This window comes from Drosophila nasuta, unplaced genomic scaffold (genome assembly GCF_023558535.2).
Source record: "Drosophila nasuta strain 15112-1781.00 unplaced genomic scaffold, ASM2355853v1 ctg30_pilon, whole genome shotgun sequence".
Lineage (NCBI taxonomy): Eukaryota > Metazoa > Arthropoda > Insecta > Diptera > Drosophilidae > Drosophila > Drosophila nasuta.
The window spans coordinates 265,379-330,729 of record NW_026869500.1 but is presented as its reverse complement, the minus strand read 5'-3'; the positions used below and the strand labels follow the sequence as shown (position 1 = coordinate 330,729).

At 38.2% G+C, this 65,351-nt stretch overlaps 5 protein-coding genes across 5 annotated transcripts; 4 read left to right on the top strand and 1 right to left on the bottom strand.

The window, feature by feature from the left end:
• Nucleotides 1-16,919: 16,919 nt before the first annotated feature.
• Nucleotides 16,920-17,631, bottom strand: LOC132797896 (ankyrin repeat and KH domain-containing protein 1-like). The gene is made up of 2 exons (XM_060809646.1): nucleotides 17,314-17,631; nucleotides 16,920-17,120 (listed from the first exon to the last, which is right to left on the bottom strand). Exons 1-2 carry the CDS (start codon nucleotides 17,587-17,589, stop codon nucleotides 16,938-16,940), a joined length of 459 nt encoding a protein of 152 aa, XP_060665629.1. The 5' UTR covers nucleotides 17,590-17,631; the 3' UTR covers nucleotides 16,920-16,937.
• A 3,772-nt stretch (nucleotides 17,632-21,403) lies between these two features.
• LOC132797904 (uncharacterized) lies at nucleotides 21,404-22,132 on the top strand. Its single transcript, XM_060809655.1, has one exon. It carries the CDS (start codon nucleotides 21,404-21,406, stop codon nucleotides 22,130-22,132), a length of 729 nt encoding a protein of 242 aa, XP_060665638.1.
• An 8-nt stretch (nucleotides 22,133-22,140) lies between these two features.
• On the top strand, nucleotides 22,141-25,375 carry LOC132797903 (ankyrin repeat and KH domain-containing protein 1-like). Its single transcript, XM_060809654.1, has 4 exons — nucleotides 22,141-22,208; nucleotides 23,676-23,862; nucleotides 24,056-24,584; nucleotides 25,326-25,375. The coding sequence occupies exons 1-4, from the start codon at nucleotides 22,141-22,143 to the stop codon at nucleotides 25,373-25,375; spliced, it is 834 nt and encodes a 277-aa protein (XP_060665637.1).
• LOC132797894 (ankyrin repeat and KH domain-containing protein 1-like) lies at nucleotides 25,321-26,693 on the top strand. The gene is made up of 2 exons (XM_060809644.1): nucleotides 25,321-25,696; nucleotides 25,890-26,693. The coding sequence occupies exons 1-2, from the start codon at nucleotides 25,421-25,423 to the stop codon at nucleotides 26,523-26,525; spliced, it is 912 nt and encodes a 303-aa protein (XP_060665627.1). The 5' UTR covers nucleotides 25,321-25,420; the 3' UTR covers nucleotides 26,526-26,693.
• Nucleotides 26,694-37,770: 11,077 nt separating this feature from the next.
• Nucleotides 37,771-40,643, top strand: LOC132797902 (uncharacterized). Its single transcript, XM_060809653.1, has 2 exons — nucleotides 37,771-38,704; nucleotides 38,800-40,643. Exons 1-2 carry the CDS (start codon nucleotides 37,771-37,773, stop codon nucleotides 40,641-40,643), a joined length of 2,778 nt encoding a protein of 925 aa, XP_060665636.1.
• The last annotated feature ends 24,708 nt before the right edge of the window (nucleotides 40,644-65,351 follow it).

Below are 65,351 nucleotides of genomic sequence, written 5' to 3'. Positions count from 1 at the left end.
TTTCGACTAATAAAAGAGTTAGACTGAATCCACTTGAATCAGGTAAGTTCTACTCCACGAACGCTAATCCGGGCTAGTTGTTAATACACTGCATTACCACTACGGTTTATGAGCTACACATTTTTTTGAAAATACATACCTTGAATATAAGAAAAAATTGAAAATTTTTGAGGAACTCAAATTCAATGCGCGCAAAGAGAAAAAATTCTGTAAAGCTCTTTGCAAAATCATGTGGGGTGTTTGTCCGTTCACAGCTGATGATCAGCTTATCGTAGAGTTTTTAAAAAGCTTTTAAAAATCTAAGCAAAGCATCTGCTATCGATATGTGAAAAAATATTAACGGTTTTTTAAATTTGAAAATTTGAATTAAATGCCGCTAGCGAGACCAAATCGCTCACTGTGCGTTAGTTTTATATTTTTTGTTTAGCCTTTTCTAGCATATTTGTTCTATCTATTTCAGCCGATGAAATTCTGGCAACACTGATAGTAATTATGGTGTGCGAGTTCGAGTCCCGGCCGGGAATACATTGCGCATTGATTTCTGATGATTGTCTGGATCTCAGAGACTATAAGACTAGGCTATAATTTTTTTTCAACAGCATTTTCTTATATTTGCAAGCAGATCAAGTTTGTTTCAAATTTTTGCCACCCCTACTTCCGCCGCGAAAATCAATAAACATCGAATAACAAGCGTAATATTAAAGCTAGACGCTAGACGTACATATATACAATACAATTCCTTATTCCTGGTTGCGATCAGACAAAAATTGTCGAAGTTTTTAAAGAAATACTTTTGTATGGGCAAAAACGCCTGCTATGCTTTCGTTTGTACATATGTATGTACATATGTATGCGTCTATGTTTCTACATGCTCATCTATATTGGTGTGTGTATGCATGTGTAGTTTTGCAACGAAGATGAGCACGACAACAAGTGCTCTTAAATGTTTAGAGTTAAATAGCGTATTTATAAAGATTACGATAGCTCTGCTGGTAGTGTGCAAGCCCAACATGTTGTGTGATTTTTTTTATTTTATTTTTTTTTAAATGGTATATGAGATAATGTCATTGTTTCAATTATTTATTTTTTCATTTGATGTGGTTCTTGCTTTTGAGAGGTTGAGCTTCAGATTTAATCTAATTAGCATAACTCAAAACTAATCTCTCGAAGCTCTGGACTTTCAGCTTTCAAGCTCTACATCGGCGATTGACTGTATTTAGGCCGCAGTCGACGCTCACCAAAGCTTCCATATGTACATCTCTTTCGACGACTCGCAAGTCAGTGTCCCAAGCCTGACTGTTTGTCACGTCAGTATTGTTCGGCACGTTCATTCCGCCCCCGGTAAAGTGAGGGCCACCCTTGCAAGGCCTTGGTACTCTACGGAACGATGGTTCAATTCGGTGCTCGATGTTGGTGTTTAAAGGCGTCAATAAGCCGAGTAACTAAACAGCAACAGAATGGAAAGTTGACTGCAATAATACTTCTCCAGATAGAGTTTTTCTTTCTAAGCTCATCTCGCAAATCACCGAGGTGTCAGGATACTAGGTACTAAGTGGATGCAGGAATAGCAGGCTCAGTTTCCTCTGTGCGATGTCACATTCACTGGTGAGATTGCCGGGACAATTTTAGTTCTGATAGGCTGTGTTTTGTTGTTTTCAACCAGCCGCCATTGATAGAAGCTCGATCGAATGGTGAGCATTCCATCGCCGATCTCCACTGTAGAATCTAAAATCTCGAGTCGTGTGGCGCGATATGAGTTCACTCCGGATAAATATTCTCAAGCGCATAATGTTGATCCTTACTAAGCGTAGAGCGGATGAGTTCCGTGTAATTTCCCATGATGAAAGTGCTTGCCCCATGTTCAGCGATGATATTTTTGCCGTCTCAACTATCTTCTCATAATGAAATTTGTAGTTTTATTACAAAGAGCAATATGTCATATTTTGGATACTCTTAATACTAGATACATATGTATATTATATTACATAAACTACTCTAGGATTTGTGAGATGTTCATTTTTAATAATGGTAAGATTTAGTTATTTCCAGATTATTAATTCTTTAATGAGTTTTCCATATATTTTATTTAGTTTTCCATATCATATCATATCGTAAATAATTGGCCTTATGGACCACCCTCCCCTTTATTAGAACCGTCGTTTCTAAGTCGGCTTCCACTATCTCTTCAGAGCATGAAGGAGATCATTTATTTCCCAGTCTCTTATTCCTCTTCCTCGCGCACGCGATATTCCTTTTGAGCTCGATCTTGATTGACTTGTTGTAATTTTCTTTCTTGAGCGGTTTGTAAATTTTGCATTATTTTGTTTAGAAAGTCGATGGGAGTTGCGTGAATAATCTCAATCGATTTTTCCTTACTGTACTGTATCGTGGCCAGAAAGATAGTCTCCACTGTGTCGCTTAAATTGTTTTCAATCTTGCAATTTCCACCAAGGTGCTGTGTATTCGTTCTACCATTAGAAGTTCTGTGCAATGGTGGCTCATTTACCACACACTTATTTCAAAATGGTTCATTAAGGTGGTTCTAATGGTTTCTGAATTTAATGATATTTCATTTTTGCAGTAAATTGTATTTGTTTTAGGAAAGAGATTTACCAACTGTAAAATAGGTCCCTTTATGTCTATAGTACTTCTAGAAGGTTGGACAACAGCAAATTTGGAAAATTTGTCCACACACGTTAAAAAATATGTTCTGTCCGTATTAAATATGTCTAGATGTAGGATTTCTCCCGCAAACGTTGGGATCGGGGTGCTGGCAATATTTTGTTTTTTGTGGGTGCCTATTATATTTAGCTACATACATAACTCCATTGGAAGATGAGACATTTTTGGAAAGAAATAGTCGCAACGGATTTGTTTCACGTTTTCCTGGGCTGGACGGTGTGGTCGATCGATTATGCTCAGCTGTGACAATTCCCTTTTTTCCGTATCGTTTAGGACGTCAATTATAAAGTCTTTTGAATATCGAGACGTTGTAGAAGGAAACACCTCGACTAGCCTAAAATTCTTGATTTTACTGAGGTCGTTTCAGCTTCTTTAATAACTATTTGGTTTTTGAAACAATTGAATGGTTTTTCAGTTACTTCGATCGTGTAAGTTAGAGATTCCTCACTATGGATGGTCGCAACATCTGATTTTGGGTCATTGTCCAGTGCAATCAAGTGCTGCCGTGACAGTGCATCAGCTACATGATTTTCTCTGTCAGGCAGCGATAATAGCTGGAAAGACTCAAGAATGATCTGAGGCCGAATAAGGTGATTGAGGTCGGAAACGCGTTTAATGCCCGAACCTTTTCAGGTGCGGTTTTTTATTCCTCCCCAAGACACGATCAATCCTAGATATTCTACGTCTTTTTTGAAAAACTTAGATTTTTTTGTGATACTCTCAAGCCCGCATCGTGAAGACTTTTGAAGGCTCATTCGATGTCCCTAATATGTTGTTCCTTTGTTTCCGAGAAGATTATATCAACATCCACGTAGACATAACAACTTTACCCAAGTTGTTCTCTTAAAACATCTTCAATGACTCTCTGAAAAATACTTGGGGCATTATTCAGCCCAAAGGGAGCCTGCAAAATTTATATTTTCCGTTTGTTGTAGGGGGCGTCGATAAGTTGAAATGAAGAACACTTTTATAGTAAATTGAACTTTGAGTAATACATTTATTAACTATTTAAAACTTGTAGGGAAAAACACTTGTAGTGCGCACAATGGAAAAAGTAGAACATATGGATGATAGTAGAAAAAGCACTAAAAGTGGGCAGGGTGACCAATATGAGGAGAAACTAGATCAGTGTGGCTGCGCGTGTGTGTTAATATCAATCGACCGCGACCACACTGTCAGCAGTTTTGAGTGGTCACACCTGCCATCATTTGGCATCAACACCATTGTTCACGGAGAAAGCTGTTTTTCAAGCAAGCTCAATTTGATAAAATCTAGACTTAAAATTCAGAGTTGTAAAAATTGTCTGGATTGGATACTTGTCGTCCACAGTATTTTGATTCAGTTTCCTAAAATCAATAACAAGCCTTTTTTCCAAAGTCCATTTTCATCAGTCCTTTTTTTTTTGTCGACCACCCAAGTGGGGTTATTGTAAGGGGATCTTGAAGGCCTAATAATGCTATTCGCTAAAAGTTGTTTAACTTCTGCATTAACAAAATCAGATACGTCGCTGGGATGTGGATATAGTTTTGATTACACTGGCACTCCTGTTCTGTCTGTTCTGATTGTAGCAATAATATTTACGTTATATGATAAGGCCACACAAAGGTCTGCGAATGTTTTGATATGATCTTTTATCATTGAGTTAAAGAGTGGCCTGATAGCATTTGGTACATCAGCGTCATCTATATGAATAAGATTCACATTTTGAGATCTCGCAAAAAGGATAGAATCAGAGGTATGCTTCGTTGAAATTATATTTTTAATCAAATTAATGTTTGACCTTTTTGACCTTTTTTCAAAAGGTCTAAGCCGATTATTGCGTCGAATACCTTAAGTGTGTCAAGTATAAAGAAAAAGTGATAACATACACTTATGAGTAATTTTTGTGCTTCCGTGGATGGATGTTAAATGGAATTCGTTTTATACAGGGATGATATGAGTCAAGCCCGGAATTGGCTTGATGTAGTTTTTGGAGGCCCCTATATCCACGTTGGTTTGCCCTGCTACTGTTCGTATGATGTACGGTAACAGGAACTTCTCATTTCTTCTGTATCTGACAGCTCATCCTCGGTCTGTGCGACTGTGGTTCTAGCTGTTGTTTCATATTCGTGCTCATGGGTGGTGGCATGAACCTTTTGAGTCTTCCCGGATTTTGTAGCACCCAGACTGTTGCTGCTTGCCATTTGTCGGTTGTCTGTATAGACAGGAAGTGACGACTTCAATAGGCTCAGGCGATGAAGCAGTCTGATTTTGATCGACTTGCGTTCGAATCTTGTTGCTTAAAGCACCCAGCTTATGATCTGGTGTTTGGGTTTTTGTGAAATGAGGGTTCCATCTCGAGCCCTCATTCCTTTGATTCTCAGAATTATGTTGAGACTGATGGCGCCAGCCATCTGCATTCGCTCTTCATTGTGTTTCGCGAAGTTAGGAGCAAGAATGCTCCTTTCGTTGCTCGATTCTGTCTCCTGAGCAAAGGCGAACGCTGTCGGCAGATCGTGGGGTTGTGATGGGAAAACTGCCTGTCTTAGATTTTTCCTAAGCCCAGACACAAATGTGTAAAGGGCGGGTCCTCTGAATTTTTCATTAAGTACGGCAGCGGCCGTAGCATCATAAGACATAATAGTTTTATTAATCAGTAGAGTTAGCTTTTTCTCTATTTCGTCGTAATATTTCAGTAAAGGCCCTGCAGTAGTAAACTTAGCTCTTGTTGGATAACATGTACTAGGGATTATCTGAATAAGTAAAGTCAAACCTTGCCATAATCGCCTTAAAATTCGACACGGTATTAAAAGAGGCAAGGACGGCATCGGCTGCTCCCACACTTCATTTCTAAGTATGGAAACTGCTTGGCTGCTGCCATTATAAGGCTCAAACACCTTGTACGCTGCGTTTACGGATTGTCTCCAAGAAACATAATTCTCTTGTTTGCCATCGAATTCACAGACAGATTTTACAATATCGAGGGGGTTCGTTGCATATAACATCATTAGAAATAGTGATTTCTTGATAGACGTCTATTTTCGGAGTATTTGTTTTAAATGAATTGAATTGTTGGGTAAGTTTATTGATTTTCTCCTCAAATTCTATTTTTTTGGTCTCTCTGAAGCAGTATTAATGGATTCTTCCATGGCCCGAAGAGTAGTCGCGTCCTTTCTGCATGGTGCAATGATACCGTTTCTGTACGAAGTAATTTGGTTAACTGGGTTGTGATTGCGATTTTGCGCTAAAGTTTCTTTGTAACTTTCGATAAGTTCTTCGTCGCTAGACTTGTGGAAATGAGTTTTTTATTTACATATGTTGCGGAATAAGCTTATATAAATAATAATAAATGCATTAGCAATATTTAATTGAAAAAGGCAATAGATATGTAATGATATAGGTTTTGTTTTATAAGCTTTTGCTTATGTAAGAATTTGAATAAGTGTAAATATGGAATAGTCACTTTTTAATTTATTTATTCATTGAACAGCATAATATTGGAATAAATTCAAAAGAATCAATTAAGTGACATAAGCTTTAGCTTATGCAAATGTCGGCATAAATAAAAATTTGGAGTGCGCTCTTTTATTTATTGGGCGGCATAAGCTTTCGCTTATGTGAGCAAATTTCGCTTTTAATAAAAATAAACTTCTTACTTCATGTTTTCCAGTTTTCTTTTAGTTATCCTAAATTTTTTTCTCTGCTAGTTCTTAGCTCCGTTGTCCGATGCTGGGTAGGGCAAGCACTGATGTCGGCTCCAGCTCTGCTGTCCGGCGGTGAGTATAGCAGCTACCAATGCTACTTTGTGTTTTCTTCTTTTGGTTTTTTGGGTCTTTTTGCCGTTGGGAGCCAGTTAATGTAATTATGTTTTAATTATTTATTTTTACATTTGATGTGGTTCTTGCTTTTGAGAGCTTGAGCTTCAGATTTAATCTAATTAGCATAACTCAAAACTAATCTCACGAAGCTCTGCACTTTCAGCTTTCAAGCTCTACATCGGCGATTGACTGTATTTAGGCCGCAGTCGACGCTCACCAAAGCACCATATGCACCTCTCTTTCGACGACTCCTGACTGTTTGTGACGTAAGTATTGTTCGGCACGTTAACTTATACAATAATTACTATTCTAATTGTGGTGTGCGAGTTCGAGTCCCTGTCGGGAATACATTGCGCATTGATTTTAAAAATGGGTAGCGTGTATCTCACGGTCGAGCACACACCACTTTAGTTTTCTGACTTATTTTTGACAGCATTTGTTATGTTTGCACGCAGATCAAGTTTGTTTCAAATTTTTTCCATGCCCCCTTCCGTCCCCGCAAATCAAAAAATCGAATAGCAAGCGTTTTAAAGTTAAAGCTGCGAATTTTGGTAAATACAATAACAACTAAGGTAATTGTGATTCCTGAAAATTTGGTTGCGATCAGATAAAAATTATGGAAGCTATTAAAGAAATACTTTTGTATGGGCAAAACGCCTACTTACTAGGGGTCTTAGTTGCTTTGGCCGACAATCTGGTATATTGTGCCGTCTATAGTATATTTTGAATGTTGTACTATATCAATATACCAAATACACAATTTGATATTTTTGGTTTTTTTGGTTTATTTTAAAAAAATACCGCAATATTTTGTTTTTATTCAAAATGGGTAGCGGGTATCTCACAGTCGAGCATAATCGACTGCAATTTTCTTACTTGTTTTAGTATTTTTGTAGTATTTTCGGTATAATTTGAACATAATACCGCAATATTTTGGTTTTATTCAAAATCGGTAGCGGGTATCACACAGTCGAGCTCACTCGACTGTTGCTTTCTTACTTGTTTTATAAAAGCATTAATCAATATGCTCAAGCAGAGGCATTCTTATAAAGTAATTGTAATATTTCTTCGTTTAGTTGCCAATTCTTTTGCAGTCACCGACTATCTCTCTTCGAGTGCGGACGTCCGTATCTTACCTACAGTCAGTTAATTTGTTCTCAATTCTTCTTTCAGTCTTTGCTTGTACGCGCTCGTTAGTGTTAAACAATCTTCAGTGAGTTATCTTTTCTCAGTGCAACCATGGCCCCCGGGCCTCCCAATTTAGGGCACAATCGCTTTGCCAGCCTTAGCGTTAGCTCCAAAGCATAAAAAAACGTTCAAAACAAAAGTTCTCAGAAGAGTTCCCCGAGTTGCCTGAAACAAACCACCAAAACCACGGTTCCTAACAATTGCCTCTAAAAACTGTGACAAGCCCATCTCAGATTTCTCGTGTTTCGCGGTACACCGAGCTCTGAATATTATCATCAAGGAAATTATATCCATTTCCACCCTTTGTGATGGCAATCTTTTAGTTTTGCTAAAATCCAAGGATGTCGCCCAACGTTTCCTAAAAGATACGCATTTGGCTGGCATTTGCGATATCGAATGCAAATTGCATGACTCCCTTAACTTTGTGAAAGGTACTATATATGCTCTATATCTAATCAATATTCCTGAGGAGGAAATTGTCGCTGAGCTTATACCCCAGCATGTTCATTCAGTTTTTAAGTTCTCCAGAACAGTTGACAGCATCGTTAAGCCTACCGAAGTAATCTTGATTACATTTGATCTTTACAGTATTCCTAGCAAACTGGACATTTGTTGGCACTCTGGTAAGGTGAAGGAATACATTCCAAACCCCATGAGATGCAAAACATGTCAACTGTTGGGTCACACTGCTAAGCACTGTAAAAGTACAGCCACTTGCGTATCATGCAATCTAGTTTTACATCACCCCGATCCCTGCACTCGCACTTTCTGTGCCAACTGTAACGGTGAGCACGTCGCCTCCTCTCCTAATTGCCCTCAGTATCTCTACCAAAGAAAACTACTCAAAATGAATACAACAAAAAAATGCAGTATGCGCGAAGCTCGCATATTATTGAAACAACAACAACCAAAATCAACCGCTACCTCTTCGTCTTATGCTGCTACTGCAGCGGGTCAACAAGCTTCAGCCTCTCCGGCGAGCAAAGCAAACCAGCCAAAAACTACAGTTACTTGTGATAAGCAAGTTACTCTCAGAGAACGTTCCAATACGCTCTCCCAAGCGATCTCGATCTCGTGCTCTTAGATTAGCAGCAAACGAATTTATAGATTCGTTACAAAATCATCCTAATAACACAAAAAATATTCACAATTCACATAAATCTATTTCTCTCAGACTCATCAATGGATGGCTTTGACTCGTACTCAAATCTCCCTATTGGCTTTTCCTTATCTTGCAAACATAAACATACCCCTTTTTATACCCGCTACCCATAAGGTAGAAGGGTATTATAACCTTGCGCCGGCAGGAAATGTATGTAACAGGTAGAAGGATGCATCTCCGACCCTATAAAGTATATATATTCTTGATCAGCATCAACAGCCGAGACGATCTAGCCATGTCCGTCTGTCTGTCTGTCCGTATAAACACCTAGATCTCAGAGACTATAAGAGATAGAGCTATAATTTTTTTTCGACAGCATTTGTTATGTTTGCACGCAGATCAAGTTTGTTTTGCCACGCCCACTTCCGCCATCACAAATCAAAAAAATCGAATAACAAGAGAATACAAAATGTTTACAGGCACTGTTGACAGCCAGTTGCAGTGAATAACATACACATTTAATTAAAATTAGGGATGGAACTCTTTTTTTTAACTCCGTGTAAACATTTTGCTTAAAACCAACCATTACCCTTGCATTGTCCGTGCTGATTCCAATTAAATTCGCAAGATTTCATTTAAAATTGTTTAGTTCCTGACAGAGGCTGTTCGAAATCGTTTTCGCGTCGCCCTCATCGAGCGGAACCAGAAAACCATGAGGCTCCGTGTTGAACTAAGATAGTTTATGGCAACACCTATGTATGTATATAGAATATAATATATTGTGTTTTAGGATGATTAGCATTTTAACTTACCATGGGTCTTGCAGACACTTATATCAGTACTTTCATCAAGCAACAAGCTGTACTTGGCATCACCGATGTCCTCCTTTGATAACGATATACAGCTTGGAGCCAAAATATTTGTTTTAATTCTGGTGCACTTTTTTCTATGAAGCCTTATAGCACCGCCATCCTGAAAATTAATACCGCACAACAACCCCAAATGAGGTCGACCGGTGAATGCGTCGCAATATGCAAAGACAATGCCGCCTCTTGCCGGCAGGTATTTTTAGAGACAGACGGAAGAAACGTTATTTTGCTCGTTTGTGTAAACGCACATGACGAAGATTAATGAAGATAATTAATTTGTTTGGCTTGACATGTGCGTGCAAATCAGACAGTTTCGCATCAATGCTAGATTTTCAATCTAAAGTTAACCAATCCATAAAAGCGGGATCTTGCAAACAAGCATGACGCGGTTTCTTTTATATATCTTCGGCATTTTAACTGTCACACACGATCGTTTTGAAAATTGTGAAATATCCAGATGGTGATAGTATAAAACTAGTAAAATTCGATAAAATATCGATGGCATATCGATGTTTTTTTACCAAAGCCAAAATACTGTAAGTTATCAAAGTGTAGCATCGTAAAACACAAAAATACAAGAAGGTACCAGATTTCAATTTATCCCGCATTTTGCTTTTGAAAACCGTCAGATCTAGCGGAGAAATAGCTAAATTGGCAACGCTGTACATAGAAGCACACATACATACAAACGAAAGCACAGCGCAACGAAATATGCTCGTTCTTATCGTATTCGATATGCGACTGAACTGAGTGTGTGACGTACGCTGCACTATGTTGAATTTGACCCGTTTTTGTGGCCAAAATTAAAATTTTTGAATGCAGGTTTCTTGTATAATGAAGGTTATTACTATAGAAAGGTATTTTAAAAAAGTGGGCGTGTCAACGCCCACAGAAATCGAAAAAAAGCGAATATCTAATATTGTAACATAGGATGAATGTCCTATTTCAAATGCATCCTGCAAATTTGGTCCAGATCGGATAAAAAATATGGAAGTTATTCAAGAAAAAAGAAATCGCAAAGGCTTGACCAAGGGCTTGTTTATCTTTTTGCGAAAAGTGACGCTTTTTTCAGGGTTTAACGCAAGTAATCTTAAGAGGACAGCAAGATCAACAGGTTATGAAAGTGTATATTGCATTTTGTTTGTCGCAAAATTTCCTTGCTTACGCCACACTTCTAGCAGTTGTGCAATTCTGATCAAAATGTTGCTCCCTAATAATTCAAATTACGCAAAAAACCGCAAAAAACGCATAATGAGCTTACATATTATTAATTCAGAATTGACAAATCTACAACATGTATATGATAACTCACTGAACAAATTTGAACATTTTAGTTAAAACCTTTTGGAAAGTTCAACTTTCTTTCGAAAAGTGACAAGGGGACAACACTTGCTAAATATACAAATTGTTAGAAAAATACGAACAAAACACGCAGCATATTTGTATCAACACATAGTAATAACCTGAAGAAGTAATATTCCTTTTGAATTTTATTATTTAATGATTTTTTGTGGGAGATATGTCAATTTGAAATTGCACCGCAAATTTAACATTTAACACAGCACGTGGTATCCGCTTGCAACAGCTTACTTTAACAGCTGTTATTTTAACATTAAACTGTTAAGTTAACATTTTAGGTATACAATGTCGCGATTTGATCATTTCTCAACATGGTAACATTAAAAAAACGGAAATTTGAATACTTGTGAAAAATGAGTTTTGGCCACGAAAACGGGTCAAATTCAACATAGTGCGCTGTACGCTGCGTTAGAATTTTGAAATGAGCCGAAGTGGCTCTCGGATTCTTACCAATTATATTATTATTATATATAATATTATAATTGTATCATGCACACGCCGAAAGTTGGGCCACGCTTTATGAGCTTGGTGGCAACTCTGAAACATAACGGAATAATGCACAAGTGATTTATAAAGTTAAAAGTTTATAAAGTGAAAGTAAAAAATATATTGAAAATGCCACGTAAATTTATGTCCACCGAATCGTAAGTGCATACAGTAGTACATATGTATATTACATCCGGTGCGTACTTTAAGTGCAATAATATACTTTAATATATGTATGTATATATATATATACATGTATATATATATGAATATGCAGTGGCGCTTTTGTGACAATGCAGCGGCTATTCCGGGAAAATATATGTACACAAATTGATTGGAAATGTGTGTGTTCAAAGTAAATAATACTGTTTTATATTTTCAATGTCATATATATATATATATATATATATATATATATATATATATATATATATATATATATATATTCGAAGTGTTAAAGGATTGTAATTTTATATATATATATATATATATACATATGTATGTATAGACATAAAAATATTATTATTCACTTTGCAACCCATTTTTTTTCAATATCTAAAAAGTTCCTGTACTGCCTTTAAAGCGTCCCTGTATTTAATACAAGTAATAATTTCAGAGTCGATGGCCTTAGTAGCTAGCCCTCCCTTCTTTTAGTTAATTTATTATTTTGTATAATAATTAACATGTAAATAAATAAATAATTTCAATGTTTCTTATGCATTTATAGCAACTATGGATATAAGGATGCTATACAGTTTCCGAGGGACTAATTTCCGGAAGCACACTTTCGACGTTGGATTACCAATCGTTGTTGCACAAACTAAATACCAATCAGAAGCGATTCCATTTGGCAACACTAAGCAAGACTCGTTATGCCTTGCTAAAGTGTTTTCAACGTGGAAGTATTAAAACTTTGAATTTAATATATGTAAATATTTGTAGATCATTTTAATAATTTCAATTTTTATATAGTTTTAGGCAAAAACCAATGATGTCACTAATGGAATCTATGAGTATTAGGGTAACCATGAATTAAGTTCAAATATAAAATTAACATCAAGTATATATTCTACTGACATTTCCATTGAGCCGGTAGACGAAACATTGATAGAAGCCAATTTGAAATGTTTTCGAAAATAGTGCCACAGTGGAAATGAAAGTTTGAATCGATCTGTCCACCTAGCTGACAATTTGAATGGCCCACGTGCAATGTTTTCAAAATGCAATTATGAGGACTGTGAATTTAAGGTAATCGATTTTAAAAATATGTATTCTTTATTAACTAATAAGTTCTCTGCTTTAAAAAGTATAGAGCACATGATTAGAGAAGCTTACAACTCTCATAATATGTATGGTTATTGTAACGATTCATCTTGCAATAGCTTTATATTTAAAGGGTCTTTTGATGGGGTGGTTGAAGTACTAACACGTAGTCTTAAAATAACACATACTAGATATTTAAAAAACCAAACACAGTGCAGGGCTGTGCACAGATTAATGGAAAGAGCCTCCATAAAAAACTGTACTGCGTTTGAATATAATGTTAAAAAATTAACAAGTTAAATATGACTAGAGCTTTAGTTGGTAATGACCAGATGACAAATGAGAAACTGCCATTTTATAGAAATTTAATATCAGAAAACAACGGCAAATTTGATTTCGACAAGGATCCTTTTGTCGATGCTTTCGGTATGATTTCTAACGGGCCTTCTCATTTTATTCAGTATTTATCAACCAAACTCGAAGTCTTTTTATGGGACAAAGAACATATTAATATGTTATTTACCCATATAAAACAAGGCACTTTACATATGGATGCCACAGGAAATGTAGTGCAGCCTTTGCACTTTGTAGATGAGAGAATATTTTTGTATTCATTAGTAGCCCATATCCCTAAGCTCCATATTGTATTCCCAGTAGCTCATGTAATACTTTCGAATCATACATCGTATGACATTGGAAGATTTTTGTGCGAGTTACGGGAGTCTGGTTTAAAAAATCGATTCAAATGGCCTATTTGCAGGAGAATAATAACTGATGTTAGTTTTGCTATTATTAGGGCCATTTTAAAAGAGTTTAATAATCTTGGCATTGTAAATTATAATTAAATTTGTTTTAATTATGTACGTACATTATATACATATACATATATATTATGTAATAATAGTTCAATTTTTCCTAACGTTTGTGTTCAGTTTCTTACAAGTCACTATTGCAAAATTATGTGCCGTAATATTGATGAAATAGTTGGTTTGCACATTAAGAACATTTTTAAGAAATTGCTTAGGCTACGCCTATTCGATTGACAACGTGCTAGAATTAGAAAAATGTTTCAAGAATCTTGCAATCATTCTTCTTTCTCCATATATTAATAATATAGTTCATAACGCCAAAGCATATTTTATAAAATACCGTAACGATACATTTTTTTTTTAATTTTAATGAACAATTTTTCCCCAAACACCATAAAATGATAAAGTAACTGATATAACACTAAATTCAATAACTTTGGCAAGTCCGTTTCGTACAAAATCGTAAACCATTTACAGTGAAGTCTTTAATATTTTAGATAAATTTAATACATCTATAGAAATCTGTAAAAGAATTGTCCCCATAAGCAACCAGATATGTAAATAAGAACACTTTGATTTCATATTTTATGAACCGCACAAACTCGCTGACGAAACTGAAGTGACGCTAATTAGACGCCTGCACAAAAGAAGGCTCCGTTGCCGTTGCCTCTTGAGATCACTTTCCTCCAATACATACACAATATATGTGATGCGTGAATATCAATATGACTCTTGCACTTGTATGTAGTTACATACGTATTTTTCAACAGTAACTATCTATATATTGGCAATCATTTTGAATAATTATAAAACTATGAACATATGTATATTAGAGCATAATTGAAGAGCTATATTATGACTGCAACTCTTCTTCATTTTCATACATACATACATATACATATAACAACATTAACTCAATACCATTAAAAAAGAAAAACACAAATGAAAATATTTGTCTATAATTAAAAAATATATAAAAATATATGTAAAAAATTAAATGTTCGCGGTTCACGAACAGTTAAAAAAATAAAACAACAATGATTTATTTTTATTTTCTTGGTAGCCTACTTTATTGTTATTTATAAGTTCGCGGGCTACGCGTCTTAGGCGAGGAAAGTGTCTTTAAAAACTAATTTCACAATATGCTGAGCTTTAACATGAAACTTCTTACTACGACTTAAAGCTAACATACGTGTGATGTTTGGTGTTTGTGTTAGTGCATTAATGCTGAGTCCTCAAGTTGCAAGTGGACAAATTTTAATTGACTTTGGACTTTTGAAAGTGGCATGATTGCAAATGTAATAGGATCTTTCTGTTTGTGACAATTGGTCGCCGTCGCAAAAAGTGTTTATGCTTAAACTATGATTTGTGGGAAAGAATTTGGAAGATAGGGGAATAATTATGAGTATGTGTCACATACGAAAAATTATTATGGAGGTGGATATATTACTATATACATAATAAGTTCAAGTAAAGTCCTGGTCGAAATTTGATGTATGTAGGTCTTGGACGTTGATGTACACAGTACATTCAAGTGGTCCACATGAACACCAAGTCGAAGCTTGTTTCATAAGTACCTGAAATGAAATTAAAGTAATTATTATAAATGCGAGTTCTTATGACAACAATAATAATGAAAAACTATTTGGCAATCAAGAATCAGAAGGCAAAACAAAGATTAAAAGACATTTACCCGTCGGAGATTTGACATAATTTGCAAATTATATAATTCTGTGTATCACCATAATAGACTCGTTTGCAATTATTGCATATACATATGTAGGTCGATCACAAAAAATACACTGAGATTCGGAAGGTGGTTTCTACTCAGCACAGCACACTATGGTCCAGGAGACCACTTTTCTTGATGGAAATTAATAACTCCTAAGCTACAGGAGATTTTTTGATGCGGTTTTTTTAGTTCAACTAAGGAAGGTCCCTAAAATAATTTGTGAAAAGTGGGCGTGTCTACTCCTACTGGATATATTTTTTTTTAATAAAATTTTTTTTTTATATGTGGATGATTTTAAAAATTAACAATTTTATAAATTTTGACTTAAATTTGGAGTATTATATCATTAAATTTTTGATTAATTTCACTTCTGATCATAAGAAATCGAGCTGAACGAAATTGTTTCCTCAAGTCGGCTTCATAATATTAAGGGATTAAGACTCAATGGAAAATAATTTTTTGCTATACGTTTACGTATAATTAAAGCATATTCATCAATTTTAAGACTATACATATCTTTAAAACAAAAAATATTATAGTTTTCTGCATCATCATGCTTCATAAAACTAAACATGTTCTCAGCGGTCGCCTCAAATCGTCTAAAATCTTCTTATTAACTTTTAAATTTAACTTGTCATATGTAATAACATTTGTTTTAGTAAAAAGTGTTCTCATTTAAGATCTGTAATATCAGATATCATATATTGCTTATTGAAGCGGACTTAAAATATCACACTTTTGTTGCAATTTATTGTCCGATTATACCAATATTTTCGACTCTTGTTTGGTTTCTTTTGATTATTGGTTTGTATTGTGCGAGAGTGCAGATAACAGAGCTTTCGAGTAATGGAAGAGCGGCGGTTTACTTATTTAAGCGTAGCATGCGAAGTAAGTCGACTGTACACCTCGATATAACAAGTGAAACTGAAGTATACAAGTAATAATAAAAGTGCGAGTGAAGAACAAAATGGACAGCAAGCGAAGCCAATTTTACCAAGGAGCTGGTCGTCTATTTGCGTGAGTTACCAATAAGTTAGTAACACTATTGGTGTAGATGTCTATTTTGTTGATATAAATTAAAACGCACAGTTGTTTTTTTTACTCTTTCTCTTTTTATTTCGACGTCTGCTTAGTTGCAGTATTCACACTCGACTGCAGAGTCGAACCAAACGTCACTTCGCAATTCTGTCTACTCTTTTTTGTCGTTTTTTTATAACGGTCGTTCCGATTGTGTCCAGTCGGATCGTGCCTCTTCATGTTTGTCATAGACTCTACATCTCTACGAATAGGGTAGAGAAGGTAACTCGTGCGCCCTTCTCGATGAGTAAGTTCACGGTCGTCAAGTGGCCGGCACGATAAGCCTCCATAAGTGGCGTACGGTTGTCCACCGTCGTGTGCTCCAGATTAGCGCCATATGAGAGGAGCACACTAGCCGCAACGGTATGTCCTTTCTTACAGGCAATCATCAGCGCCGTGTCTCCATTTTCCATCGTTGCATCCACAACCATTTGTAATGGCCCCATTAATGTTGCCGCCGGCCTGGATGAGCAAAGTGGTAACCTCAACGTCACTATTGTTAATTGAAAATTCCAGCGGCGATGGCAGTGGATAAGTGGAACTATTGACTTGCGCTCCGGAGTCTAATAATAATTACGCCACTTCCACTTGGCCACCTGTTGAAGCCGCTGAAAAAGCGAAGTTCAAGTGATCGGCGCCAGCTTGCAGTAGGAAACGCACCAAATCAATATGACCCTTGTAGCTAGCCACTGACAATGCACTCTCGTTGTACTCATTGGAGCGGGTGTTGATATCGGCTCCACGCTCGAGAAGTACCTATGAGAGAGACATTAAACATAAGATTAATCAGCAGATTAAAGGGTGAGAGTAGTTAATACATTCTTTATACATCAGATAAGATATCTAATAACGAAATCATTAATTATATTCACTGAAGACAGTTGCAATCAAATCTCGGATTCTAATAACTTTTCAATGGTCAATTTACTGCCTATGACTCGATACTAACCTTGGCTCCTTTCACATGGCCGCCACATGCGGCCTTCATCAGCGGTGTATGTCCAATCACATTGTGCTCATTAATGTTTGCGCCATGGCTTAGCAGTGCATTCACCACATCAAAATAACCGCCCGCGCTGGCAACCATGAGCGCCGTTTCCCCATTTTCACATCTTTCATTTATATTGAGGTTGTTCCTGAGGAGCACTATGACAATTTCATAGTGACCCGAAGCAGCCGCTTCAATTAGTGCTGGTCGATTTTTTTGTTCTTGGAATGGAAACATTTTTAACAAAACTTTTATCAGAGCAGCAAAAATGAAACACAATTGTCAGAAATATTTGACAGACGAGAATAGTGATGGATCGAGAATAGTGATGGCTCGAGAATAGTGATGGCTCGATTAATCATATGATACATATTAATCGATTAATCGGGTACTCGGGCTCGAGCCCGCCCGGGTTACAAACTTTTTTTATTTTTAATGATATATAATATATATTTTGCTTTTATTCAAAATGTGTAGCGGGTATCTCACTTGTTTTTTGTTTTGAAATAAATTTGCCAAGTCGCATTATATTTGCTCCATAAATGCAATATATAAATTTGCCGTTTGTGTGTGCGTCTTAAGCTCTCTTCCCTTTTGTATTTTTGACTTAGAACGGACAAGTTGTACAAGTGAAGAAATATAACAAGAATTAATTTAAAACAAAACAACCATTCGCCTTATCTAATTGATTTGAATCTGGGAAGCCTTTTTACAACACTTCTGTTTTTGAAAATTATTATATAAAATAAAATAAATCGCATGATTTATTTAGGAGCCAATTGTTTGATAAACTTCTACGGTATGGAGATTCTCTAGATGGTTTTTTTTACACTGCTGTGGTGAGCAGAAATCACCTTTCGAATCTCAGTGAATTTTTTGTGATCGACCTATATGCAATAATTGCAAACGAGTCTATTATGGTGATACACAGAATTATATAATTTGCAAATTATGTCAAATCTCCGACGGGTAAATGTCTTTTAATCTTTGTTTTGCCTTCTGGTTCTTGATTGCCAAATAGTTTTTCATTATTATTGTTGTCATAAGAACTCGCATTTATAATAATTACTTTAATTTCATTTCAGGTACTTATGAAACAAGCTTCGACTTGGTGTTCATGTGGACCACTTGAATGTACTGTGTACATCAACGTCCAAGACCTACATCAAATTTCGACCAGGACTTCACTTGAACTTATTATGTATATAGTAATATATCCACCTCCATAATAATTTTTCGTATGTGACACATACTCATAATTATTCCCCTATCTTCCAAATTCTTTCCCACAAATCATAGTTTAAGCATAAACACTTTTTGCGACGGCGACCAATTGTCACAAACAGAAAGATCCTATTACATTTGCAATCATGCCACTTTCAAAAGTCCAAAGTCAATTAAAATTTGTCCACTTGCAACTTGAGGACTCAGCATTAATGCACTAACACAAACACCAAACATCACACGTATGTTAGCTTTAAGTCGTAGTAAGAAGTTTCATGTTAAAGCTCAGCATATTGTGAAATTAGTTTTTAAAGACACTTTCCTCGCCTAAGACGCGTAGCCCGCGAACTTATAAATAACAATAAAGTAGGCTACCAAGAAAATAAAAATAAATCATTGTTGTTTTATTTTTTTAACTGTTCGTGAACCGCGAACATTTAATTATTTACATATATTTTTATATATTTTTTAATTATAGACAAATATTTCGAGAACAAAATTTTCATTTGTGTTTTTCCTTTTTTAATGGTATTGAGTTAATGTTGTTATATGTATATGTATGTTTGTATGTAAATGAAGAAGAGTTGCAGTTATAATATAGCTCTTCAATTATGCTCTAATATTCATATGTTCATAGTTTTATAATTATTCAAAATGATTGCCAATATATATGTAGATAGTTACGTTCCAGAGTTGCCACCAAGCTCACAAATCGTAGCTCAACTTTCGGCCGTTACAAGCCATTCCTTGTTTGAAATTCTAGAACCACTTAAGAATTACATCAGGCGAAAATGTAAAATTTATTGTTTACATATTTCATTTATGTAAACAAACCTGCATTTGTCATTGGAACGAAATAAGATTGCATGCTTTTGAGCTGAGCATGCAAAGAACATGGAAAAACAAGAAAGCTACATTCGAGTCTGCTCGAGATATCCACTAACCATTTTAAATAAAAAAATTACGCTTGTTATTCGAGTTTTGTCAATTTGCGGTGGCGAAAGTGGGCGAGTCAAAACTTTGTAACAAACCTGATCTGCGTGCAAAAATACCAAGTACTATCGAAAAAATTAATTCTTTATCTCTTACAGTCTCTGAGAACTAGGACAGAGACTATAAAAGACGGGCAGACAGACGGACATGACAATATCGTCTCGGCTGTTGACGCTGATCAAGAATATATATACTATATAGGGTCGGAGATTTCCTCCATCTACCTGTTACATACATTTCCTGCCGGCATAAAGCTATAATACCCTTCTACGCTATGGGTGGCGGGTATAAAAATAAAACGCGTGTCCACAGTTTACTTCTTAATAGCAATCTGCAAGATAAATATCAAAGCGTTTATTTTTCTCTGCTTTCCCCACGGTCGTTCGGCAAAAATAAATTTAAAAAATTTGCAAATTTTCTCCGAACGAGCTTTTTCCATTACCGTAGCTGAATTTTTTTAAATATCTGCTTTCCGCGATATTTATTCTTATTTAATTTAATTATTATTGAAGTTACAATATTATTATTTTTATCGCCAATCACGTACGTACATATATATGCATGTGTGTTCTCTAAAAATCCTAGTGCAAGTTAAAGTGAAATGAAAGTGCAAAGTGAACTAATTAAAATTAATATATTGTGTACAATATACATATATGAACACAAAATCCGATTTTTGCTACTGTGTAGTGTGCAAGCATTTCGGTGTTTTTTTGTACCAAATGCATAATTGCATGTCAGTTTAATAATTTTGCATAGATCATATGCACATACACATACTTTGCATTTAGGTTGCTCGCATGCGCAACGTTTCTAAAGCAAGTGTTCTTATACATACATACATATGTATATACATGCATACACATTGCTTTGCATGCTGTTTCGGTTATCGTTTGGTATATTTTTAGTATTTTTGTGGTATATTAATTTCATATATTTTAAGAATAATACCTCTGCACTCGATGGTATATCTTGAAATTAATACCAGTCTATTTTGAGTTGTCAGTTGACCACACTCGACTGTAGCTTTCTTACTTGCTTATTTTTTTTTTTTTAATATGGGTAACTCCATGACGGAATTTGTCTCGTGCGAGACTCTTTACATTGAAAATAACATAAACTGAAACAATTTTGAAAATAAGAAGTTTATTTTTTTAGCTCTAGATAAGTACTTTAATTAGAGCTAAGCATGGTTTTGGAATTTTCTTTCTGTTTTGTTTTCTGTTGTGATAATAGCAAAAATTAACCAATTCGTACGCACAATATTTTATCGAAAAACAGATGAAGCTCCTAAAATCAATCTTAGCTCTAAATATAGTGCTTATTTAAAGCTTTAAGAATAACATACCAATATTTTTAAAATTGTTTCAGTTTATGTTATTTTCACTGCAGTGCACTGTAAAAAAGTCTCGCACGTGACAAATTTCGCCATGGAATTACCCATGAAATGCTATCGAAAATATAAATATAAGCTCTAAACTATTTCATACATTCGCAATGCTTGGATGCTGACAAAAATACCGAAAGGAAAAAGGGAAATCATTAGATCGAACCATATCGAATATTGAGGGTGTGCAAACAAGCAATCGCGACCATCCAGCAGTGGCTTGTTTCAGTTGGGCTGGCACTTGCGCCGCACAAAACTGAAGCCGTGCTGATCAGCAGCCGAAAAAGTGTCGAAGTTGCGAAAATTTCGGTTGGATGCACCACTATTACGTCCAAAAGAGCGATAAAGTATCTGAGAGTATGGATCGATACAAGGCTCAGCTTTCGAGAGCACCTGGAAGCGTCGAGCAATAAAGCTGCAGGCCTGAACCGGCTTCTCTCAAGGCTCATGGCGAATACTGGAGGCCCAAAACAATTGCGACGATCTCTGATTGCGGGTGCCATGCGATCCATCGCACTGTTCGCGGCACCAGTATGGGTACGAGCACTGGACACCAGGAGTTACTGCCAAGGGCTGGAGGCAACGTTCAGAAAGAGTGTCATTCGTATTATTAGTGGATTTCGCACAATTTCTGAGAACGCAGCTTTCGTCATCGCTGGAGTACCTCCGTTTGTGGAAATGGCTAGAAAGCGAGCTGCTACTTATCGGCAGCTGCGTTCCCGGTACCACACTGTTCGTAATGCAGGACGACAGGAATGCTTAGAGAGGTGGCAGCGACGATGGGATAGATCTCCAAAAGGCCGCTGGACGCATCGGCTCATCCTGAACATCGGCGAATGGAATGGTAGGAAGCACGACCAAGTCAACTTCCACTTGACGCAGGTGCTAAGCGGCCATGTATGCTTTAGAAGTTACCGCTTTGGTCATGAAGCATCTGGCGACTGTTCGGAGTGTGGAACACTGGAAGATGCGGAGCATACTATGTTCGTCTGCAAGTTGTATGGGCCGCTTCGTAACGATTTGGACAGGGCACTTGGTGTACCGATCGCAGTGGGAAATTTGGTCTCGTTAATGCTGCAATCAGTGGACAACTGGGTTGTGATATGCGAGTTTGTGTCAACTGTGATGCAGACCCAAAGAAGCATGGAGAGAGCCAGGAGAGAGTCGATGGAATAGGTGGCGCTATGTCTCTTGTGAAGCATTGCTTCACGGCCGTCCCACAGGGGATCGCACTGCCCTATATCCAATACAAGTAAGAAAGCTACAGTCGAGTGTACTCGAATAAAAGCAATTTGAATAAAAGCAATATATTTTGCGGTATATTTCTCAAAATATACCAAATACTCGTATACTACAAAAATACTAAAAAATATAACAAATGGTATATGTAGTATATCGATATAGTACCTCATTCAAAATATACCATAGACGGCACAATATACCAGATTGTCAGCCAAAGCAACTAAGACCTCTAGTAAGTAGGCGTTTTTGCCCATACAAAAGTATTTCTTTCATAACTTCGACAATTTTTATCTGATCGCAACCAAACTTTTAGGAATCATAACTACTATAGTTATTATTATATATACCAAAATTCTAGCTTTAAAATTACGCTTGTTATTCGATTTTTTTGATTTGCGGGGGCGGAGGTGGGCGTGGCAAAAATTTGAAACAAACTTGATCTGCGTGCAAACATAACAAATGCTGTCGAAAAAAAATTATAGCTCTATCTCTTATAGTCTCTGAGATCTAGATGTACATACGGACAGACGGACAGACACACAGACGGACAGACACACAGACGGACAGACGGACATGGCTAGATCGTCTCGGCTGTTGACGCTGATCAAGAATATATATACTTTATAGGGTCGGAGATGCCTCCTTCTAACTGTTACATACATTTCCTGTCGGCACAAAGTTATAATACCCTTCTACCCTATGGGTAGCGGGTATAATAATTTATTACATGTATCTCGTTAGCAATATTAGTATTAGAAATAGTAGAGCAAAAATGAATAAAAAAAAACACACACACACACTCCCCACGCACACACAAACATCTCTTTTGAAAAAAGAAAAACACCTTCGCTTAAGAAGAAAAACTTTGTCTCCAGCTTTGCAGCACAATTTTTGCACAATTGCAATTTGCAGATGCAATTTTAAAGCCAAGCCAAACTGCTTGGACATTTTTTTAATGCCTCCATTGAGTTCATCAGCTTAACAACTCGAGCTTAACTGGGTTTTTTCTCTCTCTATGTGTGTGTGTGTTAATGAACTGCTCACAAATTAAGACGCACACACAAATGGCAAATTTATATATTGCATTTATGGAGCAAATATAATGCGACTTGGCAAATTTATTTCAAAAAAAAACAAGTGAGATACCCGCTACACATTTTGAATAAAAGCAAAATATATATTATATATCATTAAAAATAAAAAAGTTTGTAACCCGGGCGGGCTCGAGCCCGAGTACCCGATTAATCGATTAATATGTATCATATGATTAATCGAGCCATCACTATTCTCGAGCCATCACTATTCTCGATCCATCACTATTCTCGTCTGTCAAATATTTCTGACAATTGTGTTTCATTTTTGCTGCTCTGATAAAAGTTTTGTTAAAAATGTTTCCATTCCAAGAACAAAAAAATCGACCAGCACTAATTGAAGCGGCTGCTTCGGGTCACTATGAAATTGTCATAGTGCTCCTCAGGAACAACTTCAATATAAATGAAAGATGTGAAAATGGGGAAACGGCGCTCATGGTTGCCAGCGCGGGCGGTTATGTTGATGTGGTGAATGCACCGCTAAGCCATGGCGCAAACATTAATGAGCACAATGTGATTGGACATACACCGCTGATGAAGGCCGCATGTGGCGGCCATGTGAAAGGAGCCAAGGTTAGTATCGAGTCATAGGCAGTAAATTGACCATTGAAAAATGATTAGAATCCGAGATTTGATTGCAACTGTCTTCAGTGAATGGAATTAATGATTTCGTTATTAGATATCTTATCTGATGTATAAAGAATGTATTAACTACTCTCACCCTTTAATCTGCTGATTAATCTTATGTTTAATGCCTCTCTCATAGGTACTTCTCGAGCGTGGAGCCGATATCAACACCCGCTCCAATGAGTACAACGAGAGTGCATTGTCAGTGGCTAGCTACAAGGGTCATATTGATTTGGTGCGTTTCCTACTGCAAGCTGGCGCCGATCACTTGAACTTCGCTCTTTCAGCGGCTTCAACAGGTGGCCAAGTGGAAGTAGCGCAATTATTACTAGACTCCGGAGCGCAAGTCAATAGTTCCACTTATCCACTGCCATCGCCGCTGGAATGTTCAATTAACAATAGTGACGTTGAGGTTACCACTTTGCTCATCCAGGCCGGCGGCAACATTAATGGGGCCATTACAAATGGCAACACGTATCTCATGATGGCAGCTGGCAAGGGGGACGTGAGAATGGTGAACTTATTATTGGAGAGCGATGCGGTTGTGGATGCAACGATGGAAAATGGAGACACGGCGCTGATGATTGCCTGTAAGAAAGGACATACCGTTGCGGCTAGTGTGCTCCTCTCATATGGCGCTAATTTGGAGCACACGACGGAGGACAGCCGTACGCCACACAGACACACAGACGGACAGACGGACATGGCTAGATCGTCTCGGCTGTTGACGCTGATCAAGAATATATATACTTTATAGGGTCGGAGATGCCTCCTTCTACCTGTTACATACATTTCCTGTCGGCACAAAGTTATAATACCCTTCTACCCTATGGGTAGCGGGTATAATAATTTATTACATGTATCTCGTTAGCAATATTAGTATTAGAAATAGTAGAGCAAAAATGAATAAAAAAAAAAAACACGCACACACAAACATCTCTTTCGAAAAAAGAAAAACACCTTCGCTTAAGAAGGAAAACTTTGTCTCCAGCTTTGCAGCACAATTTTTGCACAATTGCAATTTGCAGATGCAATTTTAAAGCCAAGCCAAACTGCTTGGACATTTTTTTAATGCCTCCATTGAGTTCATCAGCTTAACAACTCGAGCTTAACTGGGTTTTTTCTCTCTCTATGTGTGTGTGTGTTAATGAACTGCTCACAAATTAAGACGCACACACAAACGGCAAATTTATATATTGCATCTATGGAGCAAATATAATGCGACTTGGCAAATTTATTTCAAAACAAAAAAAAAAGTGAGATACCCGCTACACATTTTGAATAAAAGCAAAATATATATTATCATTAAAAATAAAAAAAGTTTGTAACCCGGGCGGGCTCGAACCCGAGTACCCGATTAATCGATTAATATGTATCATATGATTAATCGAGCCATCACTATTCTCGAGCCATCACTATTCTCGATCCATCACTATTCTCGTCTGTCAAATATTTCTGACAATTGTGTTTCATTTTTGCTGCTCTGATAAAAGTTTTGTTAAAAATGTTTCCATTCCAAGAACAAAAAAATCGACCAGCACTAATTGAAGCGGCTGCTTCGGGTCACTATGAAATTGTCATAGTGCTCCTCAGGAACAACTTCAATATAAATGAAAGATGTGAAAATGGGGAAACGGCGCTCATGGTTGCCAGCGCGGGCGGTTATGTTGATGTGGTGAATGCACTGCTAAGCCATGGCGCAAACATTAATGAGCACAATGTGATTGGACATACACCGCTGATGAAGGCCGCATGTTGCGGCCATATGAAAGGAGCCAAGGTTAGTATCGAGTCATAGGCAGTAAATTGACCATTGAAAAGTTATTAGAATCCGAGATTTGATTGCAACTGTCTTCAGTGAATGGAATTAATGATTTCGTTATTAGATATCTTATCTGATGTATAAAGAATGTATTAACTACTCTCACCCTTTAATCTGCTGATTAATCTTATGTTTAATGCCTCTCTCATAGGTACTTCTCGAGCGTGGAGCCGATATCAACACCCGCTCCAATGAGTACAACGAGAGTGCATTGTCAGTGGCTAGCTACAAGGGTCATATTGATTTGGTGCGTTTCCTACTGCAAGCTGGCGCCGATCACTTGAACTTCGCTCTTTCAGCGGCTTCAACAGGTGGCCAAGTGGAAGTAGCGCAATTATTACTAGACTCCGGAGCGCAAGTCAATAGTTCCACTTATCCACTGCCATCGCCGCTGGAATGTTCAATTAACAATAGTGACGTTGAGGTTACCACTTTGCTCATCCAGGCCGGCGGCAACATTAATGGGGCCATTACAAATGGCAACACGTATCTCATGATGGCAGCTGGCAAGGGGGACGTGAGAATGGTGAACTTATTATTGGAGAGCGATGCGGTTGTGGATGCAACGATGGAAAATGGAGACACGGCGCTGATGATTGCCTGTAAGAAAGGACATACCGTTGCGGCTAGTGTGCTCCTCTCATGTGGCGCTAATTTGGAGCACACGACGGTGGACAACCGTACGCCACTTATGGAGGCTTATCGTGCCGGCCACTTGACGACCGTGAACTTACTCATCGAGAAGGGCGCACGAGTTACCTTCTCTACCCTATTCGTAGATATGTAGAGTCTATGACAAACATGAAGAGGCACGATCCGACTGGACACAATCGGAACGACCGTTATAAAAAAAACGACAAAAAAGAGAAGACAGAATTGCGAAGTGACGTTTGGTTCGACTCTGCAGTCGAGTGTGAACACTGCAACTTAGCAGACGTCGAAATAAAAAAAAGAAAGAGTAAAAAAAACAACTGTGGGTTTTAATTTATATCAACAAAATAGACATCTACACCAATAGTGTTACTAACTTATTGGTAACTCACGCAAATAGACGACCAGCTCCTTGGTAAAATTGGCTTCGCTTGCTGTCCATTTTTGTTCTTCACTCGCACTTTTATTATTACTTGTATACTTCAGTTTCACTTGTTATATCGAGGTGTACAGTCGACTTACTTCGCATGCTACGCTTAAATAAGTAAACCGCCGCTCTTCCATTACTCGAAAGCTCTGTTATCTGCACTCTCGCACAATACAAACCAATAATCAAAAGAAACCAAACAAGAGTCGAAAATATTGGTATAATCGGACAATAAATTGCAACAAAAGTGTGATATTTTAAGTCCGCTTCAATAAGCAATATATGATATCTGATATTACAGATCTTAAATGAGAACACTTTTTACTAAAACAAATGTTATTACATATGACAAGTTAAATTTAAAAGTTAATAAGAAGATTTTAGACGATTTGAGGCGACCGCTGAGAACATGTTTAGTTTTATGAAGCATGATGATGCAGAAAACTATAATATTTTTTGTTTTAAAGATATGTATAGTCTTAAAATTGATGAATATGCTTTAATTATACGTAAACGTATAGCAAAAAATTATTTTCCATTGAGTCTTAATCCCTTAATATTATGAAGCCGACTTGAGGAAACAATTTCGTTCAGCTAGCAAAAAACTCGATTTCTTATGATCAGAAGTGAAATTAATCAAAAATTTAATGATATAATACTCAAAATTTAGGTCAAAATTTATAAAATTGTTAATTTTTAAAATCATCCAAATATAAAAAAAAATTTTATTAAAAAAAAATATATCCAGTAGTAGACACGCCCACTTTTCACAAATTATTTTAGGGACCTTCCTTAGTTCAACTAAAAAAACCGAATCAAAAAACTCCTGTAGCTTATGTGTTATTAATTTCCATCAAGAAAAGTGGTCTCCTGGACCATAGTGTGCTGTGCTGAGTAGAAACCACCTTCCGAATCACAGTGTATTTTTTGTGATCGACCTATCTATTATGGTGATACACAAAATTATATAATTTGCAAATAATCTTTGTTTTGCGTTCTGATTCTTGATTTTTCATTATTATTGTTGTCCTAAGAACTCGAATTTATAATAACTACTTTAATTTCATTTCAGGAACTTATGAAACAAGCTTCGACTTGGTGTCCATTTGGACCATTTGAATATACTGTGTACATCAACGTCCAAGACCTACATCAAATTTCGACCAGGACTTCACTTGAACTTATTATGAATATATATATATTTTTCAATTATAGACAAATATTTCGAAAACAAAATTTTTATTTGTGTTTTTTCTTTCTTAATGGTATTAAGTTAAAGTTGTAATATATGTAAATGCAGAAAAGTTGCAGTCATAATATAGCTCTTCAATTATGCTCTAATATACATATGTTCATAGTTTTATAATTATTCAAAATGATTGCCAATATATAGATAGTTATGTTCCAGAGTTGCCACCAAGCTCATAAAGCGTGGCCCAACTTTCGGCCGTTACACTTGTTGCCACCATGGTAATATTAGTTTGGCAATAATCACTAAAATTTAATTTTCTCAAAAACGGCTCAAACGAGCATTCGAATTTTTTATGTTTATATTATAGCATTGCGCGCCTTCTTAGACAAAGTCTAGGAGAGCGTATAATCGAAAAATGTAGATGTTATTTTGAATTTTCTCGGAAACTGATAATTTGCTTTGTAGTATATATTGGGAAATGATACATATTTTAATTATCTATTTTTTTTTATTCAGCAATTATGTACATAGTCAAAGTGTTGAAAAATCTACAAAAAAAAATTCAAAGCTAACTTTGAACTAGCTTCGCAGATGTTAAGCGTTGCCGTGCCAAATTCAATTGATTTGTAATTTTCGCAATAATCACAAAAATATAATTTTCCCAAGAAAGGCTTTACCGATTTGAACAAAACAAAAAGTTCTGCAAATATGAAGAATAATTTGATGATAGCGTTAACATAGCGTTTTGCCGCTATCAGTGGTCAAGTAAACTGCAAAATTACGATTTAAATAAGAATAATAATTATAACAAAGCAATATAAATGTAAATAGAGTATTTAAATGTAATTTTAAATTATAGTTATAGTTGTTTCATTTAGTTATTTTCTGCAAGTTTTTGAAGTTCCGCCAAGGTCCAAATTGTGTTATTTAACACTAAAGTCTCCCAATTTGAGGCGGTTGGGAAAAGGTCAATTTTCTCAAAAACAACCTAAAGGATTTAAAAAAAAAATTGCTAAAGTTCTTCCTTATAGTTGTATCTACGAAAGTATAATGTGCACTATGGCCGACAAGAAAGTCAAAAAATCATTAATCGGCAACATTGATTTTTTGTGCTCATTTTGTATGGGGCTGGAGCTGAGGTTACTTTACTTTTCCTGAAATATCTCAAAAACGACATAGAATAAATTTATGATTTTTTGAGGGTATATTTATAAGACAATACTCTATAACTTGTCATAAGCCGATTTGGCAGACAACTCCTCAAACCGAGATATTGGCAAAAATGTTGCTACCCCAATTTAATACTGCATGAAATTTGACAAACATGGATTTAATAGAAAGATAATTTAGTTTCCTATAGTTTTGCATTTAAACTTTTTTAAATTAAGATTAAATATCACGTAAAAAAACGTAAATAAACATTTTTTTTTATCCGATATTTTTTTATCGATATGGGACGCTAAAGTTGTGGAGCTATCTTGTCGAACATCTGATATTTTAGTATGATTGGTTTATTAACGATTTCCCAATTTTTTTCTCAATTAGATAAAAAAAAAACATAAATTCTTCGGTTCTAAAATCCATTCCTTGTTTGAAATTCCAGAACCACTTGAGAATTACAACAGGCGAAAATGTAAAACTTATTGTTTACGTATTTCATTTATGTAAAAACCCTGCATTTGTCATTGGAGAACGAAATCAGATTGCATACTTTTGAGCTGATAATGCAAAGAACATAGGAAAACAAGATAGTAACAGTCGAGTCTGCTCGACTCTGAGATATCCACTATCCATTTTGAATAAAGCCAAAATATATTCGCGACTTTAGCTTTAAAAAAATTACGATTGTTATTCGAGTTTTGTCAATTTGCAATGGCGAAATGGGCGAGTCAAAACTTTGTAACAAACCTGATCTGCGTGCAAATATAACAAATGCTGTCGAGAAAATTGTAGCTCTAGTCTCTGAGATCTAGGTTTTCATACGGACAGACAGACAGATAGACATGGCTAGATCGTCTCGGCTGTTGACGCTGATCAAGAATATATTTACTTTATAGGGTCGGAGATGCCTCCTTCTACATGTTACATACATTTCCTGTCGGCACAAAGTTATAATACCCTTCTACCCTATGGGTAGCGGGTATAATTAAACAAACAATAAAATAATCACCTTTTGCATGTTTAACATAAATAAGAAGCAGTTGCTTAAAGTCCCCGTAAGGGCAAACTTTAAATGTAGCATCTATTAAAAAATGCCTATTCTGCTCCTCAATATTGGCTTGCATCAAAGTGATGACCTTATCAGACGCAAATACACAATAGGTAAATTAACTTGATGCATATAATTTCTTAAAAAAAACTTTCGGAAAATTTCCTTTTGTCATGCCAAAACGGTTCATGATATTTTCATCATTAAAAGCATCGCGCACGTTCTCGGGAGTAATTGGGTTGTCTTTTTCGTTGTACCGTGGGTTTCATCGTATCATCACTTATTTCTATTTCCTCTTCTCCATTTGTTTTTCTAAATTATTATAAAACGAAACAAAAAATATTAAATTCAAATATGTATATAAATTTCTGAATAATACACACACCGTCATGTTTTTGAGTAAATATACGTATGTACCATATATATGTACACTAATTCTTGTATGTATGCGTGCATGTATGTGTACTTACCTCGCGAGAACATCATTAAATATTTTTTTGGTGTCGTCGGAATTGGTTTGACAGTTCAATTTTATTTCCGACAGCACTTCGGTTTTTTCCATTTCATGGGCTTGTGGTCCATGAATATGCTTAATTTCTTCAGGATTGGAAAAGACGCGAGCCCTATCTGCACTTAAATAAACCCGTGCTCTGCAATCCGTTGAACGACACACATATGCAATATCATTCAATTTTAATTGTTTATTTTTTATGTAAATTTGTAGGTCACTTGGAGTAAATAACAATTGAGAGCAACCTGCACGGCTTCCTTCCTTAAACTCAAATTTGATATTGTCCAAATCCATTTTACTCGCTCTTATAAAACCGACAACGCACACTTATTGAAAGTCCGGAATCGATTGATTGCATTTGCAAAGCGAAGATCAACGAATATTTTTCGCACACGCTAATTCCGTTATTTCTATTATAGTATTATATATTGAAAAAAATTTCTATAACACTAAAAAATGCCATTTGCAGAAGAGTAGCATGGCGACGATTGGATATTTCAACAGGATAACGCTCCTATACATGTTGCGATATACGATGGCCAGCAATAAGTCCGGACTTAAACCCAATTGAGAACCTTTGGGGCATCCTGTCAGCAAAAGTTTACAAGGGTGGAAGACAGTTTGAGTCATTGAAGGGCTTGAAGGAAGCCATAGTTAAAGAATGGGATGCCATCGACACAAACACGCTCCAAATCTTGGTGAACTCAATGCCCCAACGTTTAGAATTGGTCGTACAAGAAAACGGAGATTCAATACCATACTAAAATAATAATCTTAAGTCATTTTGTTACTTAGTTCCTTAATATTTTGCTTTTTTTCAATTTTGCACAAATATCAGCTTTCGCTGAACAATTTTTTCAATTAAATTTTTGATGTATTAAACATTTTATAATTTAATAAAAATCATCAATCAAATTTCAATACCAACAAAATATGATGCACAAATATCAATTTTACTGAGGTATATATATATACACATATATATATGTATACATAAATATATATATATAATTCCCTAAATTTTCTAAAAGTGTACTTAACATACTAGCAAATAATGGGATACCAAGAACTTTGCAATTCTGGCGCGTTCCCACTCTTATGTAGTCATCGGTGCTGACCAGATTAAGCAATAATAGTATAGCCTATTTCCACTGCACCAAAAAACCTCGGTTTTTTCCGTTCAGGTCGAATGTTACGATCGCCCAATGTACAAACCCATACGAAAACAAGTAAGAAAGTTACAGTCGAGTGTGCTCGACTGTGAGATACCCGCTACCCATTTTTAATAAAGGCAAAATATTGCGGTATCATTTTGAAAATATACCGAAAATACTTAAAAATACTAAAAATATACCAAATGGTATATTTGGTATATCAATATAGTACCGCATTCAAAATATACCATAGACGGCTCAATATACCAGATTGTCAGCCAAAGTACCTAAGACCCTTATAAGTAGGCGTTTTTGCCCATACAAAAGTATTTCTTTTATAACTTGGACAATTTTTATCTGATCGCAACCAAATTTTCAGGAATCATAACTACTATAGTTATTATTATATATACCAAAATTTGCAACTCTAGCTTTAAAATTACGCTTGTTATTCGATTTTTTGATTTGCGGGGCGGAAGTGGGCGTGGCAAAAATTTGAAACAAACTTGATCTGCGTGCAAACATAACAAATGCTGTCGAAAAAAAATTATAGCTCTATCTCTCGTAGTCTCTGAGATCTAGGTGTTCATACGGACAGACGGACAGACACACAGACACACAGACGGACAGACGGACATGGCTAGATCGTCTCGGCTGTTGACGCTGATCATGAATATATATACTTTATAGGGTCGGAGATGCCTCCTTTTACCTGTTACATACATTTCCTGTCGGCACAAAGTTATAATACCCTTCTACCCTATGGGTAGCGGGTATAAAAAGTCGGTTCGAAAGTAAAAGAACTGAGTGGCAGTGGAAATAGGCTATACTAGTGTTGGGTTGCTCATGAAAAAAGAGTTGTTCACTTGCTCATTTTTGCTCACTTGCTCATTTGTGTTCACTTGCTCATTTTTGTTAGCTTGCTCATTTTTGTTCACTTGTTCATTTGCTCCCTTGTTCATTTGCGCTTAGTTACCCTTTTTTGCGCATTTTGTTCCCATTCAATAAGTACAGAATTGAAACCGAAAATGTGCAAAAATGAGCAAGACGTTGCGCAAAAATGAGCAAGAAGTTGTACAAAAATGAGCAACTTCTTGCTCATTTTTGCGCGTTTTTGAATTCTGCTTTGTACTTTTATTGCGCTTTCTTTATTTCAACATTTCTATTACCGCGAAAACTGTTTCGAATTTAAAAAATAATAATATGTCGTGTATAAGAAAGTTTAATGACATTTGGAATCATTTCGATGATTTGGGAAACCTGCAGGCCAAGTGCAAATTTTGCAAGTCCACTTTAAGCTCCAAATCTCAGAGCAATTTGTCCCGACATTTGAAGAGCAAGCATCCAGCAGCACTTGAGCCCGTTGCACGCCAAATCGATGACGACAGTGTGGTTGCTGTGCAAAATGCCCAGCCAAAGATCTCCACATTTGTGCACCGGCCTATTTCCCAAAAATAAATTGCAATGCCTCGACAATCAAGTGGTTCGTATGATTGCCAAAGGTCAACACGCTTTGCGATTGGTAGATGAACCGGAGTTTAAAAAACTGATTTCTGACGTGTCGAACTGCCCTGGTTACAAGCTGCCCACGAGAAAGACTTAAAGAACTTAAAGGAACAATAACGGAGAAGCTTCGAGAAGCACAAGCGGTTTGTTTGACCACAGATGGATGGGCATCTTTAACAAATGAGAGCTATATGGCCGTCGCCGTTCATTTTATTGACAAGGAGTCAACAAGCCTCAATTCGTATATGTTAGCTTGCCGATCATTTCCGATCAGCCACACTTCTGAAAATCTGCCGATTTTTGCAGACCATCATTTCAGAATAGAATATCAAAAACAAAGTGGCGGCAATAGCTTCAGATAATGCAGCGAATATTGTCAGAGCCATTCAACTAGACAAGTGGCGACATATTGGGTGCTTTGCTCAAATTTTAAATCTAATTGTCCAGAAGGCTCTAGACGGAATTGGCAATGTGAGGGCAAAAGCAAAATCAATAGCTTAATATTTTGACAGTAGCTCAACTGGATTAAAGAAATTGGAAAACATACACAAATTGTTGAAATTGCCTGAGCTTAAAATTAAGCAAGATGGAATTCAACACTAAAAATGTTCGAGCGTCTCCTACTTTTAAAAGAGGCAGTTATGGCCACGTTATCGAACCTGCGGATCGACTTAATGTTATCAGCGGAGGATTGGGAGGTAATTGAAGGAGTGATTCCAGTACTGCAGCCATTAAGCCAAATTGCTACGGAAATCTCAGCAGAGAAGAACGTGACACTGTCAAAGATAATTGTGCTATCTGGAATTTTGCCAAAAAAAATTACAAGTATTTTAGATAACTTGAAATAGGATACAAAAACAACTATTATCGAATTCGTAAAATGCATACAAACTGATATACATACACGATTTCAAGATTATGAATCGAATGTTTTGTATGCTGAAAGCATCATTTTAGATCCCAGATTCAAAGGAAGAGAGTTTCAATCTGAAGAAGCATACAAAAAAGCAGTTCATGATTTAAAAACAAAATTGATATCATTTCATTCGGCCACAGCTCATACTGAATCTGTTCGGATGGATGATGCTTGCCAAGTAAAGCCTAATGAAAATGACAACGACATCTGGAAAGATTATGACAACGCTTTCTAAAAAGTCAGTAAGGAACTAGATAAATATCTAGCCGAGGAGTTCATCATGAGAACAGATGATCCATTGGTCTGGTGGGATCAGCGGATCAGCCCAATATTCGCTGTTATATACATTTATGCTTAAGCGGCTTTGTATAGTGGCCACATCTGTGTCATGTGAGCGAGTATTTGCAGGTACATACATATGTTTTTGCACAGCAATTTGTAAACAATAAGGTACGTATATCACGGTTGCCAGACTTGGCTCTTTTGAGCCCAAGCAGGCTCTTTTTTTCTCGTTGGCTCTTTGGCCCATTTTTATTGAATTTGGTTTTTTTTTGCTAAAAGCGATACAAATTATTTTAAATTTGAAAAAAAAACGAATTAATTTTTTTATTAATGCATTTTATTTTTTTGCAATTCTAAAAGTGATTAATGTCTGAAATCAAAAAGAGCCAGATCGAAACTAAATTGTTCCGCTGGTATGGTGACTCTAAACAAGTGTATTGGTATGGTAACAATCACATGTGCTTTTAAATTTGGTGGTGATTGTTGTGTCTCAAAGTGTGCGAAATGGACAAGTAAGCAGCGTTTAAAAAACTGCGGCAAATTTCAGTTCATATGATTTTGCTTCTGAAAAAATTAGAAGTCGCAGTCAAAGCATAGACAAAAATCAAACAGCTACGAAAATCAGAAAGCAGCATAAGTCGCCGGTTTTCGTCTTTCTGCTTTGCTGTTGCTTTCGAACGTATACATACATAAGTTGCCGCAGCAGCTATCGACAATTTTCGACAGCTGTCGGCAGTCACAGTTGCGAAAAGCAATGCATTCGGCCTTTTGCTACTTTTGATTTTTATCGCTGCTGCTTTTGTACAGCAGCGTAAATCGAAAAAGAAAGAAGCGTACGATTCGAAGAAGTCATCAGCAGTCGCCGTCTTGTTCTTTTTCCTCTTTTGCTTTTACTTGAAATTAGAACGCTGCTAGACTCACACGTGTTCAGCTATGTCGCAAAGTGCAGTGTGGAAATATTTTGAAAATAAAGTTGCCGAGTGTTTTGCAATATGCAATATATGCAAAAGTTTTCTTAAAAACAGTAGAGTGTCGAATTTAAAAACTCATTTAATAAAGCAACACAAAGTTGACTTAACTTCAACTCTTGAAAACATTGAATCGTCATCAAATTCCTCGATTAAAACAGTGCGAAAAAAAAAAATAGTAAAAATTGAAGTCAACAAAAAACAACTGTTAAGATCTTACATTGGATTGGTATCGGAAGACAGCATTCCTTTTAATGTTTTAAATTCACCAAACATGAGGAACATTCGCGATCCAATTTGTGAAGGTCTTAAAACTGCGGATGGACAAATAATGAAATTAAATGCATTAAACTGCAAAAATACTTTGAAAGTAGTGACAAATAATATAAGGAATCACATATCAAATGAATTGAACAACAAATTATTATCTTTGAAAATAGACAGTGCAACCCGATTGTCCAGAAATATATTTGGAATAAGTGCACAATACATAAACGCGGTTGAGATAAAATCATTTTGGGAATGATTGAGTTGAAAGGTGCAGGATCAAGTGGAGCCAAAAATCTTGCCGCTGAAGTGGTGAAAGTGCTTAATAAATATAGTATTAATTTGAATCAAATCGTATCCATAACTTCTGATAACGGTGCGAATATGCTAAAAATAACAAATATTTTATCATTTGTTTCTGAACAAAATAATGAAACGGACGACGAAGAGTGCACCAACGATGATAATATACAAAAAATCGAGCTTATGGAAACAGTGCCCTCTGTATTAATAGGCAACGAAGTTTGTCGTTGTGCTGCACATACAGCACAGCTTGTTGCTCTTGATGTGATCAAATCATTGGATATTATGAAGTACTTACTTAATTGCAGAAATATGACAAAATACATAAAAAAAACCTCCAATTAATATTGTTGATGCCAGATGACTGCAGGTGTGACCACTCAGGCCAGCTGACAGTGTGGTCGCGATCGAGAGTTATCGATAGCGACAAAGCTAGTATACTGTGCGTGTGACCGTGTCATACGCACAGACACACTGTTCTTGGTTTCCTCTGAAGATGGTCACCCTGCCCTTTTTAGTGCTTTTTCTTCTCCACTTTACGTACTTATGTTCAAACTTCTACGCGCACAAGCACATGTATATTTTCAAGTGAAAAAATAAAATACAAGTTCAAGTTATCATAATCATAAAAAGTGAAAGTGTTTTTTAATCTCAACGACGAAACATCCCCCCTACAAACAGTTGGTCCTTCGAGCCGGAGCTCTGGATAGCTCGACCCCAGCAGCAGCATTGGTTGTTTTGTTTCAAGATAAGTAATACACTTTTTTTCCATCCATACATTTTGTGCAAGTGTCGTGTTCGCGCCATATTTTTTTCTGTAACTTATATATATGTGACACAGCATATATATATAAGTACACAAGCGTTCGACCGGCATTTTCTCAGCCATCTTTTCTACTTTGTGTATACTTGGCACAATATATATATATATATATCCTTATATGTATATGTATGTGTAAGTATTTATACAGTTTAAAAGAGTTCGCTAATATTTTCCGTTTTTGGCCGCGGTTGTGTGTATTTTTGCTATTTCTTTTTCTGTCGTATCGCGTTTGTCTGTTTTCTTTAACACACTCCTGTGTAGGCAAGCTCTCTATTGGTTATATTCAAATAACAAGAGAGTTGCTCCTCTCATAGCAAACGCGCGTAGATCCACTACACTCCATATATATATATATATATGTATATACATATATATATATACACACATATACCTACGACATATACATCCAAACACAACACACATACACACACGTACATTTCCATACACGACACTTACACACATATACACTCCGTATATGCTCCGATCATATTAAAACTATACAGTATTTTCACATCCACTGTTGTATATAATATATATTATCCATCACTACACATACACATATATTATTCATTCACGTTTACGTATATAAACAGCAGCAATCACATCGAGAAATAAAGATTAACGCTGCTGTTTGTGTTTTACTCAAACATTTTTTTTGTTTTTCCAACAGCGATTTTGTTCCTCGTCTGTTTTCTTGTGTCGGCTTTTGCTCACTATCCTGTGACAGCCGAAGTTCTACTCTGTTTTGTGCTTGCTTTCGGCTGTCCGCTTTACCGTGAGTCTTTGTTGAGAAAAGACTCTAAAGTGACTGCCGAAGCATAGTATGTCCAAGAGCCAAAAGAGCGACAAGGACTCAAAACACTCGCTAAAGCTTCCGACCACAGTTCGTCGCCTGTCATCCGCTTCGCCCGCTCCTTCGGGGTCCCAATCCGCCACACCTGCCGCTCAACTCCGAGTAAAGGTCGATCGTCCGTCGCCGTCTGCTTCGTCAAAGACTCCGCTGTTGCGCACATCTTCGACTGCTCTACGTAGTCAGGCAACTACCCGTTCCGTCCAAGCTAAATATAGCAAAACCCGTGCGATGGCTCTCAGCAATTTCGTTGCCGTCTCTGACAGACTGGTGCATTTCGAGAGTCGGGTCAGAGGGCCTGCAGCCGAAGATGACAATGTACACACGTACGAAATCCGTCGTGACCGGCTGCAAGTCCTCTGGGACAACGTCGAAGCCGCTTATTCCACATGTGCTGATGCACTGCATCAAGACGGCGACGGTGAAGGCACACAGGCGATGGAGGCAAAGTACGATCACTGCTATGCAGTGTACGAGCGGTGTCTCGCCCGTGTTAAGGGGCAAATTACCCAGGTTTCCGGGTCCAGCAGGAGTGAAGCATCCGTTCCTCCTGTATACTCCAGTGGCTGCCGGCTCCCTCCAGTCGACACCGAAGTTTTCCGTGGGGATTACTTGCGGTGGCCGACTTTCCGTGACCTTTTCACGGCCATCTATGTCAACAATCCAAGGTTGACTCCGGTCGAGAAACTTTTCCATCTGAATTCGAAGACCGCAGATGAGGCCAATGAAATAGTAGCTAAATTTCCGCTGACGAACGATGGTTTCGCGTCGGCTTGGGGTGCTCTCTGCGAACGGTTTGAGAACAAGCGCTTGTTGATCACAAGCCAATTGAAGATCCTATTTAACCTGTCCACGGTTACCCAAGAGTCGGGAGCAGCTATCAAGGAGCTGCAGAGCACGATTCAGCGTTGCTTGACCGCTCTTGAGCATTCAGACATTTCCGTCTGTAGCCCGTTCGCAGATTGCATCCTTGTTTTCCTCTGCTCGTCCAAACTTCCCAAGCTCACACCTCGTTGTGGGAGCAGTCGTTGGTGGACAAAGCGAAAATTCCCGCATGGCAGGATATGAGCACGTTCCTCAATGAGCGTTACCGTACGCTCGAAGCTATTGAGGACGTAAAACAGACTGCCAATTCACAGATCGCGACTGCAGGACCATCCCGTCCGCAGAATTCGAAGCGAGTCAACTCCTTTGAGGCCCGAGTCACTCCGAAAAGCAAATCGTGTGACTTGTGCTCAAAGGAGAATCACCCTGTCCGGGTGTGTCCGCGTTTCTTGCAAATGTCGGTCAACGAGAGGATGACATACATCAAACAGAAAAGTCTCTGTTTGAACTGTTTCGCAAGAGGTCACCAACTCCGAGACTGTACAAGTGCGCACAATTGCTTTACATGCAAAGGGCGGCACAACACTCTTCTCCATCGGGGTGACAGTGCCCACAATGGTGCCTCTTCATCGTCCAACATACAGTCCACTCCAAATCCAACGGCAACAAATGTGCAGAGTTTCTTTGCTAATAACGCTCAGAATGTCCTTCTCGGCACGGCGGTCATCAATGTTTGCCACTTGGGCACTACATATACCGCACGTGCGTTAATTGATTCCGGGTCCGAAGCGACCTTCATTTCTGAGCGTTTGTTCCAACGCATTAAGTTGCCTTTCCAGTCCGTGCGAGCCCAGGTATCCGGGCTAAATCACGCAGTTGCGGCCCAATCGCAGAAGTTATGTCACTTCAGCATTGGTTCTCCAACGAAGCCGAGGCTCCATATCGAGTCTTCGGCATTCGTAATTCCACAGTTGGCAGGCAAATTGCCCTCCTTCGATATGCCGCGAACTTTCCTCAAGGATCTACCAGCGATAGAACTGGCAGATCCACATTTCTACAAGAGCGCTCAGATCGATGTACTAATTGGCGCGGATATCCTTCCGTCGGTCATCTTGAGCGGCTCCCGGCCAAACATTTGTGGCTCACTCCTTGGGCAGGAAACCGTGTTTGGCTGGATTCTTACCGGCCCCGTCTCCCAGAGTATGTCGACAACTGTTTCTGCGTTTTCGACAAGAGTCGCCCTCCAAGCAGACGAACAGCTCGACAGCCTACTTTCCAAATTTTGGGAGGTGGAGGATATTCCAGCGAAGCTGATAAAGGAGTCAGACTTCGTTTGCGAAGAGAATTTCGTTAAGACTACTTCTCGTAGCACATGTGGCAGATATCGGGTGACTCTTCCATTCCGGAAGCCCGAAGGCATTGAACTGGGTCATTCCAGATCTATAGCGCTGGCTCAATTTCAAGAACGAGAATCGTTTGTCAAGAAACGATTCTCTAAAGGAACAGTACAATGCCGTTCTCCAGGAGTACGTGGACTTGGGTCATATGACACCCATATCGCCTCAAGCGATTGGCACGACTCTAATTTCTACCTGCCTCACCACGCAGTATTCAAACCGGATAGCACCACAACGAAGGTGCGGGTCGTTTTCAACGCATCTTGTCCATCCTCAAATGGCAAGAGTCTGAATGATATCCTTCATTCAGGGCCCATTCTCCAATCGGATCTTACGATGCAGATCCTCCGATGGCGATACTATCGATATGTGTTCAATGCGGACATAACGAAGATGTATCGCCAAATCCTCATGGACTCAAAGCACACACCGTTCCAACGAATTCTGTTCCGCACGTCGGACGGTGTGATCCGTGACTTTGAGTTGAACACGGTGACATTCGGTGTCAACTGTGCGCCTTTCCTGGCTCTACGAGTCCTTCAGCAACTTGCTGATGACATACGCTTGAGTATCCTCTCGCAAGCCATGTCATCTCCAACAACATGTACGTGGACGACGTCCTAGCGGGGACACACACAAGAGAAGAGGCCATCCGACCATTACGGAAGTGTGTGCAGCCCTGACAGTGCTGGCTTCCCGCTGAGGAAATGGACGTCGAACCATAAGAGCGTGCTGAAGGACATTCCAAGGGACCATCTACTACGAGAAGACTTCCTCGAACTCGAAGACTCTAGTACGGCGAAAACTCTGGGCATCAGGTGGCAAGCTCACGATGACGAGTTCTTCTTCATGCCACCAGAAGTTGCCCATCAGGACTCCTACACGAAGAGGGAAGTGCTCTCGCAAATCGCTAAGCTTTTCGACCCAGCCGGGTGGCTGGCCCTTTCGTTATCCGAGCCAAGATCTTCATGCAGGAGATCTGGCTGAGAACGCTCGAATGGGACGAGCACCTACCCACGGATCTTTCACTCCAATGGAAGGAGTACCTCCAGAGCTATCCTGCTCTGGGAAAGATCCGGATTCCAAGATGGGTCCAATTCCAGACACGAGTGAAGCTCCAGTACCACGGATTCTGTGATGCGTCAGAAAGGGCGTATGGAGCAGCGATCTATGTCCGTGTGGAAACGGCGAACAAGGTTTCCACACATCTCCTTACTGCGAAGACAAAGGTGGCTCCGGTCAAGTCTCTCTCAGTGCCACGTCTGGAGCTTTGTGGCGCAGTCCTGTTGGCTGAGTTATCTGCTGCCCTCCTCCTGAACCTGCCAGCAGAAAGTTTCCAGACTTTCTTTTGGACCGACTCAACAATTGTTCTCGCCTGGTTGAACAAGCCACCCTGCCGATGGACAACCTTTGTGGCCAATCGAGTGGCCAAGATTGTCCAAGCCAGCGACGCCAAGAACTGGTCGCATGTGCGATCCGAGCACAATCCGGCAGATCTGGCAAGCCGTGGTGTCCTGCCACAAGAATTGGTTCGTAATCCGTTGTGGTGGCATGGACCAGAGTGGCTTCATCTCCCGTCGGATCAATGGCCATCTTCTCCAAGTCCCATTCCGGAGACTCTGCTGGAGCAGCGGATTAAATGCAACGTCGCTAAGTCGCCTCCGACTCCCGACTTCCTGAGCAGGTTCTCTGAGTTTGGCAGGGCACTGCGCACGTCTGCCTATGTTCTCCGATTCATCGATAGGAGTCGAAAGTTGGCAGTTCCAAGCTCTACCGTGGTCCAGGCGGATGAGCTGTCACGGATCCAAGAGCGGCTAATCGTCATTGACATTGCAAAGAGGCTATTACAATAATCGTTTGTTTCTTTTTGTTTTCGTTTCATGTAGTATGCCATCGCACGCATCCACCCATCAGAACCGCCCCGCTGGCACCAACTCGTTCCGGTGTCGCGTGTGCCGTGGGATCCACCCACTCCGGAAATGTCAGCGATTCCTGAGGCTGACAGCGGAGAATGGTTGAGAGCAGTACTCATCAACAAGTACTGCTCTAACTGTTCGGCCCACCAGCACTCCGGCAATCCTGCCGCAGCGCGGGAAGGTGCAGGGTGTGTCGGGGGGATCACCACACACTGCTGCATTTCAAGGAGGCACGCAGCGCTCACCCCAACCGTCAGCGACAAGGCGAAGACCAACCGGTCTCCACCCGGTCCCGAACCCCAACAAGGCCACTCTCCAAGGCCGCGCTCACCAAGGTCGCGTTCACCACGGCCACGCTCGCCACGGTCACGCTCCCGCTCGCCGTCACCCCATCGACCGGCCTCGCCGATGTCCGAGGAGGCCTTTCCGACGTCGCTCGCATCCTTGCTACAGGACAAGGCTGTGAGCATACTTCCGACGGCCAACATCCTGATCGACACCGGATGCAAAACATTTGAGATGCGAGCGCTGATCGACCCGTGCGCGGCGACCAGCCGTATCAGCGCATCTCTGGCAACAGCCTACCGGCTATCCGTCACCCGCGTTGGTACGGAAGGCGTCTGCACGGCGATCATCCGCTCACGGACATCCGAGTTCCGTCGAAAGGTGCTGCTGCAGGTGGACTCGCAACTCTGCAGCCGCACCCCCCTCCGACCCGTCGATGGCGAGAACTTGGAGCAATTCCGCAGCATCACGCTCGCCGACGAACGCTGGTTCCAGCCATCGACGGTGTCCCTGGTGCTCGGCACTGATGTGTATCCTCACATCATCCTACCTGGCCTCCTGCCGAGCACCAACGGTTTGCCAATGGCCCAGAATTCCACCTTGGGTTGGATTCTGTCCGGTCCATTTGGACAATGATACCGTTTTGCAACTCATTGCAAGGGGGGGAGGATGTTGATGCCAGATGACTGCAGGTGTGACCACTCAGGCCAGCTGACAGTGTGGTCGCGATCGAGAGTTATCGATAGCGACAAAGCTAGTATACTGTGCGTGTGACCGTGTCATACGCACAGACACACTGTTCTTGGTTTCCTCTGAAGATGGTCACCCTGCCCTTTTTAGTGCTTTTTCTTCTCCACTTTACGTACTTATGTTCAAACTTCTACGCGCACAAGCACATGTATATTTTCAAGTGAAAAAATAAAATACAAGTTCAAGTTATCATAATCATAAAAAGTGAAAGTGTTTTTTAATCTCAACGACGAAACATCCCCCCTACAAACAAATATCGTGAAATATTTGAATTAAAAAAATGGAAAATGCCACAATTAGATTGTCCAACCAGATGGGGATCTACATACGTACATAATGTTAAACAACTTGTTGGAAGCCAAATATATTTTAAGTTAAATTGAATCTATCAAAAACAAATAGGATGAAGAGAATTTTGATCTAGATTGCTCGTTTTGGGTTTTTATTGAGGCATATTGCAATGTTTTCAGTCCCTTGCAAAAAATCATAAAAAATTTCAAGAGGAACATTTACATTAAAGTAACTTTTACGCCCAATGGCTCAAACTTAAAATATCTACAGAAAAATTTGTAAAGGATACAAATCATAATTTAACGAAAACTATTGGAAATGCAATTTTAAATTCTATTGAAAAACGAACAAAAATATTGTTTAAACAAACAATTTATAGTTTCTTGCTTGTTTTTGGATCCACGTTTTCAACATATATTATCGCCGCAACAAAAAAATGACGCAATAAATCATTTAAAATTTATTTGGGATAGACTTAATAGTCTTCACCCTACTGGCAATATGTGCTCAACTCCGAATTCCAGCTCTAATGAAATGCAGAACTATTTTTTTGATGAGGAAGACGAATTGTTAGAAGCGTACTTATCTCAAGGCGTTAAATCAGATGTGAACAGTACAATCGATGTCTATTAAAAAATAACTTTCTTACCAATGGATTGACATAGACGTTTTGTCTTATTGGAAAGGTAAACAGTATATCGACCAGGAATTATACGGAATTAGTAATGTTTGTTATGGTGTACCGCCAACTTAGGTAAATGAAAATGGTCTAATTAATTAAAATTTTGTCATTTATTTATTGTTTTTATACCAGGTGTCGATTGAACGAGATTTCTCTTATTTAAGACTGGTGCTTACCGACTATCGCAATCGATTAAGCTCGTCAAATTAAATCCCAGCTTTCTGGACATGGCAATTGATGCCACTTTTTGAACAAGAGGAACTTTGTAATAAATAATATTGTTGATGCGAGCGCATTGTAGGTGAGTGGCACACCTCCGCTCCGCCGACCGAAAAGCACGCAAAGCTTTTCGCTCACCAGCACTGCGCTCACGCGTAAGAAAGCACTCAAGCTCCAGTGCTCTCAACATCTCTCTCTCCCACAACTCTCCACCGTTGAGCGCGGTCGGCAATAGATCGGTGAAATGCCGTCGGTTAGAAACCACGTCTCATCAACCACGGTCTAATCACACCAACTCTGCGATTTTGTACAATACCCCGAAAAGTTGAAAATATATTATTTATTAGTGAACAAACGCGAGTGTTTCATTTTGCAACGGAAAAACTTTGGACTTTTCAGCGCCGCTACAAACATTTGGTCCTTCAAGCCGGAGCTCATCATTCCAGCATACTCCGCAGATAAGTACCACAAGTTTTTTTTTCCTTCTTTCCTATTACTCCTCCCACGGTCGTCCGCCCCTTGATTTCCGCCATATTGTGCAAAAGATACCAATATCTTTTGCCAAGTTGCTTTCTTTTTTGCTTCGGATGACCATTTCTATGCTTTTATCCTATGTACATATATAATAAATTATTATATCTGTTTTTTCCGCCAATCGTGTCCGTATGTATGCATGTTTTTTTTTTGAGTGCAAGTGCAAGTGCACGACATCGACCTTTTTTAAAAATATTATGTATAGCCCATCTCTAGTTTCAAACTACAAGTAGATTGACAGTTGTTTTGTTTATGATCAGGGGATTCCTGTTTTTCTTTTTCTTAAACGCCTACATGTTATGCGCGCTGTCTTCGTCATTTTCGTAGCTGAGTTCGATAAGTTTATGTTATTCTTAAGAATTTGAAAACTGAAAACCGTAATCGACTGAATACAGATACTGTTGTATCATTTATGGCTGCAAGAGAAGGAATTAAAAAACTAGGCGGCAGCGTCAAGTTCAACCCGTCAAACAAAATGCTATCCACAAAAATATGGAAAAGAATATGAATGTTAACTGTTTGAGTTTTTATTTTAATTAATTAAGAATACTAATATGAGTTATACTTAGCTTTTTATTGTTTCTTTTAAAAAAAAATTATGTTGGGGAATTTGTGGGGAATCAGCGGATTTTTGTCCCCAAATTTGGGGAATTGTATCCCGATTTTTGGGGAAATGTATAAATTTGCATTGGCAACCCTGTTCTTGACCGTTGTACGTACACATACATACACACATACTTTGTGCACTCTCTTTTGTCCGCAAGCGCTCCGGCTTGCAGCCACGCTTGCTCTCGCTCTTTTATCACTCACACATCAGTGTTGCTATTTTAGCTAATTTATTGCTAGATCTAGCTATTTTGAAACTGCAAAAGCTATAAGCTAAAAGCTATATATACCCTGCAGAACTGGAGGTGTCGATTGGCCATGGGTAAGTGCTTACCTCGCCTATCACTACATGGGTACTTACTAAAGTGACCCTATAGTAATCGAACGTCGAACCACCTAGTCGACTCGAGTTTGCGATTGGCCCTGTTTAAGTGCTTACCTCGTCGATCACTACCTGGGTACTTACTAGATTAACCCTATAGTAATCGAACGTCGAACCACCTAGTTAATAAATATATGCGCATTAAAGCATAAGTACAAAATAACGGCAAGCATTGCTTTTGTTTTTGTTATTTTGTGGAAAAAGCATACACAAGTTTAAAGACAAAACTTCGATTATGCTTTACATCGCTGTTTGTTTACGCGTCTTTGTTTTATTTTGTGCTACTCTTTTACTCAAACGCAGCTGTGTTTCCTAGATGATGAAATTATTGCTAGCATTTGAGTTGAGAAGTGCAAAGCGGATCCGCGATCAATAATTAGGTGAATTACTTAAAAAATAATTTATGTATGCATTATATGTTTAATGTGTAAAATATTAAATAAACAGATAATAAAAGAATATCAAGCAGCTAGTATAATGCATAGTTCTACAGTGGAAAGCGACAATGTGCCTAAAGAAGAGGAAGTGGAAATTATGACAGAAAATCTACGTTATGGAAATAATGACAGGGGAATGCGGCCCAAAAAGGAAGACAATTTCTTTGGTGTTATGATCGGTGAGTATTTTAAAAGATAATTATTTAAAAATCATTATCCACTTTAATCTATTAAGACTTTTTAATCCTTTATTTCCAGATTCAATAACTGAGGACCAGTTGAGAAAGGCCTTGCAGCTCCAAAAAAAAAAAACGATATTTTAAAACTCAAGTTGCCTTAAAGTAATAAAAGTATCCGACTTATTAAAATAAAGAAAAATTAAAATTAAATAAAAACTGTAATTGTAATTGTAAATTTTTTTTAATTTATAATGGTCCGATGTAAGCACTTATTTTACCGACCCTTCAATGGGGTCCGATGTAAACACTTATTTTACCGGCCGTTCCATGGGGTCTAATGTAAGTAGTTTCTTTAAAGACCCTAATATGTTGCACTGTTTCACTAGTTCGTGGGTAATCGAGGCGGTGGCGATTGACCCTATTTGCGGACATTTCATACAAAAACGGAAATTAAAAAACGCATGGCTAGACGCCACTTTGTAAGTAGTGCCTGACTCCTGGTAAGTGCTTATTTCACCAGCAACGAACTAGCGCTCAGAACTGCAGGGTATTTTGTGAAATGCTATTAGCTATAAATCTAGTATTTTTTTTTTCAAAGGTTCGGCTACTTTTGGCACTTTTTAAAAAGTTACTCTTTTACCGATAGGATGTATTTTGAGGTTTACTCATAAAATTTGCGAACTTAGTTCGTTCACTCATTAGCTAAATACAAATTGTGATATTGTGAAACTGTGAAGCAGTGCTGCCAGTTTAGCAATTTAGTTGCTTTAGTTAATTTGCAACTTTTAAACTTAAAAATGCTTAACTACAAATTTAACAACTTTTTATTTCTCTTTTGGCAATTTTAGCTATTTTACTTAAATCCTTTTTATTATGTATTCCTTTTGTCATTCACCGCAAAAATTGCGATTAACAGTTTGCAATGAAATCGGGGCTTGTATTTAACCAAGTGGTTCGATTATATGAGCTACTTGAGTTCACTGACTTGAAAAGTTAACTGCATTTCAAGTGTAATATTTGCCCCCTAAGTGTTAACAAAATCATAGAAATACGAAATTCTGTTTTTTTAATTTCAAGATTTTATTCTTAAATGAATTAAAGATGTACAAACTTGATGAATAATGTCATTTAAAATATTTAGCAATTTTGTTGGCTATTTCTTGTATAATTTTAGCAATTTTTAGCAATATTTTTTCTGAAATCCAGCAATTTTTGCTCCAATGATTCTGGCAACACTGGTTGTATATGTTGAAGAATTACAGATCTAGATATGTTTAGTTTGAAAGTTAACGGACAGTATGTTAGGTAACATAATGTTAAATGGACAGAGCATCATTTGATACAAGCTCAAATGAGCATGGCGCTTGCAGTTCTTTGGCTGATGCAATAGAGACAATGTTAAAAGGATGATGAAATAGATGTGGTGAAATAGAAGAATTGGCGGAGAGACAGATGGCTTGCGAGTCAGTCTGCTTCGAGTAACGAGACAAAGAACATCGTAAGCGACTTGCTGTGCGAAGTGCCATTATAAACAAATTATGGAAGGAGATGAAGTGCCAAATCAGTATTCTCCGACATCAGAAGTGGGATCGGTCTCGCCCCAAAATTTATCGAACGATCAATGGCGTGCATTATTCGAAGCGCAAAACAAATCTTTTCGGGAATTAATTAAATCGATGCAGATTCCCAGAACAGCGACGCAACCCAATAGAAAAGTAACGCTTCCAAAGTTTTGTCCCGATACTGCGAACGCAGATGCTGCTGCTTGGTGTAAAACTGTTGACATAATCATGGCAGAGAACATGTTGGAGGGTAGCGCTCTCGTCATGGCGTTAAGCAACTCTTTGGAAGGAGGAGCATCTCAGTGGCTGTCACAAATCTGTTACAGTGGAATAAAGTGGCCGGAATTCCGAGAATTGTTTATCCAAAGATATGAAGGTGTAGAGACGTCAGCTGCCATATTGCTTAATATGTTCAGCAGTAAACCAAGGCCAAGCGAGTGTTTGTCTGTGTATGCCAGCAGACAAGTAACGGCTTTACTGTCAAAGTGGAAAAATGTGAGCAGCGAAGAAATTGCCGTATCGATCGTGTTAGCGCATGCTGCGCAAATAGATAAACGACTGCAGCGATTATTGTTTACAACGAACATCAAAACCCGAAGCGAACTGGAGCAACAATTGCGTGCCTATGCGTTTGGTAAGCGCAATGACTGCGAGACACCAGACTATACCAGTGTCCCTGAACAAAAGAAGCGGAGAACATCGTGGTAAGGAAAGTGCCACTCTTGTGGCAAACCTGGCCATAAAATGGCAGAATGTCGAAGCAGAAAACCGGGAGACGCAAGTGAGACAAAATTCAACTCGACTCGCGGCAATGCCACACCAAAGAGGATATGTCAACTTTAACCTGCTACAAGTGCGGCCAGTTAGGGCATATTGCAACCAAATGCCCGACCTCTTCATCTCCAAGCAAGGGCAACACTTATGAGAAGCGAGTGGATGTGTGCACCGTCGTCGACCCAAAGGGGATCATGTACCAACATGGTGAGCCCGTTCCGTACTTTTTTGATTCAGGGGCAGAGTGCTCCCTATTAAAAGAAAAATTAGCTAATAAGTTCATGGGCAAGAGAATGAATAACACTGTACTTATAAGCGGCATAGGTGAAGGATCAGTAACATGTTCAATGCAAATTCTGACCACTGTTAAGATATGTGAGTTTTCGATAGAGATCCTGTTTCACGTTGTCATGGACAAATATTTGAAGCACGATGCACTGATTGGCCGTGAAATTTTAGGTCAGGGCTTTGGCGTAAATATAGATGCCAATAAGTTTACTTTACACAAAATTAAAACTGTTAATACCCTGTCTAGCACTGTTGAGTGGAATTTTATGGACTCCATAAATGGTGATGTTAATCTAACTCAGTCTGACCGAGCCGAACTGGCAGAAATATTAAAACCTCACGCATCAACATTCATAAAGGGTATACCTAACCGACGAGTCAATACAGGTGAATTGGAGATCCGTCTGATTGATGCCAATAAAACGGTAATGAGGCGTCCGTATAGATTAAGCGTGGAAGAAAAGATATTGGTGAGAGGTAAAATACAAGAACTTCTGGCAGCAAAAGTCATACGTCCAAGCTGTTCCCCTTTCGCGAGTCCAATGCTGCTGGTAAAGAAAAAAGACGGCAGTGATCGTTTATGTATCGATTATCGTGAGTTGAATGCCAATACGGTCTCCGATAAATATCCGTTACCATTAATATCGGACCAAATCGATAGACTGCGCGGTAGCAAGTACTTTACTAGTCTTGACATGGCGAGTGGCTTTACCAAATACCAATACATCCCGAGTCAATAGAACGCACAGCATTTGTTACGACAGAAGGCCAATATGAATTTATAGCAATGCCATTTGGCTTGAAGAATGCTTCATCTGTATTTCAGCGAGCCATAATGCGTGCTTTGGGTGAAGTGGCCTATTCGTATGCAATTGTTTACATTGATGATGTCTTAATTGTTTCTAGCACAAAAGAGGAGGCCTTTAATAGACTTAAGGAGGTATTGCAAAGGTTGTCTAATGCCGGCTTCTCCTACAATATTGATAAGTGTTCCTTCTTGCAGCCAAGTGTTGAATACTTGGGGTATAAAATTGAAAACGGCGAAATAAGACCAAACCCGCGAAAAATTCAGGCATTGGCTGCATTGCAACCCCCACAGACAGTTACGCAACTAAGACAATTTATTGGCCTATCTTCCTACTTCCGACAATTCGTTCCTCGATTTTCTGAATTAATGAAGCCATTATATTTGTTAACGTCAAAAAACAGCAAATTCGAGTGGCATGAGAAGCATGAGCAGGTACGCCAAGAAATAATATCTGTATTGGTTGGCGACTCAGTTCTTATCATCTATGACCCACAATACCCGGTTGAACTCCATACTGACGCTAGTGCAGACGGCTATGGAGCTATCTTAATGCACAAGATAAACGGCAAACCAAGAGTCATAGAATATTATAGCAAGTGTACTACAGGGGCTGAAACAAGATACCACTCATATGAACTGGAGACACTGGCAGTGTACAACGCAGTGAAACATTTTCGTCATTATTTGCAGGGTCGTCCATTTGTCGTTTTCACGGATTGTAATTCGCTCAAAGCTAGCCGCAATAAAATAGAATTAACGCCAAGGGTCCATCGCTGGTGGGCATATCTGCAGTCCTTTGATTTCGAGGTAGAATATAGAAAAGGAAACAGTATGGCACATGTAGATTTCCTTTCGCGCAATCCACTACCAATTGACAAGCTTACTAAGTCTACCAAAATAACGGAAGTACGTATATGCATGGCAGACATCACAGATAACTGGCTACTTGCTGAACAGCAGAGAGATGTAGAGATTACGGACTTAATAGCAAAGTTGCAAAATAACGAACTGAGACATGAAGATGCAAAGACGTATGAAATGCGGTCAGGCATGTTGTATAGAGTAATACAGAGAAACGGACGAAGCCGATGTCTGCCGGTAATACCGCGAGCATTTAGGTGGTCTGTGATTAATCACGTACATGAGGCCATAATGCATTTGGGATGGGAGAAAACACTAGATAAGGTATATACGCAGTATTGGTTCCCAAATATGTCCAAATATGTGCGAAAATTTGTTGAGAATTGCATCACCTGCAAGCTTTCAAAGTCAACGTCGGGAAAGGCCCAAATGGAACTACACCCCATACCCAAAGTTTCCATACCCTGGCATACCGTGCACATGGATATAAGTGGCAAGTTGAGTGGCAAAAATGACATCAAAGAATACGTGATAGTGCAAATAGATGCTTTCACTAAATATGTTCATCTACACCACGCTCTTAGCCTCGACACTAATAGTTGCATAGAGGCATTGAAGTCCACTATCTGTATGTTTGGGTTACCCACTCGTATCATTGCCGATCAAGGTCGCAGTTTTGCGAGTGGTGATTTTAAGCAATTTTGCTTATCACAAAAAATTGACTTGCATCTGATAGCGACCGGTGCAAGCCGGGCGAATGGACAGGTTGAGCGCGTTATGAGTACCATGAAAGCAATGTTGACGGCAGTTGAGACAAGCAAGCGATCTTGGCAGGATGCCCTAAAAGAAGTGCAGTTGGCCATGAATTGCACGGCCAATAGAGTCACAAAGCTTAGTCCATTAGAGTTATTAATTGGTAAAGAGGCAAGACCAATGGGCATGATGCCAATTGTAGAAGAAGTGGATATTGACATTGAACATGTTAGATCAAAGGCCTTGCAAAATATAAAGAATAGTGCTGAATATGAGAAGCAACGCTTTGACAAGAATAAGGCTAAGATTGTAAGTTACAATGTAGGTGACCATGTCCTGCTCAAAAATGAAGAACGGCACCAAACAAAGCTAGATCCAAAGTTTAAAGGACCGTTTGTCATAATAGAGAAGCTTGATGGTGATCGTTATATGTTGAAATCTCTTACAAGCAAGCGAACATATAAGTATGCCCACGAGCAACTGCGGGCGATGCCTAATGAAGTAGAGGCAGATGAGTGCGAGAGATCGCCGATTGAGGCACTCGTAGGTACCATAAGCTCAGATTAAATCATTTACAAAGGCTATAGCCGTGTCATGTAGTAATCTGCGCAGTTACTGCATGGCGAGGGGCTATGTGGGTCCAGAGGGACCAGTACGCAGAGTGTGCGTGTGAGCGTTGCAGTGTGTGCAGCAAGAGCCTAAGAGTGTAAAGTGATGAAGAGATGTTGAGAGAAGGAGTTATGGTACGAAGAGATGAGAAAAGATAAAAAGAAATGGCGCTGTGGCGGTAGATATGTTCGATAAGATCAAGTTAAAAAAAAAAAAAGTTGAGCAGGGCAAGGGACACCACTGAACTACAATGCATTTGATGAACTTATGAATTATGTTGTTGATTTTAATTTTCACTTTGTAATGGAAAATACTTTTACTTTTTTATTGCTATAAGATAGAAATTAGCGGAAAATTAATGTAAGATAGAATTTTAAGTTACAAGAAATGAATGAAATTGAAACATTGAATAAAAGTTATTATTATAATGAATCTTATTGAGAAGCATGATACGCGAGGACGCGTAAAGGTCAGGATGGCCGTGTTGAAGAATTACAGATCTAGATATGTTTAGTTTGAAAGTTAACGGACAGTATGTTAGGTAACATAATGTTAAATGGACAGAGCATCATTTGATACAAGCTCAAATGAGCATGGCGCTTGCAGTTCTTTGGCTGATGCAATAGAGACAATGTTAAAAGGATGATGAAATAGATGTGGTGAAATAGAAGAATTGGCGGAGAGACAGATGGCTTGCGAGTCAGACTGCTTCGAGTAACGAGACAAAGAACATCGTAAGCGACTTGCTGTGCGAAGTGCCATTATAAACAAATTATGGAAGGAGATGAAGTGCCAAATCAGTATTCTCCGACATATACGTATATACATGTTCGCCTCTATATTTGTATCTGTATGCATAGGGCAATGCGATAGCTCTATTGGTAGAGTGCAAGCCCAATACATATAGTGTGGTACTCGGGGTACTCGGGTTCGAGCCCGCTCGGAGTACAAACTTTTTTTTTTAATCGTATTTTCAATAATTATAAATAATAATTTTAAAGATATAATTATAAATAATAATTATAAATAAATAATTATTATTAATAATTATGAAGACATACTTTTGTATGGGCAAAAACGCCAGCTATGTATGTATTGTATGTATGCGTATACGTATATACATGCTCGTCTATATTAGCATCTGTATGCATAGCGGGTTCATAAGCAGTGCGATAGCTCAGGTGGTAGAGTCCAAGCCGAGCATGTTGTGGCCCTCGGGTTCAAGCCCGCTCAGGGTACAAAATTTTTTTTTTTTTTTAATCGTATTTACAATAATATTAAATTAACATTGTGGATGTTATTAAAGAAATACTTTTGTATGGGCAAAAACTTCTGCTATGCTTCCGTTTGTATGTATGTATGCGTCTATATATCTACATGCTCGCCTACGGCACGCTATTGGTGTGTGCTGGTAGTGTACAAGCCCAACATTTGGTAGGGCGCCGGTTCGAGTCCCGGTCGGGACTCATACATTTCTTTTTTTAATGTTATATACAATAATTCTGATCAAATTGGTTTCAAATTTTTGCCACGCCCACTTCCGCCCTTGTCAAAGTTATTATGGCGACAAACGGCTGCTGCAGCATGCCTCATTTGATTGACCAACTAGATCAACTAAATATTCTTAACAGTTACGTATACGTATACATGTACGTATACATGTACATACATATTTGCAATTGTCCGTTATGTTCAAAAATGTATTAACTAATGGCGTTCTGAGCCTTTTCTGGTTTACTTGGACTTGATGTACAAATTATTACATTGTTGTTTATTGCTGTTACCAGTAACAGTTTTTTGCGGTAAAAGTAAAAACGAAAAGAACGCAATTTTCAGGGCAAATGTTTGATTTGAAAGATATTTAGATTTTGGGCATTGCAATGGGATCTTAAGATAAGTGCGTGTCTACGTGTGAACATAATGACATTTTAACTTTGTGCTGGGGCAGAGTATTAGCTTTTTTTTCTGTGTCGCCATTGTGTACGCAATAATGCTGCTGAAAGCATCGATAGATCGTGCAACGATACATTGATTTTGTAGGTATATTTTACGATGGTTTTATCGACATCGATTTTACGCGATATATCGATGCTTGATAATAAAACGGTCGCATAATTTTACAATATTGCAATATTGTATGTGTATTTAGTATTAGATTGGTGTTAAATTACACAGATTGAATTGGAATGTCAAACCAAGAATATATATCGGATATGCAAATAAATAATTATCTTTTTGTTTGAAAACATAGTAATTAGAAACGTTTTATTCAATTTTTTAAATTTATTACAATTTCTTGCATAATTCAGTGATACACCCAGCATTGATTTTTTTAGGCGACATTTTCTGATAATCTTATTGATGCTTAGGAATGCATCGATGTCTTATTTTGCAAATACCGATATACATATATAAAAATCAATATTTTTAGGGAAATAATCGTTCATTGTGAATCGTGTATCGGTGCTATCTCTTTTGCATCGTGTCCTCCCTAGGAGAAACACCGTATGTAAAAATTCATAGGACTCTGACTATCGACGAATAGAACAAACAGAAAACTCTGAATTTAGAAGACTACGACGAACAACAGTAGCTTTTAGAGAGCCTAAGCAGCAGATACTTTGAGAAGATTAAGACGTAGGCAGAACGTACAATACAGGACAGTACAGCAGATTCAGAACTCTGAATCTAGGAGAGAGCGACGGGCGGACGTAGCTTTTAGAGAGCTTGAACAGCAGGCTGATACTTTAAGAAGATCGAGACGTAGGCAGAACGTAGAGTACAGGACAGTAGAACGGATTCAGAACTCTGAATCTATGAGAAAGCGACGGGCGGACGTAGCATTTAGACACTTAAGAAGACGTATACGTAGACGGAATTCAATGTACAGGACCAACGAACAAAGACGAAACTCGGCATTAAGGGCAGCGAGACGGACAGATCTTGAATGGCGTCTATTAGAGAGGGAACTAGATCGGGTTAATAGGTCACAGGTTAGAAATAATCTTACTAGAAGGATTATTAAGCAGGTGCGCAACACCGGTGCGCGTCGAAGTGCCCGGTTATTGGCGCAACAAGCAGCATTTGACGCCTCAAGATGACTTAGTCAAAGAGTTAGCCAATATAGGGAAAATAATGAAAATAGATTAGCAGAAAACCGTCGAAATGGTCACCATAATAGAGAGGAACGTGCGAATAGTCTTCAGGAAGAGAATCCACCCAGACCCACTAGAATAGAAGCACTTATTGAGAATTGTAATAGAGTTGTCAAGCTGGGCCCCAACAAAATTTGCCTTTCTTGTAAAGGCCTCTGGTTTCCTCATCAAGTAAGTAGGATACCTAGAACCATAATTGAAGACAATTATGAATTTTCTGCGGAGATTTTCGATGTTCAGCGTCAGTTCCCTTCATCTGACGGTTGCTTAACTTTTTGCAAAACATGTTGCCGCAAAATAAGATCTGGTGTTAAACCAAAAACTTCCATTTGGAATGGACTAGATTTCCCCCAATTACCTGATTGCCTTAAGGGCCTCACTCCATTAGAGGAACGCCTCATTTCTACTGGTCTTCCTTTTATGATTATAAAGTCTTTAGGTGCAATTAAAAGAGATGTAGTGAACGTTCCAATACCAATAAGTAACATCGTTACATCCATCCCACGGGCTTTTCATGAAGCCGAGGTCGTACAGCTCCACCTCAAGCGTAGAATAGAATATAGCCATGATTTCATGGCCGAAACTATAAGACCCTTAAGAATAGCTGACGCAATTAGGTATTTAGCTAATACAGAACTTTATAGAAAACAAAGTGTATTTGTAAATGAACAGTGGTTGCCTACTTATACAACTGAAACTGTTTCATTCGTAGCCTCTCAAGCAGACACAGAATTTGTGGAGGGACTTGAGCGAAGAATTGAATAACCAAATAGACACCGCTGCCATGCAGAGAATCACCCTGGCTCCAGGCGAAGGCCAACGACCCCTAGACATGATTCTCGATGCTGACTCGGAAGAGTTGGCATTCCCTACAATTTATGCTGGCATAAAAATAACTTGTCCCCTTAGCTTTTCCGCAATTGTAAAATCTGAGCTTCGAAATGTAGATAGGAGAGGTTGTCGAATTGACAAATTATTATTCAATTATAAGAAGTTAGAGCTGATCCAAATTCATAGTAATATTACAATTTGCTTAAGAAAACAAAGCGCCTCACGCGCCATTACAGCCTCTAACGCTCTCAACGATGAGCATATAGATAGCATTATTCGCCACGATGAAGGCTATAGGGTTCTGAAGGGTGTTCGCACGTCTCCTGCTCACTGGGAAGCAGCAAAGAAAAAGGTAATGGCGATGATTCGGCAATTCGGTCTACCAACCTTTTTCATCACCCTGTCAGCTGCTGAGAGACGGTGGACGGAATTATTAGTTTTATTGAAGGGGAATATAGATAGGTAGCAAGTTCCAGAAGAAGAAGCTTCGAATTTTAGTTTTAGTGAAAAGGCTCGTTTGATTAGGTCAGATCCTGTAACTTGTGCAAGGTATTTGGTTTATAGATATCGTCAGGTTTTAACAATTATGAAGAGGGAGGCGGGCGTTATCGAAAATCATCCCGTTCTCAAGTGGCGTGTTGAATTCCATCAGCGAGGTTCGCCTCATATTCATGGCATGTTTTGGCTGACAGATGCCCCCTCTGTGGACTTTGAAAATGAATTGTCTATAGCCTCAGTCATTTCATTTATTGACCAATTCATTACCACAGATGTACCTGATACTGAGTTAGCTCAGTATATTGAATATAAAAGCACAATCACGGACATTCTTGTATGCGTGAAGTGAGGGGTAACTCTATTTGTCGCTTCGGTATTCCATATTTTCCCATGCCACAAACAGAAATTCTTCAGCCATTGGCTGAAGACTCTGAAAACATTTCTCTTCATCACGAAAATATGAAGAAAGTTCAATCTCTTCTAAATTTCTCTTTTGATTCTGACACTATAAGTCAATTAAGCATATTTGAGAATTTCTTATCTCATCAACAATTGAACCTCAGCTACGAGGACTATAAATATGCATTGAGATCTGGCTTGAAAAAGCCCCAAATATTTCTGAAGAGAACATTTGCAGCCATTAAAGTTAACGGTTACAAAAAACATATTTTCTCAATGCAAAGGGCCAATATGGATATTCAGTTTATATTGGATCCCTATGCCTGTTGCAGTTATATAATTAATTATATCAACAAATCCCAAAGAGGAATCTCCAAATTAATGCGTGAAGCAGTGAACGAGATTCACAGAGGCAACTTCAGCATTAAACAAAAGCTGCAACATATAGGCCACAAATTTATTTCCGGCACTAAGATTTCTGCTCAGGAAGCCGCCTACTGTTGTCTAGGAAGGCGTTTGTCTGAGACTAGCAACGCAGAAGTTTACATAAATACGTCACGACCAGAGCACAGAGTTCGAATGCTCAAATCTAGACAACAGCCCCAAAATATGAATGAGGATTCCACTGATATTTATGTTTTGGGAATTCTGGATCATTATATTCAGCGGCCAGATAGTCTCGAAGGCCTGTGATTAGCCGATTTTGCTGCAAATTATAATTTTGCGAAATCCTGTCGGTCAGCACGTAAAGATGCAGATGACGGTGGTGATGGAGAAAACGAGGTCCTAGGAAATTCAATTCAGGCTCTTCGTGATGGTAGTGGCTACATTAGGGAATGGACCAAACCAGCAATTATTAGGTTTAGGAATTTCAATCTGAATGCCGACAGAGAGAACTATTTTAGGGAACTTTTAATGTTATATTTTCCGTGGAGGGATGAACAGGCAGATTTGCTTAGTGTTAATTGTGAAAGCGTGTATGCAGCGAACTTAGAATCTATTGGATTTAGGTAGAGGAAATATAATGTTTTAGAGGATTTAGAAGACGTGCTTAGAAGGGCCATAGAAGCTGAGGGAAATTTTGAAGAACGGAATCAGGCAGATAGTTTAGATAATCATTTTAGGGCTTTGGTGATCCCTGAAATAAGTTCTCAAGTAAATGTTTTGAACTTAAATGCCGTTACTATTCCAGAAGATTCGAACAATGTCATCCGACTTATTAAGCTCCCGCCAATTATATTACGTGATGACTTAGCAAGCATAAATCTTTGAATCTTAAGCAAAAAACCTATTTCGCGCATGTAATGCATAATGGTAAAGAAAAGAAAATATTTTGTGAGTTTGTAGCAGGCGGAACAGGTGTTGGCAAGAGTAGATTAATTTCAGCTATTTTCTAGTCCCTTTCGCAACTATATACTAGTAGGCCAGGTTGTGACCCCACCTCTGCTAAAATACTTTTGTAAAGCAACTTTTGGAATTGGAGGTTCAACCCTGCATTCCATGTTCTCACTTCCAGTGAATCAGTCCGGGTCCTCCTTTAAAGGTTTAGGTGCAGGTTTGCTGAATACACTTCGATCAAGGTTTACAGACTTTAAGCTTTTAATTATTGATGAAATCTCAATGGTCGGTGCCAAAATGTTATCTCACTTAGATGCTCCTCCTATGCAAATTTTTGCTAACAGGGAAACCTCATTTGGAGGAATTTCAGTAATTGTAACATGGCATCCGGTCAAATGACAATAAATGACATAAATTTAGAGCTAGAGTTTCGGTCTTAGACCAATTTCCTGATGATGCCATTTATTTGTTTTTGCGTAATGAGGATACAAATATTTTTAACACAGCTAAGTTAAACTCGATACCTAGGGAGCAGTTCATTTCCACTGATTTTGACTCAATTAAAGCTGCACATCTTAATTCAGAAGCTAAGTCCAGATGCTTGGAATCCGTAAAGTATTTCAAAACATCTCAAACTCAAGGGATTTGCACAACCCTTTTTTTGAGAACCAATGCTAAATACATGACGACGGTCAATATAGATACTGCAGATGGTCTTGTTAATGGAGCTTCAGGTATTCTTATGGAAATAGATTTTAACACATCCAACTCCCCGCATGTTCTTTATATTAAATTCTTAGATGAAAGTGTTGGAACTAATGCTCGATCTAGGTGCACTCATCGTGCTGAACCCTCTTGGACCCCTGTTCAGAAAACTGTGAAAGTTTTCAATACCATTCAAATGAGCAAATTTCTATCGACCGCAAACAATTTCCAGTTGTACCTGCAGAAGGTATAACTATTCATAAAAGTGAGGGTGCTACATATACCAACGTGGTGGTCCACACAAGTCCTGGTATGCAAAAGGAAGCTTTGAATGTAGCTTGTAGTAGAGCCACAAGTACGGCTGGCCTCTTTATTGTTAGGCAATTTGTGCCCCCGAAAGCTGACCGTCAGTCAGTGGTAGAACAAGAGCTTGCCAGTTTAAGATCCACAAAATTGTTAAATTCCCATTTCAGCTGTCTCTTTGACAATTCTAAAATCAATGCTGTATTCCATAATACACAAAGTTTACATTGCCACATTACTGATATTTGCTCCGATCAGTTAATGCTCCAGTCTCAATTTCTATTTTTCATTGAGGCTTCTACATATTCCAATAATCGTATGATATTCCTGGCTACCGTTGTGCTATTCGTCTTGATTGCCAGTCGACTTCTAGTGGATCTCGTCCAAAGAGAGGCATTCTTATATTCGCCAAAAACCAAGTTTTTGAGAATGTTAGTCTCTGCTCAAGCAGACAATATTATTCTGATCCCAATAATTTAGCTTCCGCAGTATTCGAGTATGCAGTGTTTAAATATAAGTCTTTAGGATTCCTCATTATATATAGAAGTCCAACATATCCTCCGCATAAGTTCGAAACTAAATTTGAAAATTTATTTCAGGGATTTCCATTTTTGGATAGCAGTTGTATAGTGCTAGGAGATTTTAATTTGTGTTTACAGGACCTATCTGGTAGTTGTAGAAGGGTTTTCGATTTTTTATCAGCTAATAGTTTGTAAGATTTGAACACGTCCACAACCAATTATGATACACATATTGATTGGGCGTGCTCAAATATTAGGGATAACAGAGCCACAGCACGCACATATGAGACAATTTATAGCTATCATAGTGGTATTTTAGTTAGCATTGATGATGAGGTTTCGATTTTTTTTGTATTCCTTAAAGTATTTGCACCTAATTTAATTTAATTTAATTAAATTTAAATATTTTAATTTTAGTCCTTGAAATCAAAATTTTTTGTTTATTATTATTATAAACTTAATTTATATTAATTATGATTTTATATATACAACAATTTTTTGGGGAATAATGGTGTTGTTTGTTCACAGCACAAGTCGACTCGTAGGTCTGCCGAAATTAGATTTCGGAAAAGACCCCATTATATTTAATGACCTCGTGGTGTTCCCGGGGTCTTGCTTTAATAAATAAAATGTATTTTATTGAAGCAGGAGCTGATTCGAGCGGCGACATATTTCAAAAACCAATTTTGTATTCAATAATATTAATATTGTATCATAAAATAAGTATACTTATAATACGCAAGAATTAAATAGACTTTAATTTACAGTATCAATTTTGGGCACATTTTTCAGATTTCTTTTTTACTATGGGTAGTGGTATCTCACAGTCGAGCTCACTCGACTGTAGCTTTCTTACTTGTTATACCCGCTACCCATAGGGTAGAAGGGTATTATAACTTTGTGCCGGCAGGAAATGTATGTAACAGGTAGAAGGAGGCATCTCCGACCCTATAAAGTATATATATTCTTGATCAGCATCAATAGCCGAGACGATCTAGCCATGTCCGTCTGTGTGTCTGTGTGTCTGTATGTCTGTGTGTCTGTCCGTCTGTCCGTATGAAACACTGGATCTCAGAGACTATAAGAGATAGAGCTATAATTTTTTTTCGACAGCATTTGTTATGTTTGCACGCAGATCAAGTTTGTTTCAAATTTTTGCCACGCCCACTTCCGCCCCCGCAAATCAAAAAAATCGAATAACAAGTGTAATTTTAAAGCTAGAGCTACGAATTTTGGTATATACAATAATTACTGTAGTAGTTATGATTCCTGAATTTGGTTGCGATCAGATAAAAATTGTCGAAGTTATTTAGGAAATACTTTTGTATGGGAAAAACGCCTACTTACTAGGGGTCTGAGTTGCTTTGGCCGACAATCTGGCACATTGTGCCGTTTATGGTATATTTTGAATGGTGTACTATATCGATATACCAAATATACCATTTGGTATATTTTTAGTATTTTTTTTAGTATTTTCGGTATATTTTGAAAATGATTCCGCAATATTTTGCCTTTATTAAAAATGGGTAGCGGGTATCTCACAGTCGAGCACACTCGACTGTAACTTTCTTACTTGTTTTTTTTTATAATATTGTCACTAGTTAACCTTTCGAAGTTCATAGACTTCATGCCCATTACAATATTATTTATTACGTCCACCACGGACATAATTGTCAGTCCACATGTCAATTGTGGCTGATGCTCCGCCTCTGCGTACAATTTCGGATATTTCTCCTCGCAGCTCTTTTTTCTTCTCTGCTGTTTTTTGCACATTCCTTGATATTGTTGGAGGATCTGGAATGACGCCCTCCAAATCAACATTTTCACCATATAGTACCCCGAGTTTAACGAAAAACGTGCAGTTTTTCATTTTCATAAATCCAGTACCTTTAATATATGTAAGTAATAAATGTAAGATAAAAAATTGTATTACTTATTTGACCTTTAACGGCAGAAAATGGTCAGCGGCAATCGTCAAGAATCCACTCAGCACAAACTTTGGTTGCTTCCGTTTTGGTTTCAGCAGACACTTGTTTTAGCACAATTTTCTTATTTATTTCCTTGCAGCATTTGTGCCTTTGCAAGTTCGTATTTTAACCAGAGCTCAAAACAAGTGTCGACCGTTTCTCGTTGTCTGCAAATACGTGTCTTTTGCTGTCTCTTTACAAAAAGACTCAGAGAGCAACCGATTTATGGGTTCTTGAATGCGATAGCTCGCGCTCAGAGCGAAACTCTTTTTATTATAACTTTGTGCCGGCAGTATATATATTCTTGATCAGCGTCTGTCCGTCTGTGTGTCTGTCTGTCTGTCCGTCCGTCCGTATGAACACCTAGATATCAGAGACTATAAGAGATAGGGCTATAATTTTGCACGCAGTTAAAGTTTGTTTCAAATTTTTGCCACGCCCACTTCCGCCCCCGCCCTATATGAGACTCATCAATGCCATTGAAAATAGGCTTGGTGGGTCTCATACCGAGGGCTCAAAATATATAAATAAATGTTATACCCACTACCCATAGGGTAGAAGGGTATCATAACTTTGTGCCGGCAAGAAATGTATGTAACAGGTAGAAGGAGGCATCTCCGACCCCATAAGATATATATATTCTTGATCAGGGTCAACAGCTGAGACGATCTGGCCCTGTCCGTACGAACGCTCACTTTCGCCCCCGCAAATCAAAAAAATCGAAAAACAAGCGTAATTTTAAAGTTAGAATCGAATTTTAGTATATACAAAAATAACTATAGTAGTTATGATTCTTGAAAATTGGGTTGCGATGAGATAAAAATTGTCGAAGTTATTACAGAAATACTTTTTTTGTATGGGCAAAAACGCCTACTTACTAGGGGTCGCAGTTGCTTCGGCTGACAATCTAGTATATTTGAATGCGGTACTATATCGATAAACCAAATATACCATTTGGTATATTTTTGTATTTTGCAGTATTTTTGGTATATTTTGAGAATAATACAGCAAAATATATTGCTTTTATTGAAAATGGATAGCGGGTATCTCACAGTCGAGCACACTCGACTGTAGCTTCCTTAATTTGTTTTCTATTGTATGGCTGCTTAATAAAGTAAAAACATAAAACATACATACATATAGGACAGGACAAACCCAAAACAATCACGAGCTAAACATTGGATTAGTATTAGTTATTTTTTTAGTGTCATACCTATTATATATTTTCTTAATCTATACTTAAATTGAAGAGCAGTTGGATGGTCAAACTGACCACCTCTTGCTCGCATAGCTCCAAAAAAGTTTTCTCAAATGTCTTGGTTAAGCCCTCTAAATTTTCTTTTCCAAGAAAAAAATTATTTTTGGTTTCAGTATGTATCAAAAGTGAATGTTTGTTTTAAAAAAAAATTTGTATTTTTGATCGGATCGAAATTTATATGACTATAACCTTGGACCACATAGAGGCGGCTTTGGGAAGATAGGCCAACAGAAAATTAGGTAATTATACCCGCTACCCATAGGGTAGAAGGGTATTATAACTTTGTGCCGACAGGAAATGTATGTAACATTCTCCGACCCTATAAAGTATATATATTCTTGATCAGCGTCAACAGCCCAGACGATCTAGCCATGTCCGTCTGTCCGTCTGTGTGTCTGTCCGTCTGTGTGTCTGTCCGTCCGTCCGTATGAACACCTAGATCTCAGAGACTATAAGAGATAGAGCTATAATTTTTTTTCGACAGCATTTGTTATGTTTGCACGCAGATCAAGTTTGTTTCAAATTTTTGCCACGCCCACTTCCGCCCCCGCAAATCAAAAAAAAACGAATAACAAGTGTAATTTTAAAGCTAAGGTTGTGAATTTTGGTATATATAATAATAACTATAGTAGTTATGATTCCTGAAAATTTGATTGCGATCAGATAAAAATTGTCGAAGTTATTAAAGAAATACTTTTGTATGGGCAAAAACCCCTTCTTACTAGGGGTCTGAGTTGCTTTGGCTGACAATCTGGTATATTGAGCCGTCCATGGTATATTTTGAATGCGGTACTATATCGATATACCAGATATACCATTTGGTATATTTTTAGTGTATTTGCAGTATATTTGGTATATTTTGAGAATAATACCGCAAAATATATTGGCTTTAATCAAATTGGGTAGCGGGTATCTCACAGTCGAGTACACTCGACTGTAGCTTTCTTACTTGTTTTCTTTTGTTCTTCTCTTTACATGTTTTATTATAGACAATTTGAGTTTCAGAAGTACAACCAACAAGCTTACAAGTCTTTTTGTCAGCGAGTGATAAAAACATTGGAAAATGCTCGACGGTATCATAACGTACATTATTAATCGGTAGGAAAGTTTTTCTCCCTTATTTTCCTTACCATCAACTTGTCGCGGGTCCTTTTGGTAGATTAGGAGTTTTTAGCATGCAAAACACATATGCGACCTCTGATCGGAAGTTTGGCAATTAGTATTTTACGATATTAGCATCGGGCTGGTTTATTCGGTGGAACAAAAACAAAATACCATGGCCAAATTAAGCATATGCGTAAATAGTCGATTTGTATACTTGTTGCTCTTTACGGGAATTTTATTTCGACCTATAAGTCCGTCCATTAAGTCAACACTGCCCATGTGACTGTTGTATTCCTGGATAACGTTTGGGCAATTTATGTCAAAATACTTTTTTTCGGAACGAACAAAACGTGAAATCTGACTTTTTGGATTCGTTTCATTCAGGAAAGGCTTTGCGCCCGCGTAAGTCGAAGCAAGTCGTACTGCCTTATTGTCCTTCCAAATCGTCAAAGACAGTTCGAGATTTTTGAGGTCGCTGTCAGTTGGCAGCTTACGAGTACAATTTGGAATGCGATTCGAGCGAATAGTTCCCAAAGAAAATATTCCCCGGGAAGCGGCAACGAAGTATAATAATTGTCAAAGTACATAATCTGATTTTTGAAATCCGGAACATTGCGTGACAATCGAACAACTACATTTGCTGCCGCACCAAGATCTGGGGAGCCAGTTTGTACAACGTTGTCACCTGCTCCAAAATATATCTCGAAATTATAGCAAAAGCCAGAAGAGTTACACAAATTGAAGAATTTCACTCCCCATATATGTGGTTTGTCTGGTAAGTATTGTCTAAGAAAGGTCTTCATCTTCGTTGCACACATTTGTTCATCCACAGATAAGCGTTGGCGCATCGGAACTAATTGAAACTTGTCACGAGCGGCCGTATTTTGGTTAAAGGATCGTGGTCGACAGAATCCTTAGAGGGCAACTTACTGTTATCATTAAAATGCAAATTTGACATTGTATTTTGAATTTTTCCAAATGCGTACTCCCCCCATACGAACGAACATTTGGGTGCGAAAAACTGACATCAAAAATAGAATGCCAATAAATTGTCGAATTTCTAAATTTGTTGTGGAAAACAAAGTATTGACATCCTTTTGGGCAGCATACAAATTTCTTTGCTGGGTGATATGTTCAATAATAGTATAATTAAAAAAAAATTGAAAACACTTGAATGGCGTATCCAGAATTTTAAGTTCTCCGAGGTCAGGCTCATTAAAGGATATTGCAGATTTATCCATGACTAGGTTCGTTTGGCGCCACAACATCTTTTTGAAAAACGTTGGTTTTTGGCCGTTAGTCCAAACAGATCCACAT

What these genes read in the sequence shown, in the direction of transcription:
- LOC132797894 (XM_060809644.1), top strand. Translation starts at nt 25,421, where the DNA reads ATGTTTCCATTCCAAGAACAAAAAAATCGACCAGCACTAATTGAAGCG. An exon ending in GCCATATGAAAGGAGCCAAG is followed by an intron (nt 25,697 to 25,889) that starts GTTAGTATCGAG and finishes CCTCTCTCATAG; the next exon opens with GTACTTCTCGAGCGTGGAGC.
- LOC132797896 (XM_060809646.1), bottom strand. Translation starts at nt 17,589, where the DNA reads ATGTTTCCATTCCAAGAACAAAAAAATCGACCAGCACTAATTGAAGCG. An exon ending in GCCATGTGAAAGGAGCCAAG is followed by an intron (nt 17,121 to 17,313) that starts GTTAGTATCGAG and finishes TCTCTCTCATAG; the next exon opens with GTACTTCTCGAGCGTGGAGC.
- LOC132797904 (XM_060809655.1), top strand. Translation starts at nt 21,404, where the DNA reads ATGGCGAATACTGGAGGCCCAAAACAATTGCGACGATCTCTGATTGCG.
- LOC132797902 (XM_060809653.1), top strand. Translation starts at nt 37,771, where the DNA reads ATGTCCAAGAGCCAAAAGAGCGACAAGGACTCAAAACACTCGCTAAAG. An exon ending in GCTGCAGAGCACGATTCAGC is followed by an intron (nt 38,705 to 38,799) that starts GTTGCTTGACCG and finishes AAACTTCCCAAG; the next exon opens with CTCACACCTCGTTGTGGGAG.
- LOC132797903 (XM_060809654.1), top strand. Translation starts at nt 22,141, where the DNA reads ATGTCTCTTGTGAAGCATTGCTTCACGGCCGTCCCACAGGGGATCGCA. An exon ending in GCCATGTGAAAGGAGCCAAG is followed by an intron (nt 23,863 to 24,055) that starts GTTAGTATCGAG and finishes CCTCTCTCATAG; the next exon opens with GTACTTCTCGAGCGTGGAGC. An exon ending in GCACACGACGGAGGACAGCC is followed by an intron (nt 24,585 to 25,325) that starts GTACGCCACACA and finishes ACTATTCTCGAG; the next exon opens with CCATCACTATTCTCGATCCA.